The sequence below is a fragment of the Silene latifolia genome, unplaced genomic scaffold (genome assembly GCF_048544455.1).
Source record: "Silene latifolia isolate original U9 population unplaced genomic scaffold, ASM4854445v1 scaffold_119, whole genome shotgun sequence".
In the NCBI taxonomy this organism is placed as follows: domain Eukaryota; kingdom Viridiplantae; phylum Streptophyta; class Magnoliopsida; order Caryophyllales; family Caryophyllaceae; genus Silene; species Silene latifolia.
In genome coordinates this window covers 1374121-1446209 of record NW_027413127.1, presented here as the reverse complement: position 1 = coordinate 1446209, position 72089 = coordinate 1374121, and the positions used below count along the sequence as shown (strand labels likewise).

The 72089-nt window shown below is 38.6% G+C and overlaps 5 protein-coding genes across 7 annotated transcripts in view; 1 reads left to right on the top strand and 4 right to left on the bottom strand.

Moving 5' to 3' along the window:
- Positions 1-31416: 31416 nt before the first annotated feature.
- LOC141637477 (eukaryotic translation initiation factor 3 subunit F-like) lies at positions 31417-35866 on the bottom strand. Its single transcript, XM_074446946.1, has 6 exons — positions 35543-35866; positions 33943-34022; positions 32855-33084; positions 32402-32523; positions 32190-32303; positions 31417-31708 (listed from the first exon to the last, which is right to left on the bottom strand). The coding sequence occupies exons 1-6, from the start codon at positions 35756-35758 to the stop codon at positions 31619-31621; spliced, it is 852 nt and encodes a 283-aa protein (XP_074303047.1). The 5' UTR covers positions 35759-35866; the 3' UTR covers positions 31417-31618.
- A 1031-nt stretch (positions 35867-36897) lies between these two features.
- LOC141637499 (sodium-dependent phosphate transport protein 1, chloroplastic-like) lies at positions 36898-44208 on the bottom strand. The gene is made up of 10 exons (XM_074446970.1): positions 43764-44208; positions 41038-41145; positions 39571-39726; positions 39275-39490; positions 38894-39106; positions 38589-38726; positions 38059-38160; positions 37612-37677; positions 37417-37501; positions 36898-37333 (listed from the first exon to the last, which is right to left on the bottom strand). Exons 1-10 carry the CDS (start codon positions 44181-44183, stop codon positions 37236-37238), a joined length of 1602 nt encoding a protein of 533 aa, XP_074303071.1. The 5' UTR covers positions 44184-44208; the 3' UTR covers positions 36898-37235.
- A 1478-nt stretch (positions 44209-45686) lies between these two features.
- LOC141637501 (GDP-mannose transporter GONST2-like) lies at positions 45687-51349 on the top strand. Of its 3 annotated transcripts, none has more exons than XM_074446973.1 (10): positions 45687-45961; positions 47519-47720; positions 48426-48651; positions 48809-48948; positions 49090-49219; positions 49591-49689; positions 50008-50162; positions 50259-50375; positions 50735-50832; positions 50923-51349. In XM_074446973.1, exons 2-10 carry the CDS (start codon positions 47524-47526, stop codon positions 50964-50966), a joined length of 1206 nt encoding a protein of 401 aa, XP_074303074.1. In that variant the 5' UTR covers positions 45687-45961; positions 47519-47523; the 3' UTR covers positions 50967-51349. The 3 variants fall into 3 exon arrangements, with proteins under 3 accessions (XP_074303074.1, XP_074303072.1, XP_074303073.1); XM_074446971.1 differs by having other exon boundaries at positions 47514-47720; XM_074446972.1 differs by lacking the exon at positions 45687-45961 and adding an exon at positions 45968-46191 and having other exon boundaries at positions 47514-47720.
- A 3866-nt stretch (positions 51350-55215) lies between these two features.
- On the bottom strand, positions 55216-57620 carry LOC141637506 (peroxidase 57-like). Its single transcript, XM_074446979.1, has 4 exons — positions 57399-57620; positions 56840-57019; positions 56508-56673; positions 55216-55869 (listed from the first exon to the last, which is right to left on the bottom strand). The coding sequence occupies exons 1-4, from the start codon at positions 57618-57620 to the stop codon at positions 55451-55453; spliced, it is 987 nt and encodes a 328-aa protein (XP_074303080.1). The 3' UTR covers positions 55216-55450.
- Positions 57621-70877: 13257 nt separating this feature from the next.
- The window catches only part of LOC141637498 (uncharacterized), a 2893-nt gene continuing 1681 nt past the window's right edge, over positions 70878-72089 (bottom strand). The window contains exon 2 of the mRNA XM_074446969.1: positions 70878-71393. Coding sequence (XP_074303070.1) covers positions 71141-71393 — 253 coding nt within the window. The 3' untranslated portion in view covers positions 70878-71140. The remainder of the gene's footprint in view (positions 71394-72089) is intronic.

Below are 72089 nucleotides of genomic sequence, written 5' to 3'. Positions count from 1 at the left end.
ACCAACGGAAGACATTTGGGGGTGCCGGTGTACCACAAACCATCATTCGCCGAAACTCAGATTATCGTGAAAAATGTGTTAAAGCTCGTTATATGAGGCTGAAATCGAACAGATAGATTCCTAAAATCGAACAGGTTGAATCCTGAAATGAGCTCGGACGCGTGATTGAAAAACAGGGAGAAAAAGAAACAGGTTCCGGTACGACCTTCCGAACGGCTGAAATTGAAGTGTATAATACACGGTTTTCGGGATTCCGGGGTCCCGGAATAAAATTCTCCGGAAATCACATAGAAAGTTCCTCGGGACAGATAAAGCGGCCACGCAAAGTTTGAGCACCAACGGAGACATTTTGGGGTGCCGGTGTGCCACAAACCAGCATTCGCCGAAACTCGGATTATCGTGAAAAATGTGTTAAAGCTCGTTATATGAGGCTGAAATCGACCAGATTGATTCCTGAAATCGAACAAGTTGATTCCTAATATGAGCTCGGACGCGTGATTGAAAAACAGGGAGAAAAAGAAACAGGTTCCGGTACGACCTTCCGAACGGCTGACATTGAAGTGTATAGATACACGGTTTTTCGGGATTCCGGGGTCCCGGAATAAAATTCTCTGGAAATCACATAGAACGTTCCTCGGGTCAAATAAAGCGGCCACGCAAAGTTTGAGCACCAACGGAAGACATTTGGGTGAGCCGGTGTGCCACAAACTGAGACCGCCGAAACTCGGATTATCGTGAAAATGTGTTAAAGCTCGTAATTTGAGGTCAAATCGAACAGTTGATTCCTGAAATCGAACAGGTTAATTCCTGAAATGAGCTCGGACGCGTGATTGAAAAACAGGAGAAAAAGAAACAGTTCAGTACGACCTTCCGAACGGCCAAATTTAAGTGTATATCTAATACACGTTTTTTTTGGATTCCGGGTCCCGAATAAAATTCTCTGGAAATCACATATAACGTTCTTCGGGTCAAATAAAGCGGTCACGCAAAGTTTGAGCACCAACGAAAGACATTTGGGGTGCCGGTGTACCACAAACCATCATTCGCGAAACTCGATTATCGTGAAAATGTGTTAAAGCTCGTTATATGAGGCTGAAATCGAACAGATTGATTCCTAAAATCGAACAGGTTGAATCCTGAAATGAGCTCGGACGCGTGATTGAAAAACAGGGAGAAAAAGAAATAGGTTCCTGACGACCTTCCGAACTACTGAAATTGAAGTGTATAATACACGGTTTTCCGGATTCCTAAATAAAATTCTTCGGAAATCACATAGAAAGTTCCTCGAGACATATAAAGCGGCAACGCAAAGTTTGAGCACCAACGGAAGACATTTGGGGGTGTCGGTGTGCCAGAAACCAGCATTCGCCGAAACTCGGATTATCGTGAAAATGTGTTAAAGCTCGTTATTTGAGGCTGAAACCGAACAGGTTGATTCCTGAAATCGAATAGGTTGATTCCTGAAATGAGCTCGGACGCGTGATTGAAAAATAGGGAGAAAAAGAAACAGTTCCTAGTACGACCTTCCGAACTACAAATTGAAGTGTATAATACACGGTTTTCAGATTCCGGTCCCTAATAAAATTCTCCGGAAATCACATAGAAAGTTCCTCGGGACAGATAAAGCGGCCACGCAAAGTTTGAGCACCAACGGAGACATTTTGGGGTGCCGGTGTGCCACAAACCAGCATTCGCCAAACCTCGGATTATCGTGAAAAATGTGTTAAAGCTCGTTATATGAGGCTGAAATCGACCAGATTGATTCCTGAAATCGAACAAGTTGATTCCTAATATGAGCTCGACGCGTGATTGAAAAACAGGGAGAAAAAGAAACAGGGTCCGGTACGACCTTCCGAACGGCTGACATTGAAGTGTATAGATACACGGTTTTTCGGGATTCCGGGTCCCTAATAAAAAATTCTCTGAAATCACATAGAACGTTCCTCGGGTCAAATAAAGCGGCCACGCAAAGTTTGAGCACCAACGGAAGACATTTGGGTGAGCCGGTGTGCCACAAAACTGACCGCCAAACTCGGATTATCGTGAAAAATGTGTTAAAGCTCGTAATTTGAGGTCAAATCGAACAGGTTGATTCCTGAAATCGAACAGGTTAATTCCTGAAATGAGCTCGGACGCGTGATTGAAAAACAGGGAGAAAAAGAAACAGGTTCAGGTACGACCTTCCGAACGGCTGAAATTTAAGTGTATATCTAATACACGTTTTTTCGGGATTCCGGGGTCCCGGAATAAAATTCTCTGGAAATCACATATAACGTTCTTCGGGTCAATAAAGCGGTCACGCAAAGTTTGAGCACCAACGGAAGACATTTGGGGGTGCTTGGTGTACCACAAACCATCATTCGCCAAACTCGATTATCGTGAAAATGTGTTAAAGCTCGTTATATGAGGTGAAATCGAATGATTGATTCCTAAAATCGAACAGTTGAATCCTCAAATGAGCTCGGACGCGTGATTGAAAAACAGGAGAAAAAAGAAACAGTTCCCGATTTACCTTCCGAACTAATGAAATTGAAGTGTATAATACACGGTTTCGGATTCCGGTCCCTAATAAAATTCTCCGTAAATCACATAGAAAGTTCCTCGGGACAGATAAAGCGGCCACGCAAAGTTTGAGCACCAACGGAGACATTTTGGGGTGCCGGTGTGCCAAAACCAAAGATTCGCCGAAACTCTGATTATCGTGAAAAATGTGTTAAAGCTCGTTATATGAGGTCGAAATCGACCGTATTTATTCCTGAAATCGAACAAGTTGATTCCTAATATGAGCTCGGACGCGTGATTGAAAAAACAGGAGAAAAAGAAACAGTTCCGTGACGACCTTACCTTCCGAACGGGCCGACATTGAAGTGTATAGATACACGGTTTTTCGGATTCCGGTCCCTAATAAAATTCTCTGAAATCACATAGAACGTTCCTCGGTCAAATAAAGCGCCACGCAAAGTTTGAGCACCAACGGAAGACATTTGGGTGAGCCGGTGTGCCACAAAAACCGTCGCGAAACTCGGATTATCGTGAAAAATGTGTTAAAGCTCGTAATTTGAGTCTGAAATCGAACAGGTTGATTCCTGAAATCGAACAGGTTAATTCCTGAAATGAGCTCGGACGCGTGATTGAAAAAAACAGGAGAAAAAGAAACAGGTTCAGGTACGACCTTCCGAACGGCTGAAATTTAAGTGTATATCTAATACACGTTTTTTCGGGATTCCGGGGTCCCGGAATAAAATTCTCTGGAAATCACATATAACGTTCTTCGGGTCAAATAAAGCGGTCACGCAAAGTTTGAGCACCAACGGAAGACATTTGGGGGTGCCGGTGTACCACAAACCATCATTCGCCAAACTCGGTTATCGTGAAAAATGTGTTAAAGCTCGTTATATGAGGCTGAAATCGAACAGATTGATTCCTAAAATCGAACAGGTTGAATCCTGAAATGAGCTCGGACGCGTGATTGAAAAACAGGGAGAAAAAGAAATAGGTTCCTAGATTTACCTTCCGAACTAATAAATTGAAGTGTATAATACACGGTTTTTCGGGATTCCGGAATAAAATTCTTCGGAAATCACATAGAAAGTTCCTCGAGACATATAAAGCGGCAACGCAAAGTTTGAGCACCAACGGAAGACATTTGGGGGTGTCGGTGTGCCACAAACCAGCATTCGCCGAAACTCGGATTATCGTGAAAAATGTGTTAAAGCTCGTTATTTGAGGCTGAAATCGAACAGGTTGATTCCTGAAATCGAACTGGTTAATTCCTGAAATGAGCTCGGACGCGTGATTGAAAAATAGGGAGAAAAAGAAACAGTTCCTAGACGACCTTCCGAACGGCCAAATTGAAGTGTATAATACACGGTTTTGGATTCCGTCCCGAATAAAATTCTCCGAAATCACATAGAAAGTTCCTCGGGACAGATAAAGCGGCCACGCAAAGTTTGAGCACCAACGGAGACATTTTGGGGTGCCGGTGTGCCACAAACCAGCATTCGCCAAACTCGGATTATCGTGAAAAATGTGTTAAAGCTCGTTATATGAGGCTGAAATCGACCAGATTGATTCCTGAAATCGAACAAGTTGATTCCTAATATGAGCTCGGACGCGTGATTGAAAAACAGGGAGAAAAAGAAACAGGTTCCGGTACGACCTTCCGAACGGCTGACATTGAAGTGTATAGATACACGGTTTTTCGGGATTCCGGGGTCCCGGAATAAAATTCTCTGGAAATCACATAGAACGTTCCTCGGGTCAAATAAAGCGGCCACGCAAAGTTTGAGCACCAACGGAAGACATTTGGGTGAGCCGGTGTGCCACAAACCAGAATTCGCCGAAACTCGGATTATCGTGAAAAATGTGTTAAAGCTCGTAATTTGAGGCTGAAATCGAACAGGTTGATTCCTGAAATCGAACAGGTTAATTCCTGAAATGAGCTCGGACGCGTGATTGAAAAACAGGGAGAAAAAGAAACAGGTTCAGGTACGACCTTCCGAACGGCTGAAATTTAAGTGTATATCTAATACACGTTTTTTCGGGATTCCGGGGTCCCGGAATAAAATTCTCTGGAAATCACATATAACGTTCTTCGGGTCAAATAAAGCGGTCACGCAAAGTTTGAGCACCAACGGAAGACATTTGGGGGTGCCGGTGTACCACAAACCATCATTCGCCGAAACTCAGATTATCGTGAAAAATGTGTTAAAGCTCGTTATATGAGGCTGAAATCGAACAGATTGATTCCTAAAATCGAACAGGTTGAATCCTGAAATGAGCTCGGACGCGTGATTGAAAAACAGGGAGAAAAAGAAATAGGTTCCTAGTTTACCTTCCGAGCTAATGCAAATTGAAGTGTATAATACACGGTTTTTCGGGATTCCGGAATAAAATTCTTCGGAAATCACATAGAAAGTTCCTCGAGACATATAAAGCGGCAACGCAAAGTTTGAGCACCAACGGAAGACATTTGGGGGTGTCGGTGTGCCTGAAAACCAAGATTCGCCAAACTCGGATTATCGTGAAAAATGTGTTAAAGCTCGTTATTTGAGGTCAAATCGAATGCATTGATTCCTGAAATCGAACAGGTTGAATCCTGAAATGAGCTCGGACGCGTCATTGAAAAACAGGAGAAAAAGAAACAGGTTCGATTTACCTTCCGAACGGCTAAAATTGAAGTGTATAATACACGGTTTTTCGGGATTCCGGGGTCCCGGAATAAAATTCTCCGGAAATCACATAGAAAGTTACTCGGGACAGATAAAGCGGCCACGCAAAGTTTGAGCACCAACGGAAGACATTTGGGGTGCCGGTGTGCCTGACAAAACCAAAGATTCAAAAACTCGGATTATCGTGAAAAATGTGTTAAAGCTCGTTATTTGAGGCTGAAATCGAACAGATTGAGTCCTGAAATCGAACAGGTTGATTCCTGAAATGAGCTCGGACGCGTGATTGAAAAACAGGGAGAAAAATAAACAGGTTCCGGTACGACCTTCCGAACGGCTAAAATTGAAGTGTATAATAAACGGTTTTTCGGGATCCCGGAATAAAATTCTCCGGAAATCACATAGAAAGTTACTCGGGACAGATAAAGCGGCCACGAAAAGTTTGAGTACCAACGGAAGACATTTGAAGGTGCCGCGGTGTGCCACAAACCAGCATTCGCCGAAACTCGGATTATCGTGAAAAATGTGTTAAAGCTCGTTATTTGAGGCTGAAATCGAACAGGTTGATTCCTGAAATCGAACAGGTTAATTCCCGAAATGAGCTCGGACGCGTGATTGAAAAACAGGGAGAAAAAGAAACAGGTTCCGGTACGACCTTCCGAACGGCTGAAATTGAACTGTATAATACACGATTTTTCGGGATTCCGGGTTCCCATAATAAAATTTTCTGGAAATCACATACAACGTTCCTAGGGTCAGATAAATCTGCCACGCTAAGTTTGAGCACCAACAGAAGACATTTGGGGGTGACGGTGTGCCACAAACCAGCATTCGCCGAAACTCGGATTATCGAGAAAAATGTGTTAAAGCTCGTTATTTGAGGCTGAAATCGAACAGATTGATTCCTGAAATCGAACAGGTTGATTCCTGAAATGAGCTCGTACGCGTGATTGAAAAACAGGAAGAAAAAGAAACAGGTTCCGGTACGAACTTCCGAACGGCTGAAATTGAAGTGTATAATATACGGTTTTTCGGGATTCCGGGGTCCCGGAATAAAATTCTCCGGAAATCACATAGAAAGTTACTCGGGATAGATAAAGCGGCCACGCAAAGTTTGAGAACCAACGGAAAACATTTAGGGGTGCCGGTGTGCCACAAACCAGCATTCGCCGAAACTCGGATTATCATGAAAAAAGTGTTAAAGCTCGTTATTTGAGGCTGAAATCGAACAGGTTGATTCCTGAAATCGAACAGGTTAATTCCTGAAATGAGCTCGGACGCGTGATTGAAAAATAGGAGAAAAAGAAACAGTTCCGCACGACCTTCCGAACGGTTCAAATTGAAGTGTATATATAATACACGGTTTTTCGGGATTCCGGTCCCGGAATAAAATTATCCTGGAAATCACATAGAACGTTCCTAGGGTCAGATAAATAGGCCACGCAAAGTTTGAGCACCAACAGAAGACATTTGGGGGTGCCGGTGTGCCACAAACCAGCATTCGCCGAAACTCGGATTATCGTGAAAAATGTGTTAAAGCTCGTTATTTGAGGTTGAAATCGAACAGGTTGATTCCTGAAATCGAACAGGTTAATTTCTGAAATGAGCTCGGACGCGTGATCGAAAAATAGGGAGAAAAACAAACGAGTTCCTGCGACCTTCCGAACTACCAAATTGAAATGTATAATACACGGTTTTTCGGGATTCCGGGGTCCCGAAATAAAATTCTCCGGAAATCACATAGAAAGTTACTCGGGATAGATAAAGCGGCCACGCAAAGTTTGAGAACCAACGGAAGACATTTAGGGGTGCCGGTGTGCCAGAAACCAGCATTCGCCGAGACTCGGATTATCATGAAAAATGTGTTAAAGCTCGTTATTTGAGGCTGAAATCGAAAAGGTTGATTCCTGAAATCGAACAGGTTAATTCCTGAAATGAGCTCGGACGCGTGATTGAAAAACAGGGAGAAAAAGAAACAGGTTCCGGTACGACCTTCCGAACGGCTGAAATTGAAGTGTATAATACACGGTTTTTCGGGATTCCGGGGTCCTGGAATAAAATTTTCTGGAAATCACATAGAACGTTCCTAGGGTCAGATAAATCGACCACGCAAAGTTTGAGCACCAACAAGACATTTGGGGGTGCCGGTTTGCCACAAACCAGCATTCGCCGAAACTCGGATTATCGTGAAAAATGTGTTAAAGCTCGTTATTTGAGGCTGAAATCGAACAGGTTGATTCCTGAAATCGAACAGGTTAATTCCTGAAATGAGCTCGGACGCGTGATTGAAAAATAGGGAGAAAAAGAAACAGGTTCCGGTACGACCTTCCGAACGGCTGAAATTGAAGTGTATAATACACGGTTTTCGGGATTCCGGGGTCCCAGAATAAAATTCTCCGGAAATCACATAGAAATTTCCTCGGGACAGATAAAGCGGCCACGCAAATTTTGAGCACCAACGGAAGACATTTTGGGGTGCCGATCTGCCACAAACCAGCATTCGCCGAAACTCGGATTATCGTGAAAAATGTGTTAAAGCTCGTTATATGAGGCTGAAATCGACTAGATTGAATCCTGAAATCGAACAAGTTGATTCCTAATATGAGCTCGGACGCGTGATTGAAAAACAGGAGAAAAAGAAACAGTTCCTGGCACGACCTTCCGAACGGTTTGAAATTGAAGTGTATAATACACTTGTTTCGGGATTCGGGTCCCTGAATAAAATTCTCCTAAATCACATAGAAAGTTACTCGGGATCGATACATGCCACGCAAAGTTTGAGCACCAACGGAAGACATTTGGGGTGCCGGTGTACAAACCAAAGATTCGCCAAACTCGGATTATCGTGAAAATGTGTTAAAGCTCGTTATTTGAGGCTGAAATCGAACAGGTTAATTCCTGAAATGAGCTCGGACGCGTGATTGAAAAACATGGAGAAAAATAAACAGGTTCCGATTTACCTTCCGAACGGCAAATTGAACCGTATAATACACGGTTTGCTTGGATTCCGGTCCCTAAATAAAATTTTCCGCAATCACATAGAACGTTCCTAGGGTCGATAAATCGCCACGCAAAGTTTGAGCACCAACAGAAGACATTTGGCGATCTTGTGATGCCAAAAACCAAAGATTCGCCGAAACTCGGATTATCGTGAAAAATGTGTTAAAGCTCGTTATTTGAGGCTGAAATCGAACAGATTGATTCCTGAAATCGAACAGGTTGATTCCTGAAATGAGCTCGGACGCGTGATTGAAAAATTGGGAGAAAAAGAAACAGGTTCCGGTACGACCTTCCGAACGGCTGAAATTGAAGTGTATATAATACACGGTTTTTCGGGATTTCGGGGTCCCGGAATAAAATTCTTCGGAAATCACATAGAAAGTTCCTCGGGACAGATAAAGCGGCCACGCAAAGTTTGAGCACCAACGGAAGACATTTGGGGGTGCCGGTGTGCCACAAACCATCATTCGCCGAAACTCGGATTATCGTGAAAAATGTGTTAAAGCTCGTTATTTGAGGTTGAAATCGAACAGGTTGATTCCTGAAATCGAACAGGTTAATTCCTGAAATGAGCTCGGACGCGTGATTGAAAAACAGGGAGAAAAAGAAATAGGTTCAGGTACGACCTTCCGAACGGCTGAAATTTAAGTGTATATAATAATACACGGTTTTTCGGGATTCCGGGGTCCCGGAATAAAATTCTCTGGAAATCACATAGAACATTCCTCGGGTCAAATAAAGTGGCCACGCAAAGTTTGAGCACCAACGGAAGACATTTGGGGGTGCCGGTGTGCCACAAACCAGCATTCGCCGAAACTCGGATTATCGTGAAAAATGTGTTAAAGCTCGTTATTTGAGGCTGAAATCGAACAGATTGATTCCTGAAATCGAACAGGTTGATTCCTGAAATGAGCTCGGACGCGTGATTGAAAAACAGGGAGAAAAATAAACAGGTTCCGGTACGACCTTCCGAACGGCTAAAATTGAAATGTATAATAAACGGTTTTTCGATTCGGGATCCCTAATAAAATTCTCCGGAAATCACATAGAAAGTTACTCGGGACAGATAAAGCGGCCACGCAAAGTTTGAGTACCAACGGAAGACATTTGAAGGTGCCGTGTGCCACAAACCAAAGATTCGCAAACTCGGATTATCGTGAAAAATGTGTTAAATCTCGTTATTTGAGGCTGAAATCGAACAAGTTGATTCCTGAAATCGAACAGGTTAATTCCTGAAATGAGCTCGGACGCGTGATTGAAAAACAGGAGAAAAAGAAACAGTTCCTGACGACCTTCCAAACGGCTGAAATTGAAGTGTATAATAAACGGTTTTTCGGGATTCCGGGGTCCCGGAATAAAATTCACCGGAAATCACATAGAAAGTTACTCGGGACAGATAAAACGGCCACGCAAAGTTTGAGCACCAACGGAGACATTTGGGGGTGCCGGTGTGCCACAAACAAGCATTCGCCGAAACTCGGATTATCGTGAAAAATGTGTTAAAGCTCGTGATTTGAGGATGAAATCGAACAGGTTGATTCCTGAAATCGAACAGGTTAATTCTTGAAATGAGCTCGGACGCGTGATTGAAAAACAGGGAGAAAAAGAAACAGGTTCCGGTACGACCTTCCGAACGGCTGAAATTGAACTGTATAATACACGATTTTTCGGGATTCCGGGTTCCCATAATAAAATTTTCTGGAAATCACATAGAACGTTCCTAGGGTCAGATAAATCAGCCACGCTAAGTTTGAGCACCAACAGAAGACATTTGGGGGTGACGGTGTGCCACAAACCAGCATTCGCCGAAACTCGGATTATCGTGAAAAATGTGTTAAAGCTCGTTATTTGAGGCTGAAATCGAACAGATTGATTCCTGAAATCCAACAGGTTGATTCCTGAAATGAGCTCGGACGCGTGATTGAAAAACAGGGAGAAAAATAAACAGGTTCCGGTACGACCTTCCGAACGGCTAAAATTGAAGTGTATAATAAACGGTTTTTCGGGATTCCGGGATCTCGGAATAAAATTCTCCGGAAATCACATAGAAAGTTACTCGGGACAGATAAAGCGGCCACGCAAAGTTTGAGTACCAACGGAAGACATTTGAAGGTGCCGGTGTGCAACAAACCAGCATTCGCCGAAACTCGGATTATCGTGAAAAATGTGTTAAAGCTCGTTATTTGAGGCTGAAATCGAACAGGTTGATTCCTGAAATCGAACAGGTTAATTCCTGAAATGAGCTCGGACGCGTGATTGAAAAACAGGGAGAAAAAGAAACAGGTTCCGGTACGACCTTCCGAACGGCTGAAATTGAAGTGTATAATACACGATTTTTCGGGATTCCGGGGTCCCGGAATAAAATTCACCGGAAATCACATAGAAAGTTACTCGGGACAGATAAAGCGGCCACGCAAAGTTTGAGCACCAACGGAAGACATTTGGGGGTGTCGGTGTGCCACAAACCAGCATTCGCCGAAACTCGGATTATCGTGAAAAATGTGTTAAAGCTCGTTATTTGAGGCTGAAATCGAACAGATTGATTCCTGAAATCGAACAGGTTGATTTCTGAAATGAGCTCAGACGCGGGATCGAAAAACAGGGAGAAAAATAAACAGGTTCCGGTACGACCTTCCGAACGTCTAAAATTGAAGTGTATAATAAACGGTTTTTCGGGATTCCGGGATCCCGGAATAAAATTCTCCGGAAATCACATAGAAAGTTACTCGGGACAGATAAAGCGGCCACGCAAAGTTTGAGTACAACCGGAAGACATTTGAAGGTGCCGGTGTGCCACAAACCAAAGATTCGCCAAACTGATTATCGTGAAAAATGTGTTAAAGCTCGTTATTTGAGGCTGAAATCGAACAGTTGATTCCTGAAATCGAACATGTTAATTCTGAAATGAGCTCGGACGCGTGATTGAAAAACAGGAGAAAAAGAAACAGTTCCTGCACGACCTTCCGAACTACAAAATTGAAGTGTATAATACACGATTTTTCGGATTCCGGTCCCGAATAAAATTCACCGGAAATCACATAGAAAGTTACTCGGGACAGATAAAGCGGCCACGCAAAGTTTGAGCACCAACGGAAGACATTTGGGGAGCCGGTGTGCCACAAACCAAAGATTCGCCAAAACTCGGATTATCGTGAAAAATGTGTTAAAGCTCGTTATTTGAGGCTGAAATCGAATAGATTGATTCCTGAAATCGAATAGGTTGATTTCTGAAATGAGCTCAGACGCGGGATCGAAAAACAGGGAGAAAAATAAACAGGTTCCGTTTACCTTCCGAACTACCGAAATTGAAGTGTATAATACACGATTTTTCTGGGATTCCGGTCCCTAATAAAATTCACCGGAAATCACATAGAAAGTTACTCGGGACAGATAAAGCGGCCACGCAAATTTTGAGCACCAACGGAAGACATTTGGGGTGCCGGTGTGCCTAAACCAAAGATTCGCCAAACTCGATTATCGTGAAAAATGTGTTAAAGCTCGTTATTTGAGGTGAAATCGAACAGGTTGATTCCTGAAATCGAACAGGTTAATTCCTGAAATGATCTCGGACGCGTGATTGAAAAACAGGGAGAAAAAAAAACAGGTTCCAGTACGACCTTCCGAACGGCTGAAATTTAAGTGTATATATAATACACGGTTTTTCGGGATTCCGAGGTCCCAGAATAAAATTCTCTGGAAATCACATATAACGTTCCTCGGGTCAAATAAAGCGGCCACGCAAAGTTTGAGCACCAACGGAAGACATTTGGGGGTGCCGGTGTGCCACAAACCAGCATTCGCCGAAACTCGGATTATCGTGAAAAATGTGTTAAAGCTCGTTATTTGAGGCTGAAATCGAACAGGTTAATTCCTGAAATGAGCTCGGACGCGTGATTGAAAAACATGGAGAAAAATAAACAGGTTCCGGTACGACCTTCCGAACGGCTGAAATTGAACTGTATAATACACGGTTTCGGGATTCCGGGGTCCCGGAATTAAATTTTCTGGCAATCACATAGAACGTTCCTAGGGTCAGATAAATCGGCCACGCAAAGTTTGAGCACCAACAGAAGACATTTGGCAGTGCCGGTATGCCAAAAACCAGCATTCGCCGAAACTCGGATTATCGTGAAAAGTGTGTTAAAGCTCGTTATTTGAGGCTGAAATCGAACAGATTGATTCCTGAAATCGAACAGGTTGATTCCTGAAATGAGCTCGGACGCGTGATTGAAAAATTGGGAGAAAAAGAAACAGTTCCTGATTTACCTTCCGAACGGCCAAATTGTATATATAATACAGGGTTTTTCGGGATTTCGGGGTCCCGGAATAAAATTCTTCGGAAATCACATAGAAAGTTCCTCGGGACAGATAAAGCGGCCACGCAAAGTTTGAGCACCAACGGAAGACATTTGGGGGTGCCGGTGTGCCACAAACCATCATTCACAAAACTGGATTATCGTGAAAAATGTGTTAAAGCTCGTTATTTGAGGCTGAAATCGAACAGGTTGATTCCTGAAATCGAACAGGTTAATTCCTGAAATGAGCTCGGACGCGTGATTGAAAAACAGGGAGAAAAAGAAACAGGTTCCGGTACGACCTTCCGAACGGCTGAAATTTAAGTGTATATATAATACACGGTTTTTCGGGATTCCGGAATAAAATTCTCTGGAAATCACATAGAACATTCCTCGGGTCAAATAAAGTAGCCACGCAAAGTTTGAGCACCAACGGAAGACATTTGGGGGTGCCGGTGTGCCACAAACCAGCATTCGCCGAAACTCGGATTATCGTGAAAAATGTGTTAAAGCTCGTTATTTGAGGCTGAAATCGAACAGGTTGATTCCTGAAATCGAACAGGTTGATTCCTGAAATGAGCTCGGACGCGTGATTGAAAAACAGGGAGAAAAATAAACAGGTTCCGGTACGACCTTCCGAACGGCTAAAATTGAAGTGTATAATAAACGGTTTTTCGGGATTCCGGGATCCCGGAATAAAATTCTCCGGAAATCACATAGAAAGTTACTCGGGACAGATAAAGCGGCCACGCAAAGTTTGAGTACCAACGGAAGACATTTGAAGGTGCCGGTGTGCCACAAACCAGCATTCGCCGAAACTCGGATTATCGTGAAAAATGTGTTAAATCTCGTTATTTGAGACTGAAATCGAACAGGTTGATTCCTGAAATCGAACAGGTTAATTCCTGAAATGAGCTCGGACGCGTGATTGAAAAACAGGGAGAAAAAGAAACAGGTTCCGGTACGACCTTCCAAACGGCTGAAATTGAAGTGTATAATACACGATTTTTCGGGATTCCGGGGACCCATAATAAAATTTTCTGGAAATCACATAGAACGTTCCTAGGGTCAGATAAATCAGCCACGCTAAGTTTGAGCACCAACAGAAGACATTTGGGGGTGACGGTGTGCCAAAACCAAAGATTCGCCAAACTCTGATTATCGTGAAAAATGTGTTAAAGCTCGTTATTTGAGGTGAAATCGAACAGTTGATTCCTGAAATCCAACAAAGGTGATTCCCTGAAATGAGCTCGGACGCGTGATTGAAAAACAGGGAGAAAAATAAACAGGTTCCGGTACGACCTTCCGAACGGCTAAAATTGAAGTGTATAATAAACGGTTTTTCGGGATTCCGGGATCTCGGAATAAAATTCTCCGGAAATCACATAGAAAGTTACTCGGGACAGATAAAGCGGCCACGCAAAGTTTGAGTACCAACGGAAGACATTTGAAGGTGCCGGTGTGCAACAAACCAGCATTCGCCGAAACTCGGATTATCGTGAAAAATGTGTTAAAGCTCGTTATTTGAGGCTGAAATCGAACAGGTTGATTCCTGAAATCGAACAGGTTGATTCCTGAAATGAGCTCGGACGCGTGATTGAAAAACAGGGAGAAAAAGAAACAAGTTCCGATACGACCTTCCGAACGGCTGAAATTGAAGTGTATAATACACGATTTTTCGGATTCCGGTCCCTAATAAAATTCACCGAAATCACACAGAAAAGTTACTCGGGACAGATAAAGCGGCCACGCAAAGTTTGAGCACCAACGGAAGACATTTGGGGTGCCGGTGTGCCTAAACCAAGATTCGCAAACTCGGATTATCGTGAAAAATGTGTTAAAGCTCGTTATTTGAGGTGAAATCGAATGATTGATTCCTGAAATCGAACAGGTTAATTCCTTAAATGAGCTCGAACGCGTGATTGAAAAACAGGAGAAAAAGAAACAGTTCCTAGATTTACCTTCCGAACGATCAAATTGAATTGTATATATAATACACGGTTTTTCAGATTCCGGTCCCTAATAAAATTCTCCGAAATCACATAGAAAGTTCCTCGGGACGTGATAAAGCGGCCACGCAAATTTTGAGCACCAACGGAAGACATTTTGGGGTGCCGGTGTGCCCAAACCAAAGATTCGCCAAACTCGGATTATCGTGAAAAATGTGTTAAAGCTCGTTATATGAGGTCAAAATCGACTCAGATTGAATCCTGAAATCGAATGTGTTGATTCCTAATATGAGCTCGGACGCGTGATTGAAAAACAGGAGAAAAAAGAAACAGTTCCTAAACACGACCTTCCGAACTACAAATTGAAGTGTATAATACACGGTTTTGGATTCCGGTCCCGAAATAAAATTCTCCGAAATCACATAGAAAGTTACTCGGATCGATACAGCGGCCACGCAAAGTTTGAGCACCAACGGAAGACATTTGGGGGTGCTGCAGGTGTACAAACCAAAGATTCGCCGAAACTCGGATTATCGTGAAAAATGTGTTGAAGCTCGTTATTTGAGGCTGAAATCGAACAAGTTAATTCCTGAAATGAGCTCGGACGCGTGATTGAAAAACATGGAGAAAAATAAACAGTTCCTGACGACCTTCCGAACGGGAAATTGAATTGAACGTAGAATACACGGTTTGGGATTCCGGTCCCGAATAAAATTTTTGGCAATCACATAGAACGTTCCTAGGGTCGATAAATCGCCACGCAAAGTTTGAGCACCAACAGAAGACATTTGGCAAAGTGCTTGGTGTGCCAAAAATGAAGATTCGCCAAACTCGATTATCGTGAAAAGTGTGTTAAAGCTCGTTATTTGAGGTCAAATCGAATGCATTGATTCCCGAAATCGAACAGGTTGATTCCTGAAATGAGCTCGGACGCGTGATTGAAAAACAGGAGAAAAAGAAACAGGTTCCTGCACGACCTTCCGAACTAATTTGAAATTGAAGTGTATATATTACACGGTTTTTCGGGATTCCGGTCCCTAATAAAATTCTTCGAAAATCACATAGAAAGTTCCTCGGGTCAGATAAAGCGCCACGCAAAGTTTGAGCACCAACGGAAGACATTTGGGGGTGCCGGTGTGCCACAAACCATCATTCGCCGAAACTCGGATTATCGTGAAAAATGTGTTAAAGCTCGTTATTTGAGGTTGAAATCGAACAGGTTGATTCCTGAAATCGAACAGGTTAATTCCTGAAATAAGCTCGGACGCGTGATTGAAAAACAGGGAGAAAAAGAAATAGGTCCAGGTACGACCTTCCGAACGGCTGAAATTTAAGTGTATATATAATACACGGTTTTTCGGGATTCCGGGGTCCCGGAATAAAATTCTCGGGAAATCACATAGAACGTTCCTCGGGTCAAATAAAGCGGCCACGCAAAGTTTGAGCACCAACGGAAGACATTTGGGGTGCCGGTGTGCCACAAACCAGCATTCGCCGAAACTCGGATTATCGTGAAAAATGTGTTAAAGCTCGTTATTTGAGGCTGAAATCGAACAGATTGATTCCTGAAATCGAACAGGTTGATTCCTGAAATGAGCTCGGACGCGTGATTGAAAAACAGGGAGAAAAATAAACAGGTTCCGGTACGACCTTCCGAACGGCTAAAATTGAAATGTATAATAAACGGTTTTTCGGGATTCCGGGATCCCGGAATAAAATTCTCCGGAAATCACATAGAAAGTTACTCGGGACAGATAAAGCGGCCACGCAAAGTTTGAGTACCAACGGAAGACATTTGAATGTGCCGGTGTGCCACAAACCAGTATTCGCCGAAACTCGGATTATCGTGAAAAATGTGTTAAAGCTCGTTATTTGAGGCTGAAATCGAACAGGTTGATTCCTGAAATCGAACAGGTTAATTCCTGAAATGAGCTCGGACGCGTGATTGAAAAACAGGGAGAAAAAGAAACAGGTTCCGGTACGACCTTCCAAACGGCTGAAATTGAAGTGTATAATACACGATTTTTCGGGATTCCGGGGTCTCATAATAAAATTTTCTGGAAATCACATAGAACGTTCCTAGGGTCAGATAAATCGGCCACGCTAAGTTTGAGCATCAACAGAAGACATTTGGGGGTGACGGTGTGCCACAAACCAGCATTCGCCGAAACTCGGATTATCGTGAAAAATGTGTTAAAGCTCGTTATTTGAGGCTGAAATCGAACAGATTGATTCCTGAAATCGAACAGGTTGATTCCTCAAATGAGCTCGGACGCGTGATTGAAAAACAGGGAGAAAAATAAACAGGTTCCGGTACGACCTTCCGAACGGCTGAAATTGAAGTGTATAATACACGATTTTTCGGGATTCCGGGGTCCCGGAATAAAATTCACCGGAAATCACATAGAAAGTTACTCGGGACAGATAAAGCGGCCACGCAAATTTTGAGCACCAACGGAAGACATTTGGGGGTGCCGGTGTGCCACAAACCAGCATTCGCCGAAACTCGGATTATCGTGAAAAATGTGTTAAAGCTCGTTATTTGAGGTGAAATCGAATGCATTGATTTCTGAAATCGAACAGTTGATTCTGAAATGAGCTCGGACACGTGATCGAAAAACAGGAGAAAAATAAACAGTTCCTGATTTACCTTCCGAACGGCTAAAATTGAAGTGTATAATAAACGGTTTTTCGGGATCCCGGAATAAAATTCTCCGGAAATCACATAGAAAGTTACTCGGGACAGATAAAGCGGCCACGCAAAGTTTGAGTACAACCGGAAGACATTTGAAGGTGCCGGTGTGCCACAAACCAGCATTCGCCGAAACTCGGATTATCGTGAAAAATGTGTTAAAGCTCGTTATTTGAGAATGAAATCGAACAGGTTGATTCCTGAAATCGAACAGGTTAATTCCTGAAATGAGCTCCGACGCGTGATTGAAAAACAGGGAGAAAAAGAAACAGGTTCCGGTACGACCTTCCGAACGGCCGAAAATTGAAGTGTATAATACACGATTTTTCGGATTCCGGTCCCATAATAAAATTTTCTGAAATCACATAGAACGTTCCTAGGGTCGATAAATCGCCACGCTAAGTTTGAGCACCAACAAAGACATTTGGGGGTGACGGTGTGCCTGAAAACCAAAGATTCGCCGAAACTCGATTATCGTGAAAAATGTGTTAAAGCTCGTTATTTGAGGCCGAAATCGAACAGGTTGATTCCTGAAATCGAACAGTTGATTCCTGAAATGAGCTCGGACGCGTGATTGAAAAACAGGAGAAAAAGAAACAGGTTCCTATGATTTAACTTCCGAACGGTACCGAAATTGAAGTGTATAATACACGGTTTTTCGGGATTCCAGGGTCCCGTAATAAAATTCTCCGGAAATCACATAGAAAGTTACTCGGGATAGATAAAGCGTCCACGCAAAGTTTGAGAACCAACGGAAGACATTTAGGGGTGCCGGTGTGCCACAAACCAAAGATTCGCCAAACTCGGATTATCATGAAAAAAGTGTTAAAGCTCGTTATTTGAGGCAAATCGAACAGTTGATTCCTGAAATCGAACAGTTAATTTCTGAAATGAGCTCGGACGCGTGATTGAAAAACAGGAGAAAAAGAAACAGTTCCGGATTTACCTTCCGAACGGCCAAATTGAAGTGTATAATACACGGTTTTTTCTGGGATTCCGGGTCCCTAATAAAATTTTCTGGAAATCACATAGAACGTTCCTAGGGTCAGATAAATCGGCCACGCAAAGTTTGAGCACCAACAGAAGACATTTGTCAGTGCCGGTGTGCCACAAACCAGCATTCGCCGAAACTCGGATTATCGTGAAAAGTGTGTTAAAGCTCGTTATTTGAGGCTGAAATCGAACAGATTGATTCCTGAAATCGAACAGGTTGATTCCTGAAATGAGCTCGGACGCGTGATTTAAAAACAGGGAGAAAAAGAAACAGGTTCCGGTACGACCTTCCGAACGGCTGAAATTGAAGTGTATATAATAATACACGGTTTTTCGGAATTCCGGGGTCCCGGAATAAAATTCTTCGGAAATCACATAGAAAGTTACCCGGGACAGATAAAACGGCCACGCAAAGTTTGAGCACCAACGGAAGACATTTGGGAGTGCCGGTGTGCCACAAACGAGAATTCGCCGAAACTCGGATTATCGTGAAAAATGTGTTAAAGCTCGTTATTTGAGGCTGAAATCGAACAGGTTGATTCCTGAAATCGAACAGGTTAATTCCTGAAATAAGCTCGGACGCGTGATTGAAAAATAGGGAGAAAAAGAAACAGGTTCAGGTACGACCTTCCGAACGGCTGAAATTTAAGTGTATATATAATACACGGTTTTTCGGGATTCCGGGGTCCCGGAATAAAATTCTCTGGAAATCACATAGAACGGTCCTCGGGTCAAATAAAGCGGCCACGCAAAGTTTGAGCACCAACGGAAGACATTTGGGAGTGCCGGTGTGCCACAAACTAGCATTCGCCGAAACCCCGGATTATCGTGAAAAATGTGTTAAAGCTCGTTATTTGAGGCTGAAATCGAACAGGTTGATTCCTGAAATGAGCTCGAACGCGTGATTAAAAAACAGGGAGAAAAAGAAACAGGTTCCGGTACGACCTTCCGAGCGGCTGAAATTGAAGTGTATAATACACGATTTTTCGGGATTACGGGGTCCCGGAATAAAATTCTCCGGAAATCACATAGAAAGTTACTCGGGTCAGATTAAGCGGCCACACAAATTTTGATCACCAACGGAAGGCATTTGGGGGTGCCGGTGTGCCACAAACCAGCATTCGCCGAAACTCGGATTATCGTGAAAAATGTGTTAAAGCTCGTTATTTGAAGCTGAAAACGAACAGGTTGATTCCTGAAATCGAACAGGTTAATTCCTGAAATGAGCTCGGACGCGTGATTGAAAAACAGGGAGAAAAAGAAACAGGTTCCGGTACGACCTTCCGAACGGCTGAAATTGAAGTGTATATAATACACGGTTTTTCGGGATTTCGAGGTCCCGGAATAAAATTTTCTGGAAATCACATAGAACGTTCCTAGGGTCAGATAAATCAGCCACGCAAAGTTTGAGCACCAATAGAGGACATTTGGGGGTGCCGGTGTGCCACAAACCAGCACTCGCCGAAAGTCGGATTATCGTGAAAAATGTGTTAAAGCTCCTTATTTGAGGATGAAATCGAACAGATTGATTCCTGAAATCGAACAGGTTGATTCCTGAAATGAGCTCGGACGCGTTATTGAAAAACAGGGAGAAAAAAAAACAGGTTCGGTACGACCTTCTGAACGGCTGAAATTGAAGTGTATATATAGACGGTTTTTCTGGATTTCGGGTTTCCTGAATAAAATTCTCCGGAAATCACATAGAAAATTACTCGGGACAGATAAAGCGGCCACGCAAAGTTTGAGCACCAACGGAAGACATTTGGGGGTGCCGGTGTGCCACAAACCAGCATTCGCCGAAACTCGGATTATCGTGAAAAATGTGTTAAAGCTTGTATTTGAGGCTGAAATCGAACAGGTTGATTCCTGAAATCGAACAGGTTAATTCCTGAAATGAGCTCGGACGCGTGATTAAAAAACATGGAGAAAAATAAACAGGTTCCGGTACGACCTTCCGAACGGCTGAAATTGAACTGTATAATACACGATTTTTCGGGATTTCGGGGTCCCGGAATAAAATTTTTTGGCAATCACATAGAACGTTACTAGGGTCAGATAAATCGGCCACGCAAAGTTTGAGCACCAACAGAAGACATTTGGCAGTGCCGGTGTGCCACAAACCAGCATTCGCCGAAACTCGGTTATCGTGAAAAGTGTGTTAAAACTCGTTATTTGAGGCTGAAATCGAACAGATGGATTCCTGAAATCGAACAGGTTGATTCCTGAAATGAGCTCGGACGCGTGATTGAAAAACAGGGAGAAAAAAAAACAGGTTCCGGTACGACCTTCCGAACGGCTGAAATTGAAGTGTATATAATAATACACGGTTTTTCGGGATTCCGGAATAAAATTCTTCGGAAATCACATAGAAAGTTACTCGGGACAGATAAAGCGGCCACGCAAAGTTTGAGAACCAACGGAAGACATTTGGGGGTGCCGGTGTGCCACAAACCAGAATTCGCCGAAACTCGGATTATCGTGAAAAATGTGTTAAAGCTCGTTATTTGAGGCTGAAATCGAACAGGTTGATTCCTGAAATCGAACAGGTTAATTGCTGAAATGAGCTCGGACGCGTGATAGAAAAACAGGGAGAAAAAGAAACAGGTTCAGGTACGACCTTCCGAACGGCTGAAATTTAAGTGTATATATAATACACGGTTTTTCGGGATTCTGGGGTCCCGGAATAAAATTCTCTGGAAATCACATAGAACGTTCCTCGGGTCAAATAAAGCGGCCACGCAAAGTTTGAGCACCAACGGAAGACATTTGGGAGTGCCGGTGTGCCACAAACTAGCATTCGCCGAAACTCGGATTATCGTGAAAAATGTGTTAAAGCTCGTTATTTGAGTCTGAAATCGAACAGGTTGATTCCTGAAATGAGCTCGAACGCGTGATTGAAAAACAGGGAGAAAAAGAAACAGGTTCCGGTACGACCTTCCGAACGGCTGAAATTAAAGTGTATAATACACGATTTTTCGTGATTACGGGGTCCCGGAATAAAATTTTCCGGAAATCACATAGAAAGTTACTCGGGTCAGATTAAGCGGCCACACAAATTTTGAGCACCAACGGAAGAATTTGGGGGTGCCGGTGTGCCACAAACCAGCATTCGCCGAAACTCGGATTATCGTGAAAAATGTGTTAAAGCTCGTTATTAGAGGCTGAAATCGAACAGGTTGATTCCTGAAATCGAACAGGTTGATTCCTGAAATGAGCTCGGACGCGTGATTGAAAAACAGGGAGAAAAAGAAACGGGTTCCGGTACGACCTTCCGAACAGCTGAAATTGAAGTGTATAATACACGGTTTTTCGGGATTTCGGGGTCCCGGAATAAAATTCTTCGGAAATCACATAGAAAGTTACTCGGGACAGATAAAGCAGCCACGCAAAGTTTGAGCACCAACGGAAGACATTTGGGGGTGTCGGTGTGCCACAAACCAGCATTCGCCGAAAGTCGGATTATCGTGAAAAATGTGTTAAAGCTCCTTATTTGAGAATGAAATCGAACAGATTGATTCCTGAAATCGAACAGGTTGATTCCTGAAATGAGCTCGGACGCGTGATTGAAAAACAGGGAGAAAAAAAACAGGTTCCGGTACGACCTCCCGAACGGCTGAAATTGAAGTGTATATAGACGGTTTTTCTGGATTCCGGGTTCCCTGAATAAAATTCTCCGGAAATCACATAGAAAGTTACTCGGGACAGATAAAGCGGCCACGCAAAGTTTGAGCACCAACGGAAGACATTTGGGAGTGCCGGTGTGCCACAAACCAGCATTCCCCGAAACTCGGATTATCGTGAAAAATGTGTTAAAGCTCGTTATTTGAGGCTGAAATCGAACAGGTTGATTCCTGAAGTCGAACAGGTTAATTCCTGAAAAGAGCTCGGACGCGTGATTGAAAAATAGGGAGAAAAAGAAACAGGTTCCGGTACGACCTTCCGAACGGCTGAAATTGAAGTGTATATAATAATACACGTTTTTTCGGGATTCCGGGGTCCCGGAATAAAATTCTTCGGAAATCACATAGAAAGTTCCTCGGGACTGATAAAGCGGCCACGCATAGTTTTAGCACCAACTGAAGACATTTGGGGGTGCCGGTGTGCCACAAACCATCATTCGCCGAAACTCGGATTATCGTGAAAAATGTGTTAAAGTTCGTTATTTGAGGTTGAAATCGAACAGGTTTATTCCTGAAATCGAACAGGTTAATTCCTGAAATGAGCTCGGACGCGTGATTGAAAAACAGGGAGAAAAAGAAACAAATGTTCAGTACGACCTTCCGAACGGCAAAATTTAAGTGTATATATAATACACGGTTTTTCGGATTCCGGTCCCGAATAAAATTCTCTGAAATCACATAGAAAGTTCCTCGGGTCAGATAAAGCGCCACGCAAAGTTTGAGCACCAACGGAAGACATTTGGGGTGCCGGTGTGCCACAAACCAAAATTCGCCGAAACTCGGATTATCGTGAAAATGTGTTAAAACTCGTTATTTGAGGTCTGAATCGAACAGATTGATTCCTGAAATCGAACAGGTTGATTCCTGAAATGACCTCGTGACGCGTGATTGAAAAACAGGAGAAAAAGAAATAGGTTCCTGACGACCTTCCGAACGGTAAAATTGAAGTGTATATAATACACGGTTTTTCGATTCCGGTCCCTAATAAAATTCTTCGGAAATCACATAGAAAGTTACTCAGGACAGATAAAGCGGCCACGCAAAGTTTGAGCACCAACGGAGGACATTTGGGGGTGCCGGTGTGCCCAAACTGAACCGCCGAAACTCGATTATCGTGAAAATGTGTTAAAGCTCGTTATTTGAGACTGAAATCGAACAGGTTGATTCCTGAAATTGAACAGTTAATTCCTGAAATGATCTCGTGCGCGTGATTGAAAAAGGGAGAAAAAGAAACAGTTTCGTGCGATCTTCCGAACTACGAAATCAAGTGTATAATACACGGTTTTTCGGATTTCGTGGTCCCTAATGAAATTCTTCGGAAATCACATAGAAAGTTACTCGGAACAGATAAAGCGGTCACGCAAAGTTTGAGCACCAACGGAAGACATTTGGGGGTGCCGGTGTGCCACAAACTGAATTCAAAAACTCGGATTATAGTGAAAAATGTGTTAAAGCTCGTTATTTGAGGCTGAAATCGAACAGGTTGATTCCTGAAATCGAACAGGTTGATTCCTGAAATGAGCTCGTACGCGTGATTGAAAAACAGGGAGAAAAAGAAACAGGTTCAGGTACGACCATCCGAACGGCTGAAATTTAAGTGTATATATAATACACGGTTTTTCGAGATTCCGGGGTCCCGGAATAAAATTCTCTGGAAATCACATAGAACGTTCCTCGGGTCACATAAGGCGGCCACGCAAAGTTTGAGCACCAACGGAAGACATTTGGGGGTGCCGGTGTGCCACAAACCAGCATTCGCCGAAACTCGGATTATCGTGATAAATGTGTTAAAGCTCGTTATTTGAGGCTGAAATCGAACAAATTGATTCCTGAAATCGAACAGGTTGATTCCTGAAATGAGCTCGAACGCGTGATTGAAAAACAGGGAGAAAAAGAAATAGGTTCCGGTACGACCTTCCGAACGTCTGAAATTGAAGTGTATAATACACGGTTTTTCGGGATTCCGGGGTCCCGGAATAAAATTCTCCGGAAATCACATAGAAAGTTCCTCGTGGCAGATAAAGCGGCCACGCAAAGTTTGAGCACCAACGGAAGACATTTGGGGGTGCCGGTGTGCCACAAACCAGAATTCGCCGAAACTCGGATTATCGTGAAAAATGTGTTAAAGCTCGTTATTTGAGGCTGAAATCGAACAAATTGATTCCTGAAATCGAACAGGTTGATTCCAGAAATGAGCTCGGACGCGTGATTGAAAAATAGGTAGAAAAAGAAACAGGTTCCGGTACGACCTTCCGAACGGCTAAAATTGAAGTGTATAATACACGGTTTTTCGGGATTCCGTGGTCCCGGAATAAAATTCTCCGGAAATCACATTGAAAGTTACTCGTGGCAGATAAAGCGGCCACGCAAAGTTTGAGCACCAACGGAAGACATTTGGGGGTGCCGGTGTGCCTGACAAACCAAAGATTCGCCAAACTCGGATTATCGTGAAAAATGTGTTAAAGCTCGTTATTTGAGGTCAAATCGAATGCAGATTGAGTCCTGAAATCGAACAGTTGATTCCTGAAATGAGCTCGGACGCGTGATTGAAAAACAGGAGAAAAATAAACAGGTTCCGATTTACCTTTCGAATGTAATTAAAATTGAAGTGTATAATACACGGTTTTCGGGATTCGGTCCCGAATAAAATTTTCCGAAATCACATAGAAAGTTCCTCGTGTCAGATAAAGCGGCCACGCAAAGTTTGAGTACCAACGGAAGACATTTGGGGTGCCGGTGTGCAAACCAAAGATTCACGAACTCGGATTATCGTGAAAAATGTGTTAAAGCTCGTTATTTGAGGTCAAATCGAACAGTTGATTCCGAAATCGAACAGTTAATTCCTGAAATGAGCTCGGACGCGTGATTGAAAAACAGGGAGAAAAAGAAACAGGTTCCGCTACGACCTTCCGAACGGCTGAAATTGAACTGTATAATACACGATCTTTCGGGATTCCGGGGTCCCGGAATAAAATTTTCTGGAAATCACATAGAACGTTCCTAGGGTCAGATAAATCGGTCACGCTAAGTTTGAGCACCAACAGAAGACATTTGGAGGTGACGGTGTGCCACAAACCAGCATTCGCCGAAACTCGGATTATCGTGAAAAATGTGTTAAAGCTCGTTATTTGAGGCTGAAATCGAACAGATTGATTCCTGAAATCGAACAGGTTGATTCCTGAAATGAGCTCGGACGCGTGATTGGAAAACAGGGAGAAAAAGAAACAGGTTCCGGTACGACCTTCCGAACGGCTGAAATTGAAGTGTATATACACGGTTTTTCGGGATTCCGGCGTCCCAGAATAAAATTCTCCGGAAATCACATAGAATGTTACTCGGGATAGATAAAGCGGCCACGCAAAGTTTGAGAACCAACGGAAGACATTTAGGGGTGTCGGTGTGCCACAAACCAGCATTCGCCGAAACTCGGATTATCATGAAAAATGTGTTAAAGGTCGTTATTTGAGGCTGAAATCGAACAGGTTGATTCCCGAAATCGAACAGGTTAATTCCTGAAATGAGCTCGGACGCGTGATTGAAAAACAGGGAGAAAAAGAAACAGGTTCCGGTACGACCTTCCGAACGGCTGAAATTGAAGTGTATATAATAATACACGGTTTTTCTTGAATCAAAGTCCCTAATAAAATTCTTCGGAAATCACATAGAAAGTTCCTCGGGACAACTAAAGCGGCCACGCAAAGTTTGAGCACCAACGGAAGACATTTGGGGGTGCCGGTGTGCCACAAACCATCATTCGCCGAAACTCGGATTATCGTGAAAAATGTGTTAAAACTCGTTATTTGAGGCTGAAATCGAACAGGTTGATTCATGAAACCGAACAGGTTGATTCTTTAAATCGAACAGGTTGATTCCTGAAATGAGCTCGGACGCGTGATTGAAAAACAGAGAGAAAAAGAAACAGTTTCCGGTACGACTTTCCGAACGGCTGAAATTGAAGTGTATAATACACGGTTTTTCGGGATTCCGAGGTCCCGGAATAAAATTCTCCGGAAATCACATACAAATTTCCCCGGGTCAGATAAAGCGGCCACGCAAAGTTTGAGCATCAACGGAAGACATTTGGGGTGCCGGTGTGCCAAAACCAAGATTCGCCAAACTCGATTATCGTGAAAATGTGTTAAAGCTCGTTATTAGAGGTCAAATCGAACAGGTTGATTCCTGAAATCGAACAGGTTGATTCCTGAAATGAGCTCGGACGTGTGATTGAAAAACAGGAGAAAAATAAACAGTTTCCTAGACGACCTTCCGAACTACTGAAAATTGAAGTGTATAATACACGGTTTTTCGGGTTTAAGGGGTCCCTAATAAAATTCTCCGGAAATCACATAGAAAGTTACTCGGGACAGATAAAGCGGCCACGCAAATTTTGAGCACCAACGGAAGACATTTGGGGGTGCCGGTGTGCCTGAAACCAAAGATTCGCCAAACTCGGATTATCGTGAAAAATGTGTTAAAGCTCGTTATTTGAGGTGAAATCGAACAGGTTGATTCCTGAAATCGAACATGTTAATTCCTGAAATGACCTCGGACGCGTGATTGAAAAACAGGAGAAAAAGAAACAGTTCCAAAGATTTACCTTCCGAACGGCTGAAATTTAAGTGTATATATAATACACGGTTTTTCGGGATTCCGAGGTCCCAGAATAAAATTATCTGGAAATCACATAGAACGTTCCTCGGGTCAAATAAAGCGGCCACGCAAAGTTTGAGCACCAACGGAAGACATTTGGGGGTGCCGGTGTGCCACAAACCAGCATTCGCCGAAACTCGGATTATCGTGAAAAATGTGTTAAAGCTCGTTATTTGAGGCTGAAATCGAACATGTTGATTCCTGAAATCGAACAGGTTGATTCCTGAAATGAGCTCGGACGCGTGATTGAAAAACAGGGAGAAAAAGAAACAGGTTCCAGTACAACTTTCCGAACGGCTGAAATTGAAGTGTATATATATAATACACGGTTTTTCGGGATTCCGGGGTCCCGGAATAAAATTCTCCGAAAATCACATAGAAAGTTTCTCGGTTCAGATAAAGCGGCCACGGAAAGTTTGAGCACCAACGGAAGACATTTGGAGGCGCCGGTGTGCCACAAACCAGCATTCGCCGAAACTCGGATTATCGTGAAAAATGTGTTAAAGCTCGTTATTTGAGGCTGAAATCGAACAGGTTGATTCATGAAACCGAACAGGTTGATTCTTTAAATCGAACAGGTTGATTCCTGAAATGAGCTCGGACGCGTGATTGAAAAAAAAGAGAAAAAATAAACGCTTTCCTCATTTACCTTCCGAACGGCTGAAATTGAAGTGTATATAATACACGGTTTTTCGGGATTCCGAGGTCCCGGAATAAAATTCTCCGGAAATTACATAGAAAGTTCCCCGGGTCAGATAAAGCGGCCACGCAAAGTTTGAGCATCAACGGAAGACATTTGGGGGTGCCGGTGTGCCACAAACCAGCATTCGCCGAAACTCGGATTATCGTGAAAATGTGTTAAAGCTCGTTATTAGAGGCTGAAATCGAACAGGTTGATTCCTGAAATCGAACAAGTTGATTCCTAAAATGAGCTCGGACGCGTGATTGAAAAACAGGGAGAAAAAGAAACGGGTTCCGGTACGACCTTCCGAACGGCTGAAATTGAAGTGTATATATAATATTCGGTTTTTCCGGATTCCGGGGTCGCGGAATAAAATTCTCCGAAAATCACATAGAAAGTTTCTCGGATCAGATAAAGCGGCCACGCAAAGTTTGAGCACCAACGGAAGACATTTGGGGGCGCCGGTGTGCCACAAACCAGCATTCGCCGAAACTCGAATTATCGTGAAAAATGTGTTAAAGCTCGTTATTTGAGGCTGAAATCGAACAGGTTGATTCTTGAAATCGAACAGGTTGATTCCTAAAATGAGCTCGGACGCGTGATTGAAAAACAGAGAGAAAAAGAGACAGGTTCCGGTACGACCTTCCGAACGGCTGAAATTGAAGTGTATATAATGCACGGTTTTTCGGGGTTCCAGGGTCCCGGAATAAAATTCTTCGAAAATAATACAGAAAGTTCCTCGGGTCAGATAAAGCGTCCATGCAAAGTTTGAGCACAAACGGAAGACATTTGGGGGTGCCGGTGTGCCACAGACCAGCATTCGCCGAAACTCGGATTATCGTGAAAAATGTGTTAAAGCTCGTTATTTGAGGTTGAAATCGAACAGGTTTATTCCTGAAATCGAACAGGTTAATTCCTGAAATGAGCTCGGACGCGTGATTGAAAAACAGGGAGAAAAAGAAACAGGTTCCGGTACGACCTTCCGAACGGCTGAAATTGAAGTGTAATACACGGTTTTTCGGGATTCCGGGGTCCCGGAATAAAATTCTCCGAAAATCACATAGAAAGTTTCTCGGGTCAGATAAAGCGGCCACGCAAAGTTTGAGCACCAACGGAAGACATTTGGGGGCGCCGGTGTGCCACAAACCAGCATTCGCCGAAACTCGGATTATCGTGAAAAATGTGTTAAAGCTCGTTATTTGAGGTTGAAATCGAACAGGTTGATTCTTGAAATCGAACAGGTTGATTCCTAAAATGAGCTCGGACGCGTGATTGTAAAACAGAGAGAAAAAGAGACAGGTTCCGGTACGACCTTCCGAACGGTTGAAATTGAAGTCTATATAATGCACGGTTTTTCGGGATTCCGGGGTCCCGGAATAAAATTCTTCGAAAATCATATAGAAAGTTCCTCGGGTCAGATAAAGCGGCCACGCAAAGTTTGAGCACCAACGGAAGACATTTGGGGGTGCCGGTGTGCCACAAACCAGCATTCGCCGAAACTCGGATTATCGTGAAAAATGTGTTAAAGCTCGTTATTTGAGGCTGAAATCGAACAGGTTGATTCCTGAAATGAGCTCGGACGCGTGATTGAAAAACAGGGAGAAAAAGAAACAGGTTTTTGTACGACCTTCCGAACGGCTGAAATTGAAGTGTATATATATAATAGACGGTTTTTCGGGATTCCGGGATCCCGGAATAAAATTCTCCGAAAATCACATAGAAAGTTAGTCGGGTCAGATAAAGCGGCCACGCAAATTTTGAGCACCAAGGGAAGACATTTGGGGGTGTCGGTGTGCCACAAACCAGCATTCGCCGAAACTCGGATTATCGTGAAAAATGTGTTAAAGCTCGTTATTAGAGGCTGAAATCGAACAGGTTGATTCCAGAAGTTGTAGTATACTCTATTCATACATACGAAGTATATAACATTTGGGTTTTAAAAAAAGAGAAGAAAAGAAACAAGAAAATATGTTGTTTCTTGATTATTTATTTTCAATACGCCTGATTCCATTACTTGCTTCCCATTACACCGTTCTATATTTCGATTAATGTTCTTTAAAAAACATAATGACGATTTTCTAAAGTTGTAGTAATATTAGGGTGTTAGAAAAGAGTATAAAAAAGGCTCTGCAATACGTATAACAATATATAACAATCATAATCTTAATCATCAATCGTCAAAATATTACTCTTCTTCTAACTTCTAAGTAAAACCCATTATTATTCATCGTATTTCATCAATAATCATCATCATCTTAACTATTTCATTACTTGTTTGATATTAACACAAAGATACCTAAATGAGCTGACCCAAACATAAATATTTCATTCTCACATATATAATTCTTGTTGTTATTTCTTATTTCTTGATTACTTATTTTCGATACGCCTGATATTGGGTATCGATAGATGATTACAATACGTCAGTACTCATGCTGAAACGTGCATCTACGCTAAAACCTACTGCCCGGTTTGTTCCATTGGTCAAAACAGCGACGACGAAATGCTATTGCGTTACAATATGATGACTCATGGCCCCTTGACCTTCACGTACAACGACATATCACATTTATCGAACATAGTATCCGGGCGTCATCTCCTCCAAGAATCAAACACACAAGATTACTACTTACTTGTGATAAACCAGGCAGACATATCACTGCAGCATATGCAATCGGGCGTTGAGGCACCATACATGGTCGCTGTGAAATGCGGTAGATTCAGCCATTGGGGATACCACGGGGTTACGTGTGAGGCCATGCGTAATCCAAATGATGCTCCTCCTATCTTGCTCAAACTTCCTCAAGTCGTGTATGAACAGCACATGGAAATGGTGGTACAAGTTATTGATCCTAAAGACGCCTGATAGAAGGTTTTCTTAGCAACTAGCTAGGTTGATATATTTTAGTTTATTAGATACTCCCTCCGGCTTGCTATTTTCTTCCCATTTCATTATAATACTTCTCACATATATTAGAGAAACGGGAAGAAAAATAAAAGCCACAGGGAATACTATATATGATATTCAGTTGTAAAGTTAGCTATGGAAAGTCAGTTAGTTATAAAAAGTTTGTTACTATATGTCTGTTCATCTAACAGATTAGGAAACTCCTCGTTGTAAGCTACTGTTAGGAAATAACTAATATTAAAATTAGATTTATCTTTAGATTTATATATCGCGATTTTTTTTTAAAAAAATAACTAATATTAAAATTAATCAAAAGAATTGAATAATTCCATGAATTGTGTTTTTTATGAAAATATTTTAACTACATCAATTTTTTTAAAAATATCTTTTTTCGTCACGAAGTTAATATTAGGAGATACAGTTTTTATGTATAGATTATTTTAAATGAAAATTAGTTTAATAAATGAAAATCTAATTTGTTTCCATATATAAGTTTGAGCATTTTGGAGTGAAAACTTTAGAGAAGTTGTATTCTATTAGTATATAGGAGGATTAATATTTATTAGTTCACTTCATTGTATTTTGATATTAAACAAAAAAATTGAAATGAAAAACTAATAAAAAAAATTATTTAAGTTTTGAATTTTTTTAGTGAATGTTTTTTTTGTCACGAAGCTAATAGTAAGCATGTGTCAAGTTATTCTCTGCAGTCATAATATTACATTACTGAAAAATTTAGCAGCTTATACTTTATTATTTAATATCAATTTTATTTTATTTTAATGAAAAAATCATAAGTAGAATTTATTTAAAAAATTAGAGTTCATTTATAAGAATATATTCATTGAAATGATAATAATGTAATGAAAGAAAATTTTATTTATTACCTTATTTAGCTAGATGCTTTTTGGAGGGAAAACTAAGAGAATTTTTATTCTCCTAGTAATAGGAGGATTTGTTTGAAGTATTCTTCCCTTAAATATTTTCCATCGAAAAATCATGCGTCGCTCCAAATATAATATTAGTAAGGTCGTTCATCTACAATAGGTGAGGAACATTACAACTAAAAAAAATAGTGAGGTCCTCCAAAAATCTTGTAAACCTCACTCTGAATTGTATTGAAGAAGGCAAGGCAGGGATAGAGTAATTATTGGTGCCAAGTCCTTTTAATTATTGGTTTTGGGTGTAGTGGTGGAGGCAGCGGCGGTGGTAGTGGTGAATGGTGGATGTAAGTCAATGTTGAGTATGGTGGGAGCTTAGGCTGAGGTGAGACACGTGAGAGCCCATTTTGATAAATAAGTTTGATTCCACGATACATACTTTAATTTTTGACACTGTTAAAAAAAATCCAAGAAAATTAAAAAATTGATAGTGCCTAGTTCTACGAGAAGGGAACAAAAGAGTTGCAGGATCGGAAACAATCCGCATTAAATTCATGTAAAGCATGATATAAGCTATCGCGTACATTAACAACGAGAGAAAATTTTCTCAGTACAGATAAAGATGATCAACAAAACCACTAAATAACGCTCGTCTCTAATTTGCGGAAACAAGTGTAGATCAATCAAACCGGTTGTGCACCTACAGCGCTTGTACTAGACTTACAAAATCTGAGCTGCAGTGTTTAACTTCTCGGCTACGCCCAGTTGTGTCCTAGTGATGCTAGATAGATACAGCATGAGAAGTTGGTCCTGGTGCACACAAATTAAATTATCAGATGATTAATCACAAAACTCGTCTTACGAATATACCTTATCCGCAGAAATCACATAGAATGAGCCCAAAATAATACTCCGTACTTCGTACTCCAGTAGCCAAGCTTAGTTAACATGCATTCTTATTATGACCTCATAACTTGTGGTGATTACAGACATCGGTCATTATGAAATATCATGTGTGTTTTTATCAATACAACCGTCCTAAACAATAAATTGACTCAAAAAAGGTTGTGCACTATTTTTTGCAAGGCCACATTAATTCATCCTCATAAACAGTATGTCTCACGATTGAAGTATGCGGACCTGTCTGTCAACAGGCACACTAAACTCAACCCTGACAGCCTACCGAGCAAAAAAGATCACTCATAGATACAAGTCTACAAGTAAAAAAAAAAAAAAAAAAAAAAAAACAGTATCTGAGTCAAGTTTAATAACAAGGATGCATCTGTCTCACCTGTAAGCTGTCATTGACAAGCTTATCAAAAGCAGGAGCATCGATCTTAGGTAGAGAGGACACTGCATCAACTAGGAACCGCCCAACTTCATTGTTAGGAGCGACACGTTGGTTCTGAGGAGTAAAAATTTCATCACCGGTATTAGCTAAAGAATACAAATATACTTTCTCAAATTGGAAGAATAAACAGGAAATATAATCTATGGTCTCACCAAAACATCATCAACATATCCCGAGATGTCATCGATGAGAGTGAGCAATCTCTCCAATGTGCTCTCCATCCCTTCCATGTCACTAGGAATTTTGTCGGCCATGGTTGATTTCAAAAGCTCATCTGCCACGAAGAGTAAGTAAATCAAATGTCTACCAATCAGAAGATAAAGAGCATCCATTTAAATGGAACAGTAACATTTACTCCATCCAATTTATAATGCCTCCATTTAAGCTACTCCGTAGATGGTAAGAAGATGTCGAGTTTAACCAATATTTTCACACAATTTCGAATATCAATTAATCAAAGACAACTTGTTTGACGATGTCTTGTTAGATATATTTGGAGAAATTAATAACCACAGATGACGTAGGTTGGCAACCAAAGTCAAATGAGAACGAGTCATTAGGGATGGAGGAAGTATAATGGAAGAGTTACAAGTTTGTGAGCGTACATCCAACTCTCTCGGCTTCAGACAAAAGAAGCTCTGCAGGAACTTCCTGAAACTGAGCAGCAAGAGCCTGGCCTCCAAGCGCCAAGTTCACAGATACAAAGGCTTTTATGGTCGGTACCCCGTTTGTAAATGCAGTGTCAACTGTGAGATGAATCGGGTTTGCAACTTCTCTTGAATAGAAATCATGAATCAATGCAGAACCGCCAGACACACCAAAACCAGTTGAGTACCTGAAATCACAGAAAACAAAATAAGTGTGTAACAAACTAACGATTGCGTAACTATTCCAAGGATATGAGGGCTCTAAAGTTGAATGAAGTACCAGGATACCGTCAGACAAATGCATAGAAAATGAAATGGTAAATACACATAAGCATGCAAAGCAGCTGTGCAATGCCCCAACTAAAAATTAAAAACATCAAAGATAATTCCCGTCATTTTTTTTCGTTTAAACCACTGAACTCCACTTCAAAAGCCAAGGTCGTCCAACAAAGCAAGTAGAAACTAAAACATAGCATGTTTCCTATCGGAATCGGATTACCAACATATCTTAGTTTTAAAAAGTGCACCTACCCAAACCTCATTGAGGCACTAGCCAAAACACCTCAACTAACATATCAAACATGATGCACTACAGCAGCACTATTATGCAATTATTTCCCTGCTAAATCATTTGTTATGCTCTTCGCTTGTTCACATTATCCCCAATTTGTAGTCTTTTACATCTTAGCCCTCCTAAAAATTCACATAAGGATATCGTACTATTATTGCACAGAGTCTAATTTTGAAAATACAAATTAGTATACAAAAACAGTACAACTCATGTCTATGAGGCGAGCGCCTTAAGTCTCTTTGCCATGGGCACTCACGCCTTGGTACTCCTTGTTCCTTTTCAAACTAAGCTACACATAAATCAAGACCAGTCGGAAAACCATAGCAAGCCTTGGCCTTACCACCAAACATACAATACACTTAAGAGTCTCTAAGCACCAAGCCACACAAGAGCTCAATATCAGCCAAAATGCATGATACATATGGAGAACAATAATAATAACTTGAACAAAATTAAGTCTTGATGCGAAACATACCATCCAACAATGACTTCCTTTGGATTCACCTTTTGGTGCGACGTAAGCATATTATGGTGATAATCAATGTCCAATGCAACCTGAAGAAGAATTACAGAAATTCAACACAAAAATCTGTAAAATAACCAAAACTAATACAGAAATAACCAAAAAAACAAAGTAAAGAAATTGAACACAAACCACACAGAATCTAAGTGTAAAAAAGAAAAACATTCCTATCACCTAATCCAATCTAACGTTATAATAACACGAACAATGCAATACACTTGCTTTAACGGTTTGGGCAGTGGGTATAGCAAGGTTTTAGAACACCCAAACATTCCTTCTCTTCCAAATGTGCCACACACCAAAGGCAAGTAAAGACAAGCACTAGCTAGAGTGAAAAATAAGGTTAGTAGTAAGACAAGAGGACCCAATCTTCTTACTACATACATACAGTCTTGGCTTCCAAAACCGGCCAAAAAAACCCCCAGCTCTCCCACAATCTTTTGGTCCCCTTAGCAGTGTTTCGACTAAGATGAATGTAGATGCCTTTTGGATTTTGGGAAAGCGGGTCTCTCTTTCACTTGTAAAAATTATCCAGCTTTTTTAGATTGATGGTGGATAGTTGAAGGTGAAGATTGACAACACACTCATGGCCGAAGCTTTAGCTATCCCACTGGCTCTTATTAAGGCTAGCAGCAAGGGGAGGAGGAACCTAATGATCACCTCGAACTGTGAACGGGTTGTCTTTCTCACCAACAGAGGACATGAATATCCTAAAATGCTTTCTAATCTGATAGCTAATTGCAGGGCTGATGGTTCATATCCCAGGGTATCAGCTTCAATTCAAAGAATGAAGTGCAAACACGGCAGCTGACAAACAAGCCAAGGAAGCTAGAAAGAGCATGTAGGAGTTGGTGACTTGGTGGGGCAGAGGATATAGATAACCCACCAAGTTATATTGAAAATTTTCATTTATACTTATATCATCAGTTTGTATTCGTAACTACGAGGGTCTCCTACTAAGCTACCAGTGAAGGTTTTATTATGCTTTATTTCGTTCGTAACTTACTTATACATTCTTCAATGCAATATACTAGATACAATAGATAAAAACAGCACAAACTTGATAATTTGCATAATTAGGCAAAGCGAAATCAACTGTAAGCAAAAAAATCGAAAGAATCGAAACCAAAAAGCCACAGAATCTCAAAATAACAAAAGCAAAAACACCTAATCTAACATAATAACATCATGAACAATGCTACTCTATATACTAACTACAATTATACAATAAAGAAAACACAAAACACATAATAATTCGCATAATTAAGCAAATTTAAATCAAATACTAGTATAACTGTATAAACGAAAAATCGAAAGAATTGAAAACCAAAAAACATACAATAGTTCATTAATTAGCATAATAAGATTAATAGCATGATGAACAGTGCACTATACTGCAGGCAATACAGGAAAAACACCATTAACAGTTGATAATTAATCAATTCGCATAATTAAGCAACAAAAAATCGAAGAATTATGAACAATGCAACGAACTAGATGAAATCAACATAACACAATTAACAGAAAAATCAAGAGTAAGCAAAAAATTAACCTCATCAGAGGATTCGGTATGAGGAACAGCATAAGAATTGCGAACATCGACGGTACCATCAGGTAAAACGGATCCAAGGAGGGTACCGATAACCCGATCAGCTTGATCGGGTCGGCGAACAAAACAATCACAAATATTAAAGATGACAAGTGGATGTATTTTTGCGGTAATTGCTCCGCCCAATTGAAGTACGGTTTTCTCCCTCTTTGCCGCCATTGTTGAGCTCTGAAACTGGTTTTGTTGTTTTTGAGAAAGAAAAATTAGGGTTTTGAAAGGGGAAAAAGGCGTAGTAGAGAAGACGTCTCTATTGTTTTCGTGATGTTTTAATAGTTTTTGGATTTGGATTGGATTGGTGCTGCGCCTTGTAATTTGGGCTTTTGTTTTGTGTAGTGGGCTTATGGAGTCCGAATTCGTATTGTGTAGTGGACTAATGGAGCCCGGTTATATTAAATTAATTAAATCTAAATTATTCTATGAGTCGGTTATATGTTTCTCCTATAGAAAACGTTTTAGAATTATAGAACCGGTTGTATATATTTGTAAATTTAAATTAGACCTGGTAAAATTAACCTGATCTGGAAAGGTTGATCTGAGATCCGAAATTGACCCAAAACTGCCGCACCCGAATGACACCTGAAACCCGAATTAAACCGACCCGACCAGAAAATGATCCGAGCTTTCATAGACCCGTATTAACCCGACTCGAAAGGACTCGACCCGAAACGACCCAACACGAAAATGACCCGACAAAACATAACTTTAATTGGCCCCAAAAGACTTGAAATGCCCTTTTCCTTCTTAATCATTGACCCGAAAATGACCCGACCCCAAATAACCCGATCCACTTGACACGAAACAACCCGACTAACAAACCCGAAATAGACAAGTAAACCCGAAATGACCCGACCCGAACTAACCCGAATATTTTAGAAACCCGAAATAACCCGACCCGAATTGGCCCGATTTGCCGGGTCTAATCTAAATATCTTCCTTCCTTACTTACTACTAATACGAGAGTACAAATTTTCAAAAGTTTTCCGTCCAAACTCCATCTACTCATATGAGGAAAGAAATAAGATTTTGTTGCTAAATCCCACACATTATTTTACTTAATCTCGCACATTTCTTCCACCCATACCGAACGTGCCTCTCACATTTCTCCGTCCCAAAAAAAGTGACACTAGATCAAATGGAAAAATGCAGGAAGTATAAAACAGGCCTCACCAATTGATACGAATACAGGTCCTTTAAAACAAATCACTAGTCTAAAATTTTTGTTTAAGACGATCTTACACAAAAAATGGTCGAACAGAAAAATTTATACCGTGTCACTGATTAATTACAACACTCTTTCATCTCTAGAATGGTAATCCCTTTTGTAAATCATTAATTATATCACATTTACAAATTATGTAAGAATCTGTTTCTGAAAAATGTATACCTAATGAACTCATGATGTACTGGTTCTTTCTAGACAGGAACATATGCTGTACTAATAAGTCAATTCTTTCCCTTCCTCATGTCCTAAACTTGCATGAAGTTTCTGTAATCGTCGTAAATGACTAGAGGGATTTACATATGAAATGTTCTGTCTGATTTATCGGTGAAGGCCTTCACCGGCTTTTACTTCAGATGTCAGAGCATTGGGGTTTGCAGAACCAAAATTTTAGCCGATTTGAAGACGCGTAAGTGATTACTCCAAGATCTTTTCCCCGGTGGAAAAAAGGTTCCAGACGACAGTTCCGACCAAATACAGGCCAACTGATACCTCAAACACATTATCCCACGAACCTGAGAATTGTAAAGCTATTATACATGCGAGCATTAGAAGTAAAAGTAAACAGTATTATGAAATAAGAGGCAAGAGAACGAACCATGTTGCAAAATATATCCAGTTGCTGCGGTTCCTAGGACGCCTGCCAGCACCCCGGCAGTATTTGAAAGACCGAGCAGTATACCCTGACACCAGTATTTGATTATGTTTTGAAATATCCATGCAAACGAGAACATAGAAGATAATTGAGAATGCGTAAAAGAGATTTGAAGTGAAGAGAATTGTAATGACTTACTGAGTACCGAGGAGCAATGTCTTGATGATTCGAATAAAGACCGGACTGAGAGAAAGCGTCAGTTCCCTGGTTATGATAAGACACCAAATGACAAACAGTGATCAGATGGTTCACTTGGACCATGAATGACAAACGTCGATACATATTCTAGCAGTAAGGCAATGACATGAATAACATCTTCCTAGTGCCTCAAAGGCTCCTGCTTATGGCAGGGTAAACGGGTTGGATTTTTAGGGCCTTCTCTATATATGTTGATTCGGCAAAGAGAGGCTGTTTCACGGAAATGTAAGTTTTCAATCTTACTGCAGTAGCACCACATCTTCATTTCATTGCAATTTTGCATTTGACCAGAAACTCATACCTGAGTAACTGGGCTCTACATAACAAAAAATAAGCTAATAAGGAACATTGTTTCCGCAGTTGACCAAGAAAAGCGAAAAATGGTACCTGGCTACAAGCCATGCACAGAACAGCCATAATAGGTGAATCGACGTGGCTCAATTGAGTTAAGAAAAATGCAGGTCCGAGGAAACCAACTGTTTGCATAATCTGCAGAGAAAATTATTCATTCGGTCACTAAAGTGCCAGGACATGTTGTAAAATGTCAGTAGATTCAAGAAAAATGCCGTTTGAGTATTTGACCACCACCACCACGACCACCACTTTACCCCAGTGCATCAAAGTTTCTTTCCATAACAGTAAAGAGAGAGACTGTTTCCGGACGACATAAAAAAACTGAATCGAGATTAACATCAACCTACTGCTATTTAACAATAAGGATAGAGCAGACAGTTCAGTAAGTCATTTCCGTAACTCAATCATACTCCAGAACCATATACGGAGTATTACTTAGGCTTTTGGCTCTATTGGAAATTGAAATCTTATTCAACCATAACGAACATGCATATAGCATAGGCGCATAGGTAGGTGTAGTACAACAGCCAGAAAGCATGATTCAGTCGAGAGAAGACTAATACCTTGCGTACTGTGGTGACGGAGTAACCTTTACTAACAAGTGTGTCTGCAATCCAGCCACCAAGATTTGCACACAATGCCATAGTAATCCATGGTACAACACTCAGCATTCCTGAGTCTGTAAGATTAAATTTCAACACCTGTAGGAGTAAACTAATTACAAGGGAGAAACGAAAGATCACGATTCGTTTATAAAGCTACAGGCAAAAAACAACTCAGCTGAATTGGGCTCAAGATCAGGTGTTTTGTCAGATCAAACCGGGAGACAATATATAAAGCAAGGGTACACTCGAATAAGAAACATCACCTGGTGATAATAAGTGGGCATCCATGTGAGTATAATAAATGTTCCCCAGTTATGACAGAAATGGCACACTATCAAAGCCCAAACAGGTGATTTTGACAAGATTTTCTTCCATGGAATTGTCTTAATTGGCTGTTTCGATAAGATGCAGCTGCTGAGAATTAATTTCTTTTCTGCAGGCCGAAGTTCAGGGTCTTCAAGTGGCGAGCTGCGTGCCTATGTACGCATTACCAGAAGAAGGAGGATTGAAAAGAGCACGTATAAGAGCAAACTTATTAGCAAAGTCCATGAAGGAGACGTAAATAATTTGGGGTCGGCTAACATGAATGATGATTTGAAACCGTTTTTACGGGAGAAACATAACAATGAAGGTACAGTCAGTACCTTGTTCAACCACACCGTAAACCAAACAGTTCCTAGAGAGCCAAAAGAGTAAAAAACTGATGGCCAGCCAAATTGATGTATCAAAAACGGCGAGAATCCCAGGCCAATAACTGAACCAAGGTACATTCCACTGTACACCAATGCCAAGGATCTACTTCTTTCAGAAACAGGAACCCATTTTGCTAGCATATTATTCATAGCAGGCATGGCAACACCCTAAGCAGAAGAAACAAAACATGTTCACTCAGAGCATAATAGGTTATATAATCATGAACCATCTTTGTTGCGAGACCAACCTCGCCAACACCCATTATAGCTCGGGCTACTAGCAAATAGGGCAGTCCAAGCTTTGCGGCAACAGGAGTAAGGATAGTAGCAACAGACCACCAAACTACACCAAACCCTAGAACAGCCTTTCCTCCAACAGTGTCTGCCCATATTCCCCCTGCGACCTGCAAATTATTGCAGCCAGTCAGCAAGAACCTTATGCTGGAAATATTACCTAATAACCGTCTCAAAGATTCAATAATTGTATTTACTTGGTCTAAGATTAGGAAAATTGAGAGTGTTATATTAGAATAAATAGACATCCGGTATCTCATTATTAATCATACAATTTCTCAATAAAAGCTATCTTTAACTCAATGACATATTACTGCGTAAGTAGTCTCCTATCCTCCAACCCTTTGCAACAAACAGACTCAATTCCTCAAATCAACCCTAATTTCCGTGTTTCTAATGATCTACACGGTGTTAGATACTTTTTACTTGACAGAAGAGCAGCTTAAAAATTCTCCTTCAAGGAAAGACGGTATAGATGAAGAGATGAAGAAACAGAAACCATGTTTCGGATTTACGGGTGTGATCTTATTCAAGAGAGCGGGACTCTTTTGAAATTACCTCAAACTTTAATGGCGACCGGTCAAGTTCCGTAAAAAGTCAAAGGTGATGGTTGAGGCCAACTATTATAAATATTCCTATTACGCTCCCTCACTCAAATGCCCATTGGGCTTGAAGAGTGGTTGGTTGTGCACCGGCTCCCTCCGTACCGTGTGCTGGAATTCCACTTCGAGTTTTTGAGGAGTTTTGAGGTTGCCAGGATTTGAACTCGTGACCTTCGGTCACACTGGCTCTGATACCATGATAGATGAACCATCTCAACCAAAACCTTAAGGTGATGGTTGAGGCCCAACTATTATAAATATTCCTATTAAGTCCAAGGAGCGCAAAACAAGTTATCATTGTCTTTCACTGAATGGAATGTGGAAGAGAGAACTTGTCTATTGAGCCCTTGGATGTCTTTTCTAAGGAGTATGCAGATTTAAAGGCTGAATTAGTAAGAACAGAACGACATCTTCTAAAAGAAATGGGGTTTATATGCCACGTGGAGCATCCGCATAAGTTTATTTCAAACTATTTAGCCGCACTTGGGACACCATCAGAGTTGAGACAGGATGCATGGAATCTCGCAAATGATAGTTCAGCAAAGACTATTTTTTTCTCTGTCTGTCTTTCTCCAAATCGGGAGAACACAAATTTCCATATGAGGCAGTCTTATGAAAAGATTATCATGAGAGTAATTATATAATGGAGTAGCTATTCCTTGATTTCAGTTGTTGGTGGCCCTATTGGTAATATTGGTAGGATGTTTAGATGTACAAGGTCGTCTTTCAAGAGACTAATTAATCGTAAACAGGCATGAGCAAAGGAAATACTCGTAATTGGCACTAAATGCTGAACATTAGAGGAAATGTTGAAGTCACCTGAGTAAGAAGATAGCCCCAGAAAAAAGAGGACTGTATCAAACCAACTGTAGCCGGATTCCATCCATACTCGGCTGACATGGGAAGTATTGCAATACTCATATTAACCTGCCACCATTCATCAACAGATACTATTCAATGCAAATGTAAAATTTCACATACTGTACTACACTAGTACCATCCTTATCGAGTTGCTAGTCTGCTATTCGCTCCAAGATCCGCCACTGCCTTAGTTTCCTAACTAACTTAGACTACTCTACAGACACCACACCACATTTTAAACTTCAGCAAAATATAACTGTACTTCAAAAGTTCACATTTTCTAGTTAAAACCTAGACTGTTTGCTAAATCGGTTCTGAAATTGTTTTTCAGTTCTGACTGTTTCACATTTTCGAGGTCAAAAGTGACATGGTTTGATGCACCGCTGTCAAGAAGGTAGTTTGGGTTTGGGTTAGGGATGCCGTGGGTTGTGGCAGTGTGTGCTTGAGGCCCTTGTTGGTGTTGACGGGTTGGAGGGGCAGGAAAGATGATGGTGGGAAATAGCTTTCGAAACAAGGGGCAGTCGGCTATGACATGACCCACTTGTCTGCACCATTGGCAGCGACCCTTAAAGGGTCTAGGATTCGGGTTGGTTGAGGGTGGCGGGTTAGGATAGGTGTTGGTGTTAGTGTTGTTGTTGCGGTAATTGCCACGAAATTGGTTGTTGTGACGGTAGGAAACGTTGGCAGTGGGTTGAAATATATCGGTTGTCGGGTTTTGTTTGCTGAGAAGTTCATGTTGAAGCAGCTTCTCGTGAAGGGCTTCAAATGAAATAGGGGTATCCCGGGCTCGTATAGCATCGATGACGGGTTTAAACAGGTTATAGTCAAGGCCTTTAAGGACCTTGGCTGTGATGTCCTCGGGATCGATAATGGTGCCCATTAAGGCGAGTTGGTCAACGCACGCTTTAATGGCGTGCACATACTCGGTGATTGTTTGGTCACTGGTTTTTACGATCGAGTCAAGACGGTCTTTTAATTGTAATTTGTGAATTCGGGACGGGTTAGCGTATGTTTGGGCTAATATATCCCACGCTTCTTTTGATATCTTGGCACATACAATCAATGCTTGTATGGTGGCAGAGAGAGTGCCCATGAGAGCTCCTAGAAGGAGTCCATCTTGTTTCAACCACGTGAGATACGCGGGGTTGGTGGTTTCTGTTTTGTCGGCATTGACGATGGTGGCGGGTGGTTGTTGATGGGTTCCATCGAGGAAGCCTAGGAGCCTTAGCCCGAATAGGATATTTGTTAACTGAAATCTCCAGGCAATATAATTGAGGGAGTTCAACTTGACACAGTGGTTCAAGTTGAGCGAAACAAGGGGTGTGTTTGAGTCGTGTGGGTTTTGAACTTGGTGTTCGGTTGGGGCCATGGTGATGAATGGATGGGAAGGGCGGCTGGTTTTAGTATGTTTGAAGGAAGCGGATTTTGGCAGAAGGTAGTTTGGGGTGGTGGATCGATTGCGGCGTGATACCATGTAAGATGAGAAATGTTGTGTTTGTATTAAGTGAATAATTACAATGAGATGCTATCCTATTTATACAGGGAGATGGACTCTTGTGCAAGAAATATAAATCTAATATTTACAAGATAAATATGTGCTTAATTTGAGTAAGTATATTGCTAGGAAAATCATTGCACATTTTGTGATGATATGGAAGATACTTTGCTTGAGGAAGAGTCTATAGACGATATACTGTTGATACTGAGGTCTCGAGTCTCGACTAATTTTTCATCCTAGGTCATTCATAAATAGCCTCTCCGTGTTGTTAATATATCATGCCGTCTACATCCAATACCTAGCTTCACTAGGGTAATGTTGCTGTCGTTATAATGCATTAGTTTCGAAACAATTAGGTAAACATCAGGATTACTGCAAACCTTAAAATTTTGATAACTAGAGTAGATCAAGTCCCCAACTTCGGAATTCCTTGAATTATATACTTCTATGATGCAATAAGCCAATAACACGCCTCCGTGTCAGTCATATGTTTACCTTTAGTTAAAATTCCGCTCACAAAAAAAGTAAATGTAAACAATTGACAGAGGAAATAACTCCGAGTATACCAAATCCCCAACTTTGGTATTCCTTGGATTATGATGGGATAATTGATTTCTAAAATTTGATAACTACGTAAGCATCCCTCTCTCTCCTATCACTAACCTAACCCCACCCAACTCTTTTACTCTTATTTTATTCCTCGCCTTAATACCCGTGCCCACAAAGAAAACCCTGAATAGGAGGGAGTATGATTTAATAAGCCAATAACACGCCTCCATCTCAGTCATATGTTTACCTTTACATAAAATTCCGCTCACAAAAAAGTAAAGGTAAACAATTGACAGAGAAAATAACTCCGAATATACCAAATCTCCAACTTTGGTATTCCTTGGATTATGATGCAATAATTGATTTCTAAAAAGACTTAATTTCCGTCTCACTAATTTGTTTACCTTTGCTTAAAACCCGGTCACAAAAACCCGATCACAAAAAACAATGTTAAACAATTGACTGAGACGGAATAAATACTCTCTCCCTCCGACTCATTTATTTACCTTTGATTAGAACATCCTCATAATTTGATGAAATTTAGAGAAATATTCTAACACACAAAAAAATACCAAAGGTAAACAAATGATTGAGACGGAATAAATAATTAAATAACTAGTAAAAAAGAGATAATTACCCGATCCATATTACAAAGAAGGAAAGCGGAGAAACACAAGATAACAATAACCCATCTTTTAGGAAACTCCTCCCACCACGGCACTACAACTCCTCCCACTTCCTCATCTTTCAATAAAACGACACCGTTTAGCGATGATTCCTTAAACTTAACCGACTCCGCCCCGGAATCAGCTGACACATCAAATGCCTTCTGCCTGACGTCCGCCCATACCTTTCCGAAACTCTTCCTCCTCCGAATTGTTTCCGAAACGGTTCTCAACTCGACCGAAACCCGAAAACCGGATAACCGACACGGGTGGCGGTATCGGTGTCGGTGAAGTAGAAGGTTGGGGGAGGTGAAGGAGGAGGAGAGTGAAAGAGGGTTCATAATTTGAGCGCCAGAGCTCTGTACTTCACTTCTCAACCACCTGATTTTCATTTGTTTTTTTGTTTTTTTGATTAATTAAGATTCGTTTTGTTTGTTAGTAACTGGTTGTTATTGCGACACCTGGCGGTTGAAATGGATGACTGTGTTAGTAGAAGATCGTTATTTAACTGAAATTTTGGGGGGTAAACTGTAAGTCTGTAAACAGTAAACACACTCTTTTACGCTGTAGTCATGGACTCATGGCCTTGTGGGCTATAGTGGATTAGTGGCCATATGTGTTGGACCATGTGTTTGTATGGCCCATGAAATCGAGTTTGGACATAAGTCACATTACTTCCAATACAAGAGCTGGCAAGCTTGATCCAACCCGAACCCAAGCAAACCCGGCCTGATAAAATTCGATTTTGTTGCAAATCGAAACCGACCTGACTCGACCGCATGACGACCTGTAGTTTGTCATGACCCGATTATCAGCTAGCCGAACTGACTAGACAGATATGAACCCCACCCGATATTGACCGGATTAAATTGATGACTAGACAATTATTAACCTTAATATTGAAGAAAATGAATGTGATTTAATGTTGTGATTTACTCTCTCTGTCCCGATCATTTGTTGTCCTATTCCATTTTAAAGTGTCTCAGTCAATTGTTGTCCTTTTTATTTTAAGAATGAATTTAATGGACAATTTGATCATTCACACTCAATTTTGGTCCACTTGTCATTTAATAATTAACCCTCTCCTCTTTCGTTTGTCTTTGTGCCAAAACCAAAGGACAACAATTGACCGGGAGTTCCGGGACGGAGGGAGTAGTGCTTAGTTTGATACGTTTGACTTAATAATGGAGTAACTAAATCAAATAATGGTTGAAAACTAAACTTAATGGTAAAAAAACGAAGTGATTTCTAACTATTTCTCCGTTTTAATTTGTGCTCCACAGTTAGTCTCCCTTAAGACGAACCCATTTTGGTCTTTCCCACAAAGACGGGATTTTGAGACCTTTTACAGCCAAATGTGACCACTTTGAAAAACCAAATCACCGTAACCTGTCAAACTAGCTGGATCATTGTGGTTACATTTAATCATAAAATGATGACAAAATCCCGTTTTTTTGAAAAGACAAAAATTAGCAACTCTCCTATAGGAACGTCCTATACCATAGGACTGGCCCAAAAGGAGAGAAGCCCAAAAATAATACTTAATTTAATTTATATTTAATTTTATTTTAACAACACGACATTTTATGATAAAAACTAACATATTTAAATATACAAGTTATTAATACAAAAGTCTAGGTTATCAAAATAAAATAATTTTTTTATAAGTTTATTAACTAATTTTTTTGGGCTTTTGGTTATTTGATTAAAAAGGTGAGTTATAAGTTAATTGTTTGGGCTTTTGGATTATGGGCTGGTCTTATGCTATAAGACAGTCCTATAGAACAATTTGTGGACAAAAATAGTCCGGCTGAAACAATTTGTGTTCCATGAAAGCCCAAATAAAACGAATGACCCACCAGAATTCCCGCTAAAAAGAACACACACCATTTAATTCAAGATCTACAATAACGGAAACAAACACACAGAATCACACACCATTGCTTGAGAAAACAGCCTCCTTTTATCACATTCTCCATTCTCCATTTCACCGCCATTTTCTATCACTGTAATCAAAAGCAATCAACAACACAGTGATGAATTTCAGTAAAATCATTGACTTTGTTAATAATAATCTCGCAAATCGATGCAATTATCATATTCGTCTCGATTCTCGACCCATTTGTTTCTCTTTTACTTCTCCTTTCTCCTTTTAATCCTTCCTCAAATGGTAATCCCATAATTTTATATCCGTCTCGGTCATTTGTTTACCTTTGATTAAAATACCGTCACAAATAGGAAAAAAAAGGTAAACAAATGATTGAACCGATAAAATAAGTGACTTTTCCATAATCTATGCGCTAGCTCCTTTGCGTGTGAAATTCGAAATTGTTGTAAAAAGGACACGTTTATTACGTGTTAGGGTTTCGAAGATTACTTTCCTGTGATTTGATTAATCAAGTTGGTACTTTTTAATTCAATCTTTTTGTGTTGGTTGAGTTGCAATCAATCAAACAATTGATGATTTGGCTAGCAATATGATGCTACTATATAGATTGTTGTTAATTAGGGTTATAATAGGTCTTTGATTGTATATTTAATTTCGCTTCGGTTTAATCGAAATCCGGTGAGTTAGTTTCTTCTGTGGCTAGATTAATTAAAGCTGTAAAATTTGTGAAATGTAGCTTGTGTGATTGTGTTCTTTGCCGTTATTCCGGTTTTTCGTTAATTTTCCTAGATTCTTACTGTTGTCGTAACTCTTAGGGTGTGTTTGGATTGAGTGATTTGGAGGGAAAAGAAAGGGAGGGAGAGTAGGGAATTGAAAATCCTCTGTTTGGATAGCAAATAAAGGTGGAAGGAAATGGAGGGGGAGAGATTTGGAGGGTTTCATTTTCCTTCCTCCAAGGCAAATTAGAATCTCTCCACAATAGGCAAGATTTGGAGGGAAATTGTATCCAAACACCCACATTTCATTTGCCCTCCCATTCCCTTACCTCCCTTTCCCTTCCCTCCTTCCCCCTCCCCTTCCTTTCCCTCTACTTTTGCTATCCAAACACACCCTTAAGCTGTGAAATGTGAATTTGGTGGCGGCGAAAGTTGGTTTGGGTAGGATTCAATCACATGGTCCTCTATGGTATTATGCAAATGCTAGACTTGATTATTGTTGTCTGATTCAACGCGACATATTATTATATACTTGTGATTTTAGTTGCTAAGTACTCCCTCCGTCCCAATCATTTGTTACCTTTTATGTATTCTATGTGAGGGGTATTTTAATCAAGGGTAAACAAATGATTGGGAGGAAGGGAGTAATGTATACATGGTGGTTGAATGTAGTTTAAAGGCGAAATATGTGATGATTTATAATAGCTTTTGCTTGATGGTAATTGCGGGTTACTGTGTTATGAGTTGAGGTTTTGAAATTATGAAAGATTTGGATTTGTTGTTCTACTGTGTTTTCTAGAAAAAGTATTACTGTATAATTTATATAAATGGTTCTTTTGGAAATCCTCTTTCGCTTGATGCCAATGCTTGACTATGGCAGTCTAGTCCAAGGCGAGTTTTAGTATTCTCGCGATTCTAGTTGGTCATCAATGTATATGTGGTTAATTGGTTGTTGAATTATTGTTTGCTGGATGGTAATTGCGTGTTAATGTTTTATGAGTCGAGGTTTCGAAGTCTTGAAAGATTTATCCAGTACAGTTGTACTGGTAGTTTTACTGTGTTTTCTGGAAAAGCATGGTTCTTTCTGAGATCCTATGTTGTTGCCCTGTTATTGACAGGATAGGCTCAATGTCATCAGAAATCAAGCTAGATATAGAGAGTAACTATGACAATTATGATTCATCACAAGTCGGCCTTTCGAATGGGAAAGATACAATGAGTGTGGGGGTCAATGGAACTTACAGCACGCTCGATGATTTCCATCAAGGAAAAAATTCTATTAGTGAAATCGTCTCACCAACGGAGCTTAGATCATCTAGTGACAGGTGAGGCTTTACAACTCTTGTGATCTCTATGTTACTCTTGCTCCAACTCATGGTTGTTAAATATGAGTACATATCCAAGTGTTAGTCTCAATGCGGCTCATTTTTATTAACACGGGTTTCTGCTGTAGTATGAGGATACGGGTTTCAAGACTTGGTCTGACTCAACTTTCTAGACATATTTAGTTTTTTTGGAACAATTGAAAGTATTTTTTCTTTTTTGAGAAACAAGTTTAAAGTCACTTAATATCACCAGAGGCTTCATAGAAAGTCTTTTTCTCTACTTTTGTTATGTGGGCCTTTCATTTAGGCTTCTCCATGAGAACTGTCAGGCTGATAAGGGTCAAGTAAATATTCCATAACCCTATCCTCGAGCGTCTTGTTGGACCCGTGTATGGCCTTGCATAGTTTCATATGAAAAGCCGAAGTAACATATATAGTGATCCTTTTTTTAGCATTCTTAACTGTGATCAACTTAAGTTACATTGTGTCTTAAGAAAGGTTATACATATGAAGATCATTCTCTTACCATTTTGTATATTTCGATCTATACCATACAGTAACACTATTTTTCATAAATGTTAATTCTCTGCGTAGTTAATTAGACTAGGGCACTGGTAGAAATCATATACTAGAATATCATAGAGCTCAAAATATAAAGTCTTATTCATCACAGATTCACAGCTTGATCGAGTAAATTATATGCAGCCTTTTCAATAGGCTTCTTCGACCCAATCGAGCAACACAAAATATCATCAGTAGTCATGTGGTTCAAGAGGGCGGAAAAAGGGAGCATGGAGGAGGAAAGAAACCCTCCGGTCCTCTTTTGTCTGGAGCTGCTTATTGCGTTTCCTCATGTAGCATGATACTCCTGAACAAAGTAGTTCTATCAACATACAACTTCAATGCAGGAATATCGTTGATGTTTTATCAGGTATATTTCGTTGTTGTATCTCAAATGCGCTTTCATTAATGAGAATGCCCTAGCTTGTTTAGTTTATTTTTGCACCTCCAAACTGGAACTTCAGTAAAGTATGTCTTATATTCAAATTTGTATCCTGTAAAGGGTTAACACAGTGTCCTTGATGCAGAACTTAATCAGCACTGTAATCGTTGTTGCATTAAGTATATGTGGGATTGTTTCAGTAGAAAAACTCAGCTGGAAGCTGATAAAGGTTTGGCTACCTGTCAACATTATCTTTGTGGGAATGCTTGTATCAGGAATGTACAGGTACTTACAAATTCTATAATATATACTCAATGAAATGGTCAACTACTGAATGCAATGACAAAGGCACTTCAAAAAAAAATTTGTTACTCCGTATATTTTTCACTGTTTGTAATGTTGACTGACCTTTTCTTGTCCTTGCAGCTTAAAATTCATTAATATCGCCATGGTCACAATTTTGAAAAATGTAACAAATATACTAACTGCTATTGGTGAATATTACCTATTTCGGAGACGCCAGAATCAGAAAGTTTGGACTGCTATGTTTCTCATGGTATGAAACCTCTTATGTTTGCAGCATCTTTGTTTGCATGGAAAAACAATATTGTGTGAACACTGGTCATCTGGTGACCTGTTGGTCAGTGATCTTAATTAATCGAGTAACTGAACTTTGTTGGTCCTGCGCTTTAGAAAAGATAAAATTGTAAACCTAAATTGGTGTGATCTGGTGGTCCTGCACCTTAGCTTACATAAAGTTGTTAACCTAAACCGATGTGATCCTGGTTTAAGTAATTCCAGAAGTAATTTGTCTTTCATTTCATTACATGCTCTAGATTAGTCTGCTGAACTACTGTTGATGCATTCTTTTTCATTACTTACCTTTATGTATGCTTTGACCTGTGCTTGGTATTTTCCCTTCCTCAGATTATCTCTGCTATAAGTGGCGGTATCACAGATCTTGCATTCAACACCACAGGATATACATGGCAATTTATAAACTGCATTCTAACGGCTAGCTATTCAGTATGTTTTCTAGTCATTTCAGTCTTGTTTATCATCACCTTTACTTTGCCCCCTATTCTATGATCTTCAATTGCTGGCTTGCTTGATTGCTTGTTGCTAGGTGCGGCAATCCAGCTTCCCCTACTATTTCGTTTTTTTTGGGGGGTTTTTTTATTTAGTTGCAAAGGAAATCCTAAGGACATTCTGATACCGAGGGGATTCAAACTTAGGCCATAAGAATCACCACTAAAAAAAGTAACTGGTTTATCTAGCTGATATTTGAATTTTTCCTTTCGAAATTACCATGATATTGATGTATGTAATTGTACATGTTTTCAGCTTACTTTAAGGATGGTCATGGACAAAGCAAAACAGTTGACGAAGTCTGGATCTCTAAATGAAGTTTCAATGGTGTTGCTGAACAACGCTTTATCATTACCCTTTGCAGTGTTCCTGATTCTGGTCTTTGATGAATGGAGCTATGTGAAGAACGCGTAATCATATTATTACTTAATCTCCAACTCTTAGTCGTTCATTTAATTACTAGATCAGGATGAATAAAATTACTAAGAGGGGTCATACATTTACAGAGAGGTAACAACACTGCCAATGTTTTGGGCTGCAGCGACACTCAGCGGACTGTTGGGTCTTGCAATTAGCTTTACATCAATGTGGTTTCTAGGCCAAACCGGTCCTACTACTTACAGGTAATTGCTTACCCTATGGTCTGAGATCTCTGGATCAAGCTCTCCGTTACTAATTAAAATCTGATCTTATGTTATTTCGATGCTGCACTTTGGCTCAATGTTGATATACTTTGAAACTTAAATTTAGTCAAAAACATGATTTTTTTTACACAAAATAGTCGTTTTTAACAGTACGCTACACACCCACGTCTTGCATCTGCAGTGGAGTTGAGTTACATTAATCGGATAAATAACATCTAATGTCTAACTTTCAAATTAACATTCATTTTGAAGAGAATTTGGCAAAGTAGAAAGCTACTTGTTCGCATATACAGTTCTATATCCATCTTTTCAACTTACTGACAATACGTGTTTGACAGTCTGGTTGGTTCCTTAAACAAGATACCTATATCCCTCGCCGGAATACTACTGTTCAATGTTCCACTTAGCTTGCCCAGCCTCTTCAGCATATTTTTTGGTGAGAATGCTACTGATATCCTAATTTTATTTTATTTTTCTGATGTGATCTATTTTTTTTCCGATTCATGACCATTCATATGCATTTCAGGTCTATTTGCTGGAGTATTCTTTGCCAGAGCTAAGATGTCATAAAGCATGGTTTGAATCCCAACATTCCGCACAACCGCAAACACATCAGAAGGATCCAAAAGGCGTGTCTGAACTTTCTAGAAGCCGCTCCTCTTTTTTTATCAACTGGATAAACTAAGAAGAACAAGCAGAGCTACAGGATTCCAACTTGCCTAGTATTAGAGCTTTCGGTAATCTTTCTATTAAAGTTATTAGCAATGCAGTATTGCAGTTACATAGTTCATCTCAGGAAGTGTCTGGTTATTCTTGCTGTATTCTTTCCTGCTAACAGAGTTGAATTCATATGCTTCCATAATTATTCAAAGCTCACAATTTCTCGACGATTGTTACTCTGATTCTCTGATTATTTGTTTATTCCTGTAACTAAAAATTACGGTTTTGGCTGCTGTCAATTGGTTTTAGACTTTTAATTTATCTTTGTACATGGATCGAGTTCTTCTGGGCTCTGACTGAACAAATTGGCCTTGTTTCAGTCCTGTAACCATTGATTTTCCATTCACTCGCAAAAAAAAAAAAAAAAAAAATCTTCAGTAGATCATAACAATGCTGTGCTGTGCTAATTCTCTATAGACTAACTTACATAGCATAGTAATGACAAACATATTGGTAGTCTGAACTATGAGATAATACTAATTAGAAGGAGATGGAGCGGCACAATGTTGACCGAAAATGTGGTCCAGAAGAAAGTGATTGTTATACGGGCAAGAATACATCACTGACTTCCGTCGTCAGTGATTGAAATCTTATGAGTCGTCAAGAAGGAATGGAAGTCATTCAAGCAAGACTTCATGCTACGGTCATGGACGGCTAGGAAGCACTCCATGTGGTCATCATTGACAGGTAGCATGTCCATGTATGGATGTGGGAATACAAACTTCTCGTTGTCGTTAGTTTCCTGGCTGTCGGAAGGGGAAGACGGAGGCTGGCTTTGGAATGGTAATGGGAACGGGTATCTATGGGTATCTATGGGGAAAGTGTAAACTTACAGATTATTACCTCTACCTAGCACCATATTCTTCCAACTGACACAAATTAACCAAAAGTACCTAGTATTATTGAAGCTTTACTCAAAATTTTTAAAGATTGTCAATTTGTGATCAATCCTGATTAGTTATTTATCTCATCAGTTAAAAATACGTTTTTCGGCTGCTGTCGATTGGTTTTAGTTAAATTTTTTATAGGGGTTATTGATTTTTGCTTACTGAACAAATTGAACCTGTTCGGCTCCATTAACATCGAAACTTGGAATATATACCGAGTATATCATAAAAAAATACTAACAATAAATTTAATTTTACTCATATAAATAGTAAATAATACGGAGTACAACTGTAGACTGTGCTAAATCTCAGTAAAACTAACTTATATAGCTAGTAATTATTATTGATTTTAAATTGTAAATAAAAAATCGACTAAGGTCTGCTAATTGTATGTTGATGAATACTATCAACTTATTTATAGTATGAACTACTGTTACATAATAATATTAACTAGAAGGGAATGCAGCTTCGCAATCTTGACTTGTTAACGGGCAAGAATACATCACTGACTTCCGTCGTCAGAAGGGGCAGACGGTGAGGATGGAGCCTGGCTAGGGAATGGGAATGGGTGTGGAAATCTATGGCCGAAGTGTGGATGTACGGGAAAGAGGGGTGGGAATAGGTGATGATGGTGTCCATGGAACGGGATTCCGTGGAATGGGAACCAGAATTTCTGGTCATTCATATCAGTATTGGTCTGATAGGACTCGTCGTTTATTTCTTGGTTATCGGAAGGAGTTGAAGGAGAAGACGGAGGCTGGCTTGGGAATAAAAACGGGTGTGGGTGTGGAAATCCATGGGGAAAGTGTGGATGTGGGAATAAGTGATGATGGGGAAATCCATGGAACGGAATTCCGTGGTAGTGTCGCCACAGGAATTTCTGGTCGTTTATATCCGTACTGATTTGATTTTCATCAGCAGACGCGGAATACTGATGTTGGGCAAAAGCGATGGCGAAGAGTAGAGGTAGAACTAGAAAGATGATAACTCCCTTCATTATGTTGGCTGTTTTTTATTTGTGAGATATTGAAGGAGGTTTATGAGGTATTTATACTTATGAATCGGAGTTGTTCGAATACATCAAACTCTTAATAAAATAATAATCTTTAATCTTAAAGAACTAGAGTTCTAACATAATAAGGCGAGTTTAAAGATAATACGGAGTAAGAAAGAGTTCGTGTTCTGATGAAAAACTGTAGAATTCTGAGGTAACTGTAATTAAGAATATGGACAGAAGTCCGATACGTCTGTAACTCTGTAGTCTGTACTTTGCTAAATTCGTAATTCTAATCCTAGTCGTAATCCTAATTATGTTGTCGAAATTTATTCATCAGCTAACTAATGATTCAAAGTCCCAAATCAGATACGGAGTACTATTATTACACAATAATACCAAGAATATTACGAAAATAAATAAATTAAATGAATAATTTCATAAATAAAATGAATACATGGTTCTAACTGGACTGCTGAAAATTAATGACAGATTCATAGGGTGACACTATCGTCTAATCTCTCTGTCGTTATTTTCCTGCAGCTTTAGTAAATTAATGACAGATTGATAGCGTCGTTAGTTTCTTGCAGCTTTAGTAATTTAATGACAGATTGATAGGATAGGGTGACATTATCGTCTAATCTCTCCGTCGTTAGTTTCTTGCAGCTTTAGTGATGGAAGGTCTGGAATATGGAAACAAATCGTCTCGTCTTCCTTGCTATATTCTGTTTTGCCTAAAAGGCTAAGTTGATATATTCATTAATTATTCAATGCGAAAGGGCTTTTTTCGTATGGAAACAAGATCGTCTCGTTCCTTGCTACAGTTTTCGGTTATTGTCGATTGGTTTTCGTTCAATTTTGTATAGAAGTTCTCGAGTTTTTCTGAGTTGACTGAAGAAATTGATCTTGTTCAGCTCCATTAACATAATAAGCTGATGAGTATAAATGTATAATAATACGTAAAACTGGAATGGTAAAAATATATTAAATTTTATTGAGATATAAATCGTAAATAATACAATTGTAGACTGCGCTAAATCTCGAAAACTAACTATCATCAAACTTATTTATAGTATGAACTATGACATAATATTAATATTAATATTAACTAGACTAAAAGGGGATGGATGAGCTCTGCAATGTTGAGCAACAAGGTGTTCTGTCCAAGTGACGTTATACGAGGCAAGAATACGTCACTGATTTCCGTTGTCAGAAGGGGCAGACGGTGAGGATGGAGCCTGGCTAGGGAATGGGAACGGGAATGGGTGTGGAAATCGATGGGGAAAGTGTGGATGTACGTGAAAGTGAGGTGGGAATAGGTGGTGATGGTATCCATGGAACGGGAATCCGTGGAATGGGAACGGGATTTTCTCGTCAGGGATTTGATAATTGTCGTTGTTGTTGTCGGAAGGGGTAGAAGGGGAAGACGGAGGCTGACTTGGGAATGGGAACGGGAACGGGTGTGGAAATCGATGAGGAAAGTGTGGATAATGTGGTAGGTAGTGGTGATGTGGGATGTATGGGTGATGATGGTATCCATGGAACGGGATTCCGTGGTACGGGAAGTGGATTTTCTCGTCATTCATATCAGCAGACTCGGAATATTGACCTTGACCAAAAGCGATGGCGAAGAGTAGAGGTAGAAAGACGACAACTCCCTTCATCATCATGTTGTTGTAGTGGCTAATTCTCAATTTGTGTGAGAGATTGAAGGAGGGTTAAGAGGTATTTATACCGGTGCATCGGAGTTTTTCGGAGAATACCAAACTCTTAATAAATTAATCTAATCTAATCGGATTTAATCTTTGATTTCGAAAACTAGTTCTAACATAATACTGTAAAGTTTAGAGGTGAAACAGTTTGTGTCCTAATGAAAAACTTAAAACAGTTTGTGTCCTAATCAAATATCGACTGAAGTTTGAATTTCGCTAGCATTAAAATTGTCCACGTGACTTAATTAACGAGAAAAAATAATAAAAATATAGGGTGTATTATAAATACGAGTAATAATAAAGATTTCAGTGTTTACAATTGTAGTAGACTGAGATGTGTGTGATTCCTCTCCTGTGATAAGATTTATCAATTTTTCCTCGTTTTGATGAAATAAACATTTACGGTTGAATATTGGTTTGAGATGCGTATAAAAAGTGAAATGCAACTAATAAAAATAAGGGTATCAACAATGCTTCGTCTCTGCATCGGAGGGGAAAAATTATACTCGGTACTAAAATTACTTGCATTTCACTTTCGTAGGAATCATACGCATCTCAGACCAATATTCAACTGTAAATATTTCGTCAAAACGAGTAAAAATTGATAAAATAAATAGATATTACAAAATAATTAGATGTTACAAAATGAAACAAAGAATATTACAAAATAAAATGAATAATAATTACATGAACAAAAAGAATAAGCTCATTCTGAGCCTGCAGAACATGAATTACTGAAAATTAATGATTGATAGCGCGACATGATCGTCTAATCTCTCCTTGGTTACCAGTGAGAACGCCGATTCTTCCCATCTTAATCATGGCTTGACCAAATTTATCAAGGAATAGGCTACCATCACTATAAGCAAGCTTCTTAACAATGCTGTTAGTTAATGGAGAATTGGCTATATTTACGTCAATTTCGAGAATTCCTCTGTTTGCTACGATTTGTTTGTAATATCCGTTGTCCATCTTGTAGTAACTGTTTGGTGTTTGATCAAGGAATGTTGTTTTATTAATTTTGCTCTTTCTTGGGCATGTGTTCTTCAATGAGCTTAGTAAGGCCGGGTTTATTCTCCGGTCTGACATGCCAGAGTTGTCGAAATTGTACAAACGATCTTGAAAGTTGTTGCAGTGTACATTTCCTACTGTGTGTCCTCCTGTAAAATAGTTAAAAAGTTCAGTTAATGTTAAGAATAAAAGCTCTGGCCCATATGAGTTCCACATATATAAGTAGACCTATACTCGGGCTGGGCTAGTGCCGGGTCGGGCTCTCCTGGTTAGACCCGAGCAGGCCAGGGGAGGGACGGGCTTGGCCGGGCCGGGCTGAGATATGCTTGACCCGGGCCAAGACACGAGGAGGGCCAAGAGCGGGCCGGGCTGACGGGCCTTACCACTTTATTTTATTTTTTTATTTTTGCTAAAATGGCGGTCCAAAGGCGGGCCGGGCTGGAATTTTAGGACCCGGCAAACGGCGGGCCAATGCCGGGTCGGGCCAAGTTTCACGAAATAACGGGCCAAGGCGGGCCGGGTCAGCCCGTGCTAATGACGAGCTCTACATATAAGGATTCCACATCGGAGAATTAGAGAAGAGTATTCCACTATATAAGGACAGGTGGCTACTCTCTTTATTGCGAATTGGTTTTAGAGTGGAATCCTTTTGGGCCTGTGTTGTGGACTCTTTCTCTTCCGTTTGGATGTGCCCAAGCCCGTTGTTGAATTTAACCGTTAATGATGGTAAAAAAATGTTTGTCGTGATGAAAACGATTACAATTTCTTGCATGAGACGGTTTTGTACCTAGAAGTACAACAAAGTCTTCCTTAGTTAGTCCTCTTGAAGCAAATAGATGGACAGCCTGTTGCACAGGCATTTTCACTGATGGAAGATTTGCTAGAGCTTCTTTCTGACTCGAAACTCGGCCATCTCGTCTTCCTGTCTCTGCGTAGTACCATTTGCCTCCAGACTGATACAAATTTCGGAGTACAAAATCAATATATAAATTAAACTTTAAGCTGACGGGTTTGAACCCAAGTCATATAAGTAAATGATCATCAATTAATGATTGTATGCGTTAAGCTAGCTGACATCTGCATAAATAATACTCGAAATAATATGCTTAAATTGCTTACCAAAGACACAGCAGATCTAGCAGCGAGTATAAGTATATCACTACAAGATACGACTCCTGGACAAACGGTTTCAAGAACATCCTTCGCGGTATCAATAACTTCAAACCCGCCAAGGCTTAGATTCGGCTTTGCGGTTTTCTCTGTGTTTTTGCCTTCAATTAACACTGATGCATCACATCCCTGTTAACATTGAGTTATTCGGAATATTAGTTTTAAATTTCGTAAAAGAATGTTAAGCTCAAAAGTCGTAGTATAAAAAGAACAGTAAGTGGATTATACATCTGATGTAGTACATCACATGACATATGTTTTGAACATTAAGATAAAGTTTTTGAGTTTTAATTTAAAAACTTTGAGTTTTATTATAAAGTTTTTGAGTTTAATTATATATAAGCTCAGAAAAATTTGATTTTTGACTTCATAAAACTAAAATGTAATTTATATACTCTATAAAACTCAAAAAATCATTAAATATAAGGTAGTACATCTGATGTACAATCCTTTTTCTCTAAAAAGAACAACATAAAAATAAATATATTGGATGAAATTAGTAAATTACCCGAACAATACAATCATGGAACTGTAACCGAATCAAATGACCAACAGTATTCGGATCCTTAGTAGCCCTGGCCTTAACAACGTCGAAAACGATTTCTTCAACATTATGTTTGCCACATTTACCTGCATAGTACCCAACTTTAAGGTCACCATAACATTGACTAATAAGGGTCATTAAAATGACCCCTAAAGTAAAGGCAGCTGAATTTGAGCTAAACTTCATTTTTTTTTTGGTTCTTAAAGGAGTAAATTGCCGCTTTCGCGTATGTAATAAGTATATTATATGTATGTGTTTATTAGTTGATGGAAATTGTTAAGGAAACTGTTGGGTATTTATAATGTAGCTTGATATGGGTAGAGTAATCATGTAGCAGCTGTATATGACTTTGTCTTAGCTTGCTAATGTACAAGGGGGCAAATATAGTATTCGTATATTTGTCATATATACGTCCGACTAATGTTAACTTAATGACGATATTAGTGTTGAATGATTATCGACTAATTGGTGTTTAAGAGGGTCGTCTTATATGTTTTTGGACCTTGTATCGAAACTACAATTTTGGGTTTGTGAAATATGAAAATCGTTAAACGATTTCAATTCAAGGTAAATTAGAAGAGGTGCGCTCCGCGAGCAAATGTTAAGAGCCGGCCTATCGGTTATGGACACTGATAGGACGTCATCGGTGCGTCTAAATTGGATATCACTCTCTCACATGCATTCTTAATTGAAGGAGCTCCCACTCACCCCATGTGAGAGGGTGGCGCCCAAATTGAGTGTCACCTGCTGGTGCCCTTTCATTTTCCATCGGTTATAGGGTAGGATATATTATGCCTTATTCTTTTGGATTTAATTGCAGTTCTTATAAGTTCAGCTCAATTTACCACATTTATTGTGTCCCATTTGGTGTCCCACTCCATACATATTTTGACACATCAACACATTACACAGAATGTGACAGAAAAGTGGGACAGAGGATTCTCACTGGTTTAAGTTGATCCATTTCAGTTCAGTTTAATTTTGGATTACTTATAAGTACAGTTCAGGTTCGTTCAGTTCAGTTTAGTCAGTTTCAGTCCAAAAGAACAGAGTCCTATAAGTTAGGGACTCCGTATGTCCTATTTTTTGCAACACAAATTATACTATAGGTTTGTTGTAAGATGGATTACTTTTTTGGTCATTTTAAGTTGAAAAGTAACCACTTTTAAAAGTGATAACTATTTAAAATAAAATGATCACTGTTTATCATAAAGTGATCACTTTTTACTTGTCGCACTAGATGACGGTCAATTACATACCATCTTTCCAATAATTACACGGCTAATTTTGTATACTTTTTGCTAATGATTGGTATGAGTTACAGACATGCTTTCTGACTTGAGAATTTCGGTGTTAATTAATGATTACGGTCATAATTACTTCAATTATTGTGTAATTGGCCCTACTAATTACGAAGTTTATTTAGTTTAATTGCATGAATTGACGAGGAAAGGAGGCGATTATAGAACAACTAAGCTAGAAGTTTGAAACATGACAGTAGATAAGGGGAGATATAGCACATGCATAACCGGAAAATGCGATTATGTTGTTAGGATTCTCTTCTCTTATTGCACATTTTCTATGATTGAATAATCCACATTTGGACGGTTAATGTTATGGATGACAATAGGATTTTTTTTTTTTTTTTTTCGTGTACCATTCAGTTTAGTCCGAATTTGAGCCAACTAAGATCACTAGAGCGGTAAAACTCTTCCTTATAAGTTTTAACACTGCTACATACCTAAACTTGAAAAATCTGTATAGTATGTAGGTTCAATCATAAAACTAATTGGATAGAGATTGTCTTGTTATTATATGTATGGGAAAAGACCTTAATAATATAGTTTTCCAAATTCAAATATAACAGAGAGTCGGTTTCATCAAAAGAGGTATTAATATAGTGGCTACAAAAGAGTTATGAACGATAAATTTAAGGTTTAAACCCTGTATTATTTCACTTGTATTGTAGAGGTATGTGATTTCTTAAAAAAGAGAAAAAAAAAGGTTGAATTAAAATAAATTAAAAACAAAGCTTCGAATTTCATTATTCAAGTAAGAGAGATACGAGTACTAATCGAGTTGTAATACTACTCACCTATATAGATGAATAGTTTCATCATTTAACTCAAGTGATCAAAAACAAGAGTTTTAGACAACTTAATTTACCACAATACTATCCTAACAACAAAAGGTACTAACTATAATACTTCCATGTTATATAATAAAGAAAAAGATGCAAATTGAATACAAGAAATTAACAAAAGCCATTGTATTTAATTTTAGCAACAAAATGTAGCTAATTTTCTTGATAATAATACTTCATGCTACATTTCCTCGATAATAATCCACTTCGTTCACCACATCAACCCTTTCTCCTAACATAGATTCTCATTTGTGAAGGACATTTTTAGTCACAAACTTGTGACCTTTGTGACCTCTCACAAACTGCAAGTAGAAGAGCAAGTGGGAGGTCACAAGCTTGTAACGATCACAAGCAAGACTTACTAGTTACTAATTAAAATATGATGATCTTCCATCAAATAATTGTTCATTAATTATCATGATTATGATCATCAACATGTTGATCAAATGCCAAGGAGCTCATGATCATTGAATCAATAGCTCTTTCATGAAGTTCAAATTCTTCATAATCATATGATATATAGCCATTATTATTATGTTGGTTGTTCTTGTGATTATTGTCCCTAAAGAATTGTTGCATGAAAATAACTTCTTCATGGGAAGGGTTTGCTACAATGGTTAAGTTATTGGTTGATGATGACTCAAAACAATACTCATCATCATAAGTACATTTTGGAAGGAGGTGGTCATAGGAGCTTGGCGACGATGCAACCTCCGATAAGGTGGTGGTGGTGATGGTGGTGCTAGGGTTTTCAGGGATGTTATTGTTATTGCATGATGGATACCTGTTAAAATGGTAGATAAGTACACCACGTTAAATAAAATCGTTATAAGGTACTATACAACAGTCTGATAATACTTATTTAAGGCTCGTATTAAATGAGGTGTAGAATTGTATGACCATTGTATTGTGATATGTTGGTCTTACAAAAAATTACTGACTTTGATTTACGGTTAAGAATTGTACGGCCATGAGTTAAAAATTAGTTTGGATTAATATGAGAAAGTCACGTATCATAATTCAGATTATTTGTGTTAATTTTCCCATAATTGTCACTAATTACAAATTTATGTATTATGTTTTGTAGAGGATTTTATGCATGTTAACACAAAATCAATCAAGACTTCATTATGATTTAAATTCATGATTCATCCCTCCAAAAAAATTATAATGAATTTTTTTTTCAAACCAAATTAGTGAATTTTAAGTAAAAATATGCAAATTAAATTACCTTCTTTTTATGTATTCTTGTAGAATAGAAGGTTGGATAAGACCTTGAGGATCAATAATTTTTTTGTTCTTTCTCCTTCTTCGAGTAGCATTCCAATGGTTTTTGATGGCATTTTGGCTTCTTCCCGGAATTCGTCTTGCGATTTCAGCCCATTTGTTACCAAATTGCTCGTGCGCCGCCACCAACATCCTCTCTTCTTCTTCATCCCATGCATTTTTCTAAATCAACCATTGCAAAAACAATGTTAATAAAAACAATCATTCGCTCGTTATCAACATTCCGTTTTACTCCATTTTACTCTAGTTTCTTTAGTTTGTATAGGCTCAGAGAGTCTGAACGTTATGTAATACATCTTTTCACCTTTTGACAAAAAAAAAGAAAAAAAAAGAACGATAACAAAACCAACTAATACGGAGTATAACAATTACAAACAAATCAAAATTAATAATTACCTTGATATCGGGACGAAGATGGTTATGCCACCTTTCTCTACATTGTTTTCTTGTCCTACCCTTTAAATGACTTGCAATCATAGTCCATTTTTGTTCTCCATACTTTGATACCAATGTCTTCAACAAGCTTCATAATACAAATTAAAGTCAAAAAAATAAATCAACAATAATAAACTCAGTAGTCATTTGTTTACGTTTGATTAAAATATTCTTCAAATTTCACAATAATGAATATAAAAGGTGACCAAATAACTGAGACGGAAAGAGGGTGAATTATTAACCTATCTTCTTCATAATTCCATTGCCCTTTGCTAATATCCTTGAAACCTTTTGTTTTCCTCTCCTTGAATACCTCAATATTATTATTTGGCATTGATTTCTGCATGGCTTGGTAGCTTATCTCATGCATTGTAGTATTACTATTATCTCTAAGACAATTATAACTATTTGTCGAAGACAATGTCGAGAACCCACCATAGTCTTCCATGGTGGTTGGTGGGATGGTGGTGGTGGCGGCGGCGATGGCATTGGATATTATTGTTTCTGAAGTATATGGTTGATAAAGTGTACATGAAGAATTATTGTCACCATGAGATGCCTCTAAAAACTTGTTAATGGCTGAAATTGGAGGGGTTGATCGAAATAATAATATTGGAGACTTTGATTTTGTTAACAAATTATTATTAACTTGATTAATGGAAAAACCTATTCCACCTTCCATTAAAAGTTAAAACCCTAGAAAAAATTTAAGCTAATTTTTTTAAGGGAATGTCTCAAGGAAATGTATGAAAAAAAAAATGAAGCAATTTTGCTAAATGATATGTAGGGTAATTCTTATATAAAACGGTTTTATACTGGTTAGTTTACGTAATTAACCCTAGTAAAATAACTTTTCACTTATTATCATATTTGAGTGAGAAGGGCATTAGGGTATTTTGTAAATTGTTTTACTATATCTTATTGCAAACCGATTTTATAAGAGGACTTACTCAAATTTGTAAAGTGCAAGATTTAAGGGAGTAAAAAAAGAGGCCTTAACTAATGTTTTTGGATTAATGACGTGAAATTAGTCTTATGTTATGCATGTTAATTGATGATCATTACTGTTGATCATATATATAGAAAGCAGCCTATGGCTTGAAATTTGAATTGGTTGTTGTGACTCCCCTCACCTTCCTTAAAAGATAAAGCTAAATTAAATGGTGAGGTAATTAGTGAATTAGTTTTAATTGCCATTAATTTTGATGAAAATTTAATGACATACTAACTAAAAAATTAATTATTGTAGTTAATTGTGTCATATTGGTCAAAAAGTCAAATTTATAATATAAATTTTTGGACTCTCAAATGAAGAAACTCTTTGGTACAACAGATATACCACGTACGTCATATACACCTTATGAATGAGAATAATATAATTAACACCAAATTTCGTTAATTAGTAACAGAATCTTAAAAATGTAAATGAAAACTTTAAATTGGTTAGAGTGAACGGTAACGTGGTATATCTTCTCTTAAATTGAAATGTTCTGAAAAGCTAATTTTGAGATATCGTTTTACTAATTTGCTTCATAAGTGAGATAAAATATTAAGAAATAAAATGTATGAAGTACTAGAAAGGAAAAAAATCATCCCAACATGAATATATATGCTGAAAATGTTAATAGTTGTTAGGGTGCAATGACGAAGCTATGCCTTGGCCCACTGGGCCATGGCCCGGGCAAGACTTATCAGAATTTTGTGCATATAGAAAGCATATCTAGTGTTTGGCAGAGTTGGTAAGGTATCATGGGTGCTTATGTTTGTTCTAAGGGGATCAAGTGTTCGACTCTTGTTGCCTTCATTTATTTTATTTTCTTAGTTTTTAGTTTTAAGTTTTCGACTTTACAAACATAAAATGAATCTTGCATTTTTGGACTTTAGTTGCACTAACATTTTTTTGATAATATCCAATTTGGTACTCTTATTAAATATCCATTTATTATTGTAATTTTGTAAACAATCTTTTTTATTTTGAGAAACATTTTAAAATTATAGTAAGGTCTTTACAAATATAGTAATATACTAACCTTTTATTCCCGGCTGGAAAATGATATGTGCGAAGTTACTATAATATCGTTATACAAGAAACATATTGCTATTCATATTATTTTTTAAAAATTTTCCTCAGATGATAATAATGTTATAAAAAAAAAATTTAAAAGAAAATAACGAGCTTATATTTCAAAAATTCAAAAATAAGATAAATTTGTATTCCTCACATAGGAGTTTTAAAATGCACGCGACAATAAATAAACTCGAATAAATATTAAAAACGCTAAAATAGGGATGTAAGGTTTACTTGAAATTAAACATCTATTTAATCGAAAAACTAAAATATCGGCCCAGGTTGCTATTTTATCCTAGCTTCGTCCCTGTTAGAGTGCAAACTCATGTCCCACATCGGTAGAATAAAGATGGAAGATCATCTTTATAAGTGTGTACAAAATATATTAGTACGAGGTCTTTTGGGAAGGAGTCCAGGAGTAAATCCGTGAGGGCTTGGCCCAAAGCGGACAATATCGTACTATTGTGGGTTGTGGACACAGATGCAGCAGAGTCCCAACACGTTATATTCACGCTTCTGCACAACAATAGTATTGGTGATAGTGTGAGTTTTCACTTTTCAGTACCACCATACTAATAATATGAAATATTTTAATAATAAAATTATATTAATAAAATAATTTTATATAAGAATGGTTATATCAAATTCGGTATCCTTAGTTCGTTTCATGCCTATTAACTACTTTAGTCGTGTTTGGGTGGATGTGTGTCCAAAGATGCTAATATTGTATCTATCGATCTTTAGAGGTGGTAATTAATTATTGCAAGATCTAAAAATACGATACGAACCCGACACAAAGTTATCTGGTTAAGGTTAAGATGTTGTGACTCATTTAAGTAATTGGGTTGACACGAATACAACACAAAATTTAAATGGGTCGGGTTAGGGTTGAGCTCCTTTGACACGAACCTTACACGAATAATCCATTTATTTAAATGTGTCATAATGATAATATATTTGAGTTGAATCAATAATCCAACCAAACAACTTAAAAATAAGCATTTTCATTCATTATTTTTGGGATAATAAGGCTATGAAATTTAGTTTATTTTATTATTTTATTGGGTTAAACGGGTTAAAAATGACCTGCTAAAAGATAAATGGATTAAATAGGTCGAGTTGGGTTATAGAAAAATTAAATGGGTTGGGTTAGGGTTAAGACAAATGACTCGTTCATGTAATTGGGTCAGGTTAGGGTTGAAGTAGGAGTGACTCGTTTAAAGTTGACACAAATACGAACACGACACGACCTGATCTATTTGCTAGGTCGATCTCATATCGGACCATTTTTGCTAATAAAGTCACCCTTTTTGCTTCAAAAAAAAACATGGCCTAAGCCCACACCATTAAGGACAAAAATGGACTCAAAACAATTTTGTTATTTAATCTCCAGGCCCAACTCATCAGGCCAATTGGCTGTGCTATATTATGACCACAATCTTTTGACTTTTGAGTATGACACAACTTTGTATGTGTCTTATTATTTTGGTTTTAGTCAAAATAATTTGATCATATGATTTGGGGGTAACTAACAACAGTTAATGTATTATACAACCGGTTGTATATACAACTTATCCAGTGTTGTGGAGTTTTGTTACAAAGTTGTCGAGGTTTATTAACAAAATTATCGAGTTATGATACAAAGTTATTGAGCTTAGCTGAATAATTATTAAGCTCAATAACTTATAAAATAACTCAACAACTTTGTGTGAGAGCTCGATAACTTTGACGCGGTTGTACATAACTATTATACAAGTAGTTGTAGGATAGTATTTGTGCAACTAACAGTCTTACGTAGTGATTATGACGAAAATACTGTATACGACGGTTAGATCCGCTTTAACTCCTTCAACTACATTTTTTTCACTAATTTCATGCTAACTGGATAATTTTATCATCTCTTATAATTTTACCGGCTAAAATAATTAGCATTTGCATGACTTATTTTGTTAAGGAGTCTAAAAATCTAACCCTTGAAAGAATTACACAAATTCTCTTTATAGACGGACACTATCCGTCTATACGTATAGACGGATACCATTTCTTCTCACAAAATACTCATTTGTCATAAAGTGGGAAGCACATGGAGGGTGCCTCACCTTGTCCCCCTTACCCATTTTATTAGAGGTCTTTATCCGTCAATACACCCCACCCGTCTATACCAAGACCTATTGAAAGAATTAAAACTTGCACACATTCTCCGTTGGTGTATCAAGCATATTGGTACACGTGTTGTAGGTCACTCCGTTAGACTTTGCTAAATCAAAGAGAGGTGACAATGTGACATCAAAGGGATATAGCCACCGTAGTCCGTATAGGTAACAAATGGTCCGGCCCAACTTGTCCCTGAATGGGGCCGGACCCAGGTTCTACATGTGAGGCTCAGCTCATTCAAGTCAGCTAAAATAAATAAATAAAAATATGTATATTGTCTCGGTTTCGGTCAATAGTTTATATTTACTTTATAAAATAAAGTAAATGCAAATTATTGACGAGAACAGAGAAACTAGGTAGAATGGACCGGTTCGGTGAGATGTATGTCGCAATTTAGGACGGCGCGACTCAGGCCTCCCGCCTCCCTTGCCACAGGTCGGTTAAGGGCCTGGATTTCTTAGCTTGGCCCTAACCTGATCCGTGGAAAGTAGGCTACTCTAAATGAACAATGAAGCTCAATGAATAGCATGGTCGGATTGTTTTTTAGTATCTTTTCCTTATATAATTTGTTTTTTAGATTGAAAAAAGGGTAAATTACAATAGCCTAAAAGTTACATAATATGCTAGTCGACTAAATTGTACTAAAAATCTGACTAATAAATCTAGTGCAACAAAGCCAAAACTTAAAGATTACATAAATATTTATTAAAATTAAAATAACAACAAAGCAAACTGGAGTAACGAGTGGTTGTTTAGGTCGTATATAAGTTCGGTTCAAGTTGAATTTTCGGCCCACGTACATCTGTCATCGAATTTATCGATGAATAGTTGGTCAGATTTTTGTAAAGTTATATAAATTACCTAGTTCGTATTCGACTATGCTTGAGAGCAAGATGGCTTAATATGCATATACCACATATGTACAATATTATTTGGGCTAGTTGGTTTTGATTAAGACCGTTCTAATTTTTCTCAGAAACTCCTTTTATTTTTACTTCTATTTTCACCGCATATGGTCATTGAAACTGCAGAATTATTGCCACAGATAGGATTATACATCCAGTTGTATATAAAGCAGTGTACAACCAAGGTATAAGAATTCAAGCTTATATGTATTTTTTTCTGGGCTAATTTAAAGGTCATATTTTTAATGTGTAAATGGATTAGTTCAGATATTTTCTAATAAAGCTCATATTCTTTAACAGAAAGCTCGGATACTTTATTATAAAGCTCGGATTCTATACCGTATAACTGATACAACCGGTTGTATAATCCATGAATTGAATTATTGCGGATGTCTATGATTGAGAGCAAGATGACTATGATTAAGAGCAACGACTCGAGTTCGATTCTCTGTAACACCATTATTATAAATCCAGAGCTTAATCTAGAGCTTCCAACTTAAAATACTTGGTATATGGTCATTGAAACTGCAGAATTATTGCGGATGATTCATCCAATACAAGAGAGTATAGCAAACTTCAAATAGAACTAGACAACTTAATATTTCATGGCCTAGTTCCTTAGTCCCCCACAATGACAATAACTATTACCAAACACATAAAGATCTTTCTATTTAACGTTATTATCAAACTCATAACAACAACAATAATGCTTTCATAAATGGGAAATGTATGTACCATGATTCCATGAATGTGTCTACCCTTGAATATTAATCATATATGCTAGTAGGTCACATTTGCGAATAATGTTTTTATGGCCGAAATGTGGAGATCATTGGCTGAATCGAAGATGAAAATTGTCAAATACAAATTCTTATTTGTGACGGCACTATTTCATCACAAGATTTTGATGTCTCACAAGGAGCAAGTGGGAGAGCAAGTGGGACTATGGGAGGATAAGTAGGAGAGAGGTTGTGAGAGGTCTCAAGCTTGTAACTGTGACAAGCAAAACAGTCTGATTGTCAAAATATAGTAATATTTTATATAAAAACAATTAATTAATTGAAATAATGACTATTCTATACAATTTAATTAAAAGGTTAGATAAAAGCATTAAATTAAATTACACATGGCATTAGTATTAAATTAAAATCCACATGGCTTTAGCATTAAATTAAAATACACATCACAACTCACACATTAATTCCTACACATTTTAGTCTACTACTAAATTTATTTATCTATACTATATAGTTAAAAAGCAACTTAACACATTAAACTTTTTGTCATATAGGATTATCATAATTAAATTCTATTAATTTATATTGGTTAATATTAAGGTTATTTTAGAGTTATTTTGTTAAAACTCTCTATAAGGTTTATTAATATATTTTTTTAAAATCATAAAATCATGATTTAAACCTATATAATATAGTTAAAAGACTACTTAAAAACATTGAATTTTATTGCATGTGACATTTTCATATACAATAATATTAAAAAATTCTTTCAAAATAAAAAATTGGACGACATGTTGAGTGTTTAATTAATGAGATTTTCTATTTTCATAACCATTAAATGTTATTTCATGTGGCATTTTCATAATATCTTAATTTGTAGTATTGATTATCTCACCATTACACGTACACTTTGACCCCTTGATTCTTTTATCCTTTATACAATAATATTAAAAGACTTCTTTCAAAAAAAAAAAATTAGAAAGCATATTGGGTACTTAATTTATGAGATTTTTCATTTTTTTTTAGCTATGTATGATGTCACCTCACAACCATGTAGAACTAAAACACTAACCCTTTCACATAAATATTAAATTTACTAAAATTGTTTACAAAAGTATCATTATATATTTTGTAACATATAAGTTAAAGAAAATTAAAGTATATCATCATTATTCTTAAATTAATTGTGTATATTAAGATCTCCCCTACTACTACCTATGTATGAATAAATTTTAATCAATTCCAATATTAAGACTAATGGAATATCAACATAGTGAAAAGCTTAGAGTCATGAACCATATAAATAATGTCATTAATAATTTGATATAATTAACCCCATTAAGACACTTTAATTTACTCATTTTATTTTTCATTATTAAGGGAATAGGAAGAGACATTCATATGTCTTTATTATAAAGTATGAATTTTTCCTAATTTTTTCCACTAACTCCCATAGATGTTGCTAATATTTTTCTTGATTATTGATCTATCTATTTTATAGCAATTTAGATGTATTTATATTTTTTGTTTTGAATAAGCTATGCATTATTATATGTTAATTTAGGTCGATGAATATACATTTATCAATAAAAATGCTTTGACTTTTGATATTTTGGCATTCTATTGTTAAATAAATAATTATTCATTTACATGTCTCTTATGAAATTTTTATGACTTTGCAGATATGAGATGCATGATGATAAGACAAACGACGAGTTTACAGGATGTTTGTTTAGAGAGTCCATTTATATAGTATGTGGACTTTTCTACCCAAAAGCAAATAAAATGTAACCATTTTGATATTTTGGCATTCTATTGTTTAAGAAATAATTATTCATTTACATGTCTCTTATGGAGTTTTTATGATTTTGCAGATATGAGATACATGATGATAAGACATATGACAAGTTTACATGTTGTTTGTTAAGATAGTCCATTTTTATTGTAAGTGGACTTTAATTTCTACCCAAAAATAAAATAAAATGTTATATACCTCCTGCATATCCCGAGTATTGCCATCGTCAATCCATTTGGCCCTCCTTTTGTTTAGTGACTTTGGTTTTGTTATTTTGTCAACGATTAATAGATGACAACTTTTGCTAAGGTTGATTGAATAAGAATGTTGAATTCGATTTCATTTTGCAATTAAAACGACCATTATCCCTCACATTTGTGTTCAGATTCTTAATTACAAGGTTTATTGTATCATTAATGAGGTAGCAATTTTTATGTATTGGTAAGTAAAATTAGCCTAAGAAAAACCGAGTTCTTTATTTTCCTATAAACATACAAAACACAAAACAAATAAATCATTTACATTAAATATTATGAACATTATTAAACATAAACATTACTAATTACTCATACATCATCTTGTAGACATTCAAAAAAATTTAAAGTGGACAACCATTATTATTTGGAGCATTGTGAATTTTGATTCATCTCCATATGATTCTATAAGCAGTTGTTCTACTTTTAATTTTAATGGATAAGTACTTTGATAACAATTACGAATCATATTATTAATTTTGTTGTCGTAAAAATACTCCCTCCATTTTTGATTGAAAAATGTGTTCCCATTTTCTGAGTCTTTTCATTTTTTAGATACTTATTACTCCCTTCAATTTTGATTATATGACGTTTTGTCTATATGCACAAGAATTAAGATATGCATTTACTCTACTTTTTTTTATCTCTCTTCATTTAATTAAAGTATATGTGTAAGACTGAGATTAATCAAGTATGAAGAAGCGTATGAAGTTATAGTGTAGAAAAATCTGAGGGTGAGTGACTCACCTTAAGACCTTACAGTATTTTGTGTAGATAAAAATGAGTCTTATTTATTGTGTGGATAAAAACACAAATACTCATATTTTTTGTTTTTGTTTCTTTATACCTATGGACAAAAATGGTAATGTTTTGAGCTACTCTTATAGTGAGTCTTATATCTATTTGTACTACGATTTAAGTGGCAATTTAAATTCATAAATTAAACACGCGGGCATACATTGTAAAAATACACTTTGAAATCCCCTTGATCATCTAACTATTATGCCTCTTTGTTATCCTATCCCAATCCAATCATTAAATTCTCTAATAAAAAGTTCATTATATCGAGGTTCTCCATCTTCTAATGCAATAAGTTGGGAAGTAGCATAATTTAGAACAATAAAGCAAGCACTGCAGAATATATGACAAAAATAATGTCAAAAAACTTCAAATTATGTTATTATTAAGCAAAATGGAGGGACCAATATAAAACTTATTTAATAAATAAAACAAGAAAAAATATACAATGATTCACACTATAATCAATAGTCAAATTTTAAAAAGCAATTCTTTCTACGGGCCCGTGCTTTTGCACGGGCATTAAAACTAGTTAATCGATAAAAGGTAAGTAGAGTGTCTTACACTCGACTCTTACAAGTTACAACGTGAGACACTCTTATTCTATTATATGTGATGAAAATAAAGGTCGTGTACCTCCAGGGTGCGGAGTATAGACATTAAGTTCAATTCCCGGAATGCTTATGTTCAATTCCCTGTTCTGATCTATACTCGGAATAAAACATGCAAAATGTCAAATAGGGTTGGTACTATTAGGGCCGTCGGTTCTAGTAGGGTCAATAGAAGTTGGCTCATCGTACTATTAGGGTCGGGAGTCGAGACTATAAACAAAGCCCCGTTTTGCAAAAACCACTTTTCCATATCCGATTTGTGTTAGAAAATTAGTACTCATTGTCATTTCATATACTCCGAACTATATAGTGTATACATATAATTACAAATACACCGCGAAACAATACATAGGGAAAAAGAAAAGGATTATGTGCAACCCGACTCGACCCTCTAACACCAAACTAAAAGTTTGGTTGGGTCATAGACTATAAGAGCTTAACAAGACCAACAATACTCCAAATGTAGCCGAAAAAACTTCTTGCTCGAATCAAATCCTGCCAATTTTCGTTTTCTCTCATTTACGAGTCAAGGGTCTCGTCCTCCGTGTCGTCCAGAGGAAAACACGTGTCTTCACCACCGGTGTTCCAAAGGAAATGAGCGTAATTGGCAGCGTAGAAGGAGTTAGTAGGGTCCGCCGAGATGGCCTCTAAGTAGGTTTCCTCTGCTGCCCATAAGTCGTTCCTCGCTTGCCACAAGAAAGTTGCATATTTATTATGTGCTTCAGCATCTTTTGGTTCTACTCCAATTGCTCTTTTAAAGTATTTCTCAGCTCTGCCACAAATAATATACCAAAATAAATCACATCAGACTAATTCTTTATTCCACTGCTAATTCAGGAGAAATCATTAACTCGCTTTAACGACAATTACAACAACAACAACAACAACATTAGAGCCTTAATCCCAAAAGATTTGGGGTGGTGATACGAATCATCCTTTAAAACCGTTAAACGGGTGACATCTCAAAATGCGAAAAAAATAGAAAAGGCAAAAATGAAAAACAAAAGGAAGAAATAAAACATAATCAAAGTCAAGTAAATTTATAGGCTTTAACGACAATTATGAAATCAAAATCAATGGGTGTCGTATATGACTCGCTAATTTTTCCGATGATAACTCAGACTTCGTAAATTTTCTGGCTAAGCCACGGCTAAACTAGTTGGTAAAGGAGAACTCATTGAGGAATTTTACACATGAACATTGCCTGATTCTTGGGTCAGATTCATCACTTTAGTCTTTCATTTCCTTTTAAAGCTGAAAAATCTTGCAATAAAGGAGTATATGACAAAAATTGCTTTGTACTTTTATAAGAGTACACTGCATTTATACAGAGATGCAGTTTTTTTGTGTCATGTTTGTCATAGCACAACAAATGCTCAACCACATGACACATTCAACAAACTATAATTGATAATTTGACACATACCTATGGTTGTAGTAGTTGTAGTAGTACAACTGCAACACATGG

Coding starts and splice junctions, on each gene's coding strand:
- LOC141637506 (XM_074446979.1), bottom strand. CDS start 57,620: ATGAAGTTTAGCTCAAATTCAGCTGCCTTTACTTTAGGGGTCATTTTA. Junction 57,020..57,398: donor TCCATGATTGTATTGTTCGG/GTAATTTACTAA, acceptor CAATGTTAACAG/GGATGTGATGCATCAGTGTT. Junction 55,870..56,507: donor AGACTTTGTTGTACTTCTAG/GTACAAAACCGT, acceptor ACTATTTTACAG/GAGGACACACAGTAGGAAAT.
- LOC141637477 (XM_074446946.1), bottom strand. CDS start 35,758: ATGGCGGCAAAGAGGGAGAAAACCGTACTTCAATTGGGCGGAGCAATT. Junction 33,085..33,942: donor AAGGAAGTCATTGTTGGATG/GTATGTTTCGCA, acceptor CTGTGATTTCAG/GTACTCAACTGGTTTTGGTG. Junction 32,304..32,401: donor GATATGTTGATGATGTTTTG/GTGAGACCATAG, acceptor TTTACTCCTCAG/AACCAACGTGTCGCTCCTAA.
- LOC141637499 (XM_074446970.1), bottom strand. CDS start 44,183: ATGAAAATCAGGTGGTTGAGAAGTGAAGTACAGAGCTCTGGCGCTCAA. Junction 39,491..39,570: donor CTATAATGGGTGTTGGCGAG/GTTGGTCTCGCA, acceptor TCTTCTGCTTAG/GGTGTTGCCATGCCTGCTAT. Junction 38,727..38,893: donor TGCCCACTTATTATCACCAG/GTGATGTTTCTT, acceptor TTACTCCTACAG/GTGTTGAAATTTAATCTTAC.
- LOC141637501 (XM_074446973.1), top strand. CDS start 47,524: ATGTCATCAGAAATCAAGCTAGATATAGAGAGTAACTATGACAATTAT. Junction 50,163..50,258: donor TGGAGCTATGTGAAGAACGC/GTAATCATATTA, acceptor ATACATTTACAG/AGAGGTAACAACACTGCCAA. Junction 50,833..50,922: donor CCTCTTCAGCATATTTTTTG/GTGAGAATGCTA, acceptor TATGCATTTCAG/GTCTATTTGCTGGAGTATTC.